Source organism: Oncorhynchus mykiss, chromosome 10 (assembly GCF_013265735.2).
Source record: "Oncorhynchus mykiss isolate Arlee chromosome 10, USDA_OmykA_1.1, whole genome shotgun sequence".
In the NCBI taxonomy this organism is placed as follows: domain Eukaryota; kingdom Metazoa; phylum Chordata; class Actinopteri; order Salmoniformes; family Salmonidae; genus Oncorhynchus; species Oncorhynchus mykiss.
This window is the reverse complement of record NC_048574.1, coordinates 40878845-40950168: the sequence shown is the minus strand read 5'-3', so window position 1 is coordinate 40950168 and position 71324 is coordinate 40878845. Positions and strand designations below refer to the sequence as shown.

The window sequence follows — 71324 nt, the reverse complement described above, 5'->3', positions numbered from 1 at the left end:
TGTGTGTGTGTGTGGACATGTGTGGACATGTGTGGACATGTGTGGACATGTGTGGGGATGAGGGAGCATCGCAGGGCTGAGGGAATATAGGGCTGAGGGAACATAGGGCTGAGGGAACATAGGGCTTCTCTTGCCATGCATAGACATCACCCATCAACATAGGTCACATGGAATGCTCACAAAGACTGCATTTGCACAGAAATAAACATGCACCAAAGCACACTGACTGACGCCCCCGTGCACATGTGTGGATGACACCAGCCTCCCTCTACTCTCAACATCTGCTGGACCAGCTGGCTGCACAGGCCCTGTGTGTCCCCACATCCGCTACAGGGATTAGTGTGTTCACACACTGCCCCAGTCCCCTCCAGCGGGGTCCCCCTCTCCTCCCACCGTTCAAGTTTGGGTTGGGCCACATACTGGAGCTCAGCTGCACCATGTCCCGGCTGTGTTCAAAACAACAAGACAGTAGAAAAGCACGTGAGCAGAGAGATCATGTTCACTAATGCCATTGCGATAGCAAATAGACCTCCACCTCCCTGAGGTAGACAGTTGACTAATCAAGATAGATTTATTGATTAAGTGTGAGAGAGACAGTGATCTGGCATTTGCCTCTGACACACCATATAGAGAGCCAACATCTATGGTGAGGATAATGCATGACATACATAGGAACTGAGCCCTGTAAAACATACACTGTTCTTCCTTTAGTGGGTCTCAAGCAAAAATCTATCCATTTGTAAAATAGTCTTTCAGGATCAGGTACGTCCAGACAGTCTGGACTGACAAAGGAGGAGAGAAGCAAGATAAGGCTCATGATTGCCCTCTTCTGGTGTCTGATGAATGTGTGTGGGTGCAAGTGTGACTGTGTGTGGCTGTGTGTGACTGTGTTGACTGTGTGTGGCTGTGTGTGACTGTGTGTGCAGTTATGTGCTTAGAATGAGTACAATTGAGAGGGGTTTACACATGAACAACATGGTCAAATAGATTACCATGACACTCCACGTTCAGGCTTTTAAGCTTGGTCGATGAGCTCAGGTCATTTAGTCATAAGGGGACGACCAATGCCACTCCCAGAGCCTGCTCATACTCAAGCTCATTCAAGTGGAACTCTCAGCATCCATTTTGACAAGACTTTCAATACCGAAAAGCTGTTGCTTCTCAAATAACATGGAACTAGAGCCCACTACGGTATTTAAACCATAAACTATTTTTAATATTTTCTAATCTGTCATGTTTTTCTCCCGAGAGTATCATTTCACAGACTCAACTGGGGATGGTAGTATTCATAAATAGCTACTAACCCTCGCCAACCCTGAGGAGTAGCCTACCCACGCAACACCCTGGGGAGTATACGTTCACAGTAGAGAGTCATATCTCCTTAGTTTAGCATCCACTCACATTGGATTTGAAGTTACAGAATCTGGCTGCCATGAAAATGATTGGATAGGTATGAAATATCTACATGAATGAGTAGATGGGCACGTTACTAAGGGAATGAGATGACTTGGGCTTACTTGACATACTGTATTCCTTTCAGCTTCTAGTGGATCAAAGGGCCTCAACGATCTCCAGCTAAATCTGTGCTGGGCGGTTTTCTTGACTTCATTCCAAGTGGTTCCTGCCTTCTCCATCTTCTTGTTTGTCCTTGCCGATGTCTTCTGGGAATGAGAGGAGATCATGTTAAAATTACAGAGCAACGTAACACTGTTCTAAACTAAAATAGTTAAGCATGTAAAGGAGTGTTTCCTTTCATGAGAGTTTAAAGACGTCTTTGATATTGCTACATGTAGAACTCGGATCACACAGACCAAATCGTCTCTTGTCCAAAAGGACCTAAAATGTTGAATATTTTATGCCAGCAAAAACGGAAATGAATTAGCTCTCTTATAAACTGAGGAACTGGCAACATATGGATGGCATTGAGTGCTGAAAGGGTTAAAGGTGAGGCCACAGGTAAACTCCAAAACACCCAATTCTACAGTATTTGAACAGAACCATCACTCATGTGGATAGATTGGTCCTGAATCAGAAGGGCTGATGATGCTGTGCAGGGGAGATATGGGGCACCTACAATACTCTAACAGGCAAAGCTATATAATTCATCAGTTATCATACATTTTTATTTTTTCTCTCCATCTCTCCACCTCTATAGCGTGCAGTTGCCCTCATGGGACTCCAGTCTGTGTGTGTCTGTGTCTGTTTGTGTGTGTGGCAGAAAGCTCTAATTGCCAGCAGCTACAAGGTGATTAATGAAGCCCCATTGAATCTTTAATCATCACAGAAGAGATCATTTAAGTCTAATGAGTCTATGAGCATAAAAATCTGAACCACAGGTAATACAAGGAGAGTATGACTGCATAGTAGAGGGTCAAAATGTTACACGTCTTTGATATTCCATAGTGATTTGAATTACTGCCTTACAATTTCACCTCAACACAGTATCTTAGGAAACGTGATTCCTTAGTATATATGCGTTCATTTGGTGACAATGGCAACAGAAATTGAACTTGTTCCTTATCCAGGTGTGAACAAAACGTCCGTATCTGATCCAGTTGAGAAATGATTCAGTACTATGAAGGTTGCACTTCTGTGTGGAATACAGACTCGTTCTGTGTTCATGTGTACTCGATTTCTCCTCTTGGCTGTATGATGGGCCTCTGTTCCCCCTGGCTCTCATAGGCAGGCAGCATCCCCCAGTTTTGACAATAAATCATCATTAGCTGATTCTCAACGTTTTATTAAACTCACACATTTATAAGCAATTAGAGGCGTCCTCCAGGAGTGACTGCTTCACAGCAGAGAGCTGGGGGCCATATCTCACTGCTGCCAGAACCACACATACGCAGGCAGGCCACACAACAACAAAAGAACAAACAACATTTACAGTACACACACACACTACATTCTCCGTATATCGTCCATTACTCCAAGGCTTCAAATCTACAGAGAAAACACAAGGCAGAAATAACTTAGAGAAAATAAGCGGGAGCTGGGTAAAACTGAGATATGATGGAGATTGGAGGTAAAGTTAGCCATTTCTCTGGTGTTATGGAACACCTTGGACATGTCATCTCGTCATTCCCAGTGATTACTGCCCATGGAAGGCCTAGCAGGCCAGCAGACACCCTCTGAAGCCAGTGATCTGTGCCGGCTAGGTCCTGCTTCACCTGCCCCTTTCCCCATCTCTCTCACGTCACCATTAACCCCAGGACAAAAAGAACCAGTCACACACCAGCTCCATCATTCCCACAGCCATGGCAGGGCTCACCAGTGTAATCAACGGCTTTTGAAAGTTTTCAAAAACATTTTTATCTAACCTTTATTTAAGGTATCTGCTGGACGAATGAGGACAGGTTAGAAAATGGAGGAGGAAATATATTGTCTTGGAACAAAGAGCTTGTCAAGGGACAATCTTTAGTTGAAAAAATAACAAAGTGTACTCCCTGCCACTGTTTCGGGATGGGGATGAAGAAATGTAACCACTCTTTCATTTATAGACAGAGCTATGGATGCAAGGGTTGACCATCCATGATTATAGTTTTAACCATGTTTTGAGGCTATCCAGTGTTTGTTTACATCACATTGTTCCCAAACACTGGAGTAAAACACGCTTATATTTTAAGTTCTGATAGCGTACAACAGTTAAACTAAGCTCATGGGGTATTTATAAGATATATTCTTCAAGAATGAAATGGGTACATATTATACATTTAGTCCAAAAAAGAATGTAGCAACTGCAGATTGCCCCTTTAAGCAACAGACAGATGCTTTGTATAAAGATATTAGAAGTATCTGGCAACTCTCATCCTCTTAATGGCTGAGGTGAAATGGGGAAATGATTATTCATGCATTCTGTCACCGTGGTGATTCTGGCAGCCTGGGTGAATGAATGACTACATGGGCTTTGAGGCAAGTGGCAGCTAAAGTGAAAATAAAAGCGCAAAGAAGCGCCAATTTGTGTCTCGTCATTAATTTAGAGATGTAGTAAGGCAGTGTTTTCATTGTGCTGACAGTCAGTCTCTGTGAGAGCACATCCTATTTAAAGGATTACCAAGCCTTACTTGGATGCTTCCCTGCTGTGCTCTGACAGAAACTAACATCAGCATGTGCATTTCCTGTTTAGAAACCCCCCTAGATGAATAATATCAGCATGAGCACTGTTCAACAGCGGCATAAACCGCTTGCATTTCCTTTTAGGTGCATTTGGAGATGAATAGAAGAAAAAACATATTTTGAAAATGTGAATTGTGGAATAGTGAATTTGAAAAATAGGTAGCATAATGAGTATTTTATTGGACTGGAAGATACTTGAAAGGGTCAGAGAGCATCCCATTCCCTGAACCAATATATTTAATTAACTCATTTGCATAATTAACATTTCAAGCTAATCCACACAATTAAATTAGCATACATGAATGACATTCATTTGGTGAATATCAATCTAGCCTCGCTTGATAACATATTTCACGCATGCCTATTATAAGCCCTCGTGGAATAATTACAAGACAATCCAACTGTTTTAATTGCATGTAATTTTACCTCTGAGTAACATTTCTAAAACGTCTAATGACTCATTTGTGCTGACATGTGGTGCAGTTTGAATAGAGAGGCAGTACTTTGTGAATGTGGGTCCTGACTATCGTCCTTTTCATTCAGAAGAGGAGTCTTTATTATCACTGGGGGCAATTCATTTTGCAGCACTTAGTAAAAACACATTGGACCCATGGCAATAAATATACACAAAAACTATATATACAGCAATATGTACACAGGTAGTAGACCCTTAAACCATGCATGAACAGTCAGTCAATACCTAACTAAACAGTACTACAGTACTAGAACATCAGAATGGTCAGTTATGTTCGTACCAATGATCCTGCTACTTAGTTTCACGATGTTACCAAGCCTGTTCTAACCAAACCAGCAGATCAAATCAAATCGTATTTGACACATGCGCCGAACACAACAGGTCTGGACCTTACAGTGAAATGTTGACTTACAAGCTCTTAACCAACAATGCAGTTTTACGAAAATGCATAAAAAAGTAAGGGATAAGAATAACAAATAAGTAAAGAGCAATTGGAGGGGGGGGGGGGGCAATGCAAATAGTCTAGGTAGCCATTTGATTAGCTGTTTAGGAGTCTTGTGGCTTGGGGGTAGAAGCTGTTTAGAAGTCTCTTGGACCTAGATTTGGAGCTCCGGTACCGCTTGCTGTGCGGTTGCAGAGAGAACAGTCTATGACTAGGCTGGCTGGAGTCTTTGACAATTGTTAGGGCCTACCTCTGACGCCGCCTGGTGTAGAGGTCCTGGATGGCAGGAAGCTTGGCCCCGGTGGTGTACTGGGCCGTAAGCACTACCCTCTGTATTGCCTTGCGGTCGTTGGCCGAGCAGTTGCCATACCAGGCAGTGATGCAACCCGTCAGGATGCTCTCAATGGTGAAGCTGTTGAGGATCTGAGGACCTATGCCTGTACACTAACCTATAGGGAGGAAAACATCTGTACACTTTACAAACACCACATCACCTTGGAGACACAAAGCTATCCTCCAAAAGACTTCTCCCACTGGGAACAAACTAGTTAAATCAACGTTGTTTCAATGTAATTTGTCAACGTATTGTGACTTGGAATCTTCGTGGAAAACACATTGGAGCTATCCAAGCAGCAGAAACGTCTCCTTCAAATGTTGAAATTTGGTTGCGTTGACAACCAAACAATTCAAGATCACATTTTTTGGATTCACGTCTCCATCTAAACCAAAAATCTAAGTAAAAAAAATTAAATAGGATTTAGCCAGTGGCTCAGCGATTAGAGCATTGAGACGGTAACAGAAAGGTTGCTGGTTTAAATACCCAAGCCGACAAGATGAAAATTCTGTCGATATGACCTTGAGCAAGGCACATAAACCTAATTTGTTACAGGGGTGCCGTACTGCTATGGCTGTCCCTGTAGAACAACACACATTTCACTGCATCTATATGGTGTATGTGACGATCATTTGTGTTTATTTTTATCCAAGCAGTAGATACATCTCCTTTAAATGTTGATATTTGGTTGGGTTGTCAACCAAACCTAATTCATTATTACTTTTGTAAGACAGTAAATGGCCATATTCATTATCTCCAGCACCAAACCAGTCTATGATCTGTGGTAAATAATGCTTTTCTGTGACATCACAGGGTAGGATTAAAAGTATAGTGTTCAGCTGACCACATGGGACTCCAGCCTCTGCCTGTCTGTGTGGCAGAAAGCTCTAATTGCCAGCAGCTAAAATGTGATTAATGAAGCCCCATTGAATCTTTAATCGTCACAGAAGAGGTCATTTAAGTCTAATGAACATAAACATCTGAACCAGAGACAATACAAGGAGAGTGTGACTGCATAGTGGAGGGTCAAAAACAAACGTCTTTGATAGGCCATAGTGATTTGAATTACTGCCTTACAATTTCACCGCAACACAGTATTTTAGGGAACATTCATTCTGTGACAAAGGCAACAGAAATGGAACTTGTTCCTTATCCAGGTGTGAACAAAACATCCATATCTGATCCAGTTGAGAAATGATTCAGTGCTATGAAGGTTGCACCTCATGTGTACTCGATTTCTCCTCTTGGCTGTATGATGGGCTTTTGTTCCCCCTGGCTCTCATAGACAGGCAGCATCCTCCAGTTTTGACAATAAATCCTCATCAGCTGATATAAAATATACATATAAAAATCCGTGAGTGATGACGTATCGTGTACGTATTCATGATCTGAATAAAAATCTAAAGTTCAATGTGTTTCCATCGCGTTTTCAATTCCACCAATAGTTTTGTCAAAAAAACTGCTGCATAGGGCGGCGCACACTTGGCTCAGCGTACTCCAGGTTTGGCCGGGGTAGGCTGTCATTGTAAATAAGAATTTGTTCTTAACTGACTTGCCTAGTTAAAGGTTAAATAAAAAATGTAAAACAAAATGTGCCTACTCTGGTCTTGGCATATGAGCACTAGCCAACAGCTCACAGATACTGTGTGGGTACAGTGCAGGTAGGCTGTGTGGGTACAGTGGTGGTAGGCTGTGTGGGTAGAGAGGTGGTAGGCTGTGTGGGTACAGTGCAGGTAGGCTGTGTGGGTACAGTGCAGGTAGGCTGTGTGGGTACAGTGCAGGTAGGCTGTGTGGGTACAGTGCAGGTAGGCTGTGTGGGTAGGCTAGTCTACATGATGAGATTATTATGGATTAGAGTGATAATGTTTTTATTTGTCAAACGTCGGTCAAGCATTGATGATCATGTCACCAGAATAAGACCCTCAATATTTATTGGAAAGGAGCATCAAGATCACCGTGCACTTTCACCACCCTGTGAAGTTTGTCATAACTTATTTCATCTGTAGCCTAATAAACTGCATGGTTTCCCCGGTCGTAGCTTGACTCCAGGCTTACTTCGATATAATGGCTGTTATATCAATATTTGCGCATTAAGGCATTTAGACCTTCATTTCCCGCATAATTCATTTTACAGAAACAAAAAAAAATCCCCCATAGAACGAACATATTATAAGTCCACGTTTTAAAAAATTAGACAAAAAATACACGCTTCAATCACAGCTTTTTTTTTACGGTATGCTTTACTTGCATAAAAATGTGGATGGAAACGTGGTTAGTGTTTGAAAATTAGTGTTTTTAAAATGTTTTTATGTATAACTTTTTATGTCATCGGGTAGAACTTAACATTATGTTTTATACAAAACATAGACATGCACCATTTTCACATATGTAGACACTGGTTTGGTGCTGAAGAGAATAATTATGAGGTTGAAAAGTGGCGGAGTTTCCGTTTAAAAACATCTTAAGGCTCATACCTTTTTTTTCCATTTTCGCCTAAAATAACATACCCAAATCTAACTGCCTGTAGCTCAGGACCTGAAGCAAGGATATGCATATTCTTGATACCATTTGAAAGGAAACACTTTAAAGTTTGTGGAAATGTGAAATTAATGTAGGAGAATATAACGCATTAGATCTGGTAAAAGATCACACAAACAAAAAAACATGCATTTTTATTTATTTTTGTTACATCATCTTTGAAATGCAAGAGAAAGGCCATACTTTCAGACAGGAGTCTAGGTGTGATTTGATTTTGGCCACCAGATGGCAGCAGTGTGTGTGCAAAGTTTCAGACTGATCCAGTGAAGAATTACATTACGGCACAATATTTTGGATCAAGTCTGCCAGGAGTTTTCACAAATGTGTCCCGAATTGGTCAAGTACATAACTAGAGAACATACAAAAATGATATGGAACTAAAAAATAAAAGTTTACACAATCCCAGGAATGTCATACATACACTAACTTTCACACATCTAGATGGCCGGGTCGTGCGGGGTGGGTGTGGAGCCAGAGACAGCAGTGGGGTCAAACTGTAGACCCCAGTTCCTACATTTTAACATAAAAATAGATTTTATCAAACAAAACTATGCTACATTTTATTTCTGGAACCCTCAGGATGACAAATCAGAGCAAGATTACTGAATGTAATTCCATTACTGACCTTCAGAAGTGAATGTATCAGACCAGTTGATGTGATTAAAGTTTGTTGTTGTGCACTTACCACAAACAATAGCATGGCATTTTTTCACTGTAATAGCTACTGTTAATTGTACACTGCAGTTAGATTAACACGAATTTAAGCTTTCTCCCCATATAAGACAGTCATGGCCAAAAGTTTTGAGAATGACAAAAATATAAATTTTCACAAAGTCTGCTGCCTCAGTTTGTATGATGGCAATTTGCATATATTCCAGAACTCCAGAATGTTATGAAGAGTGATCAGTCAATTAATTGCAAAGTCCCTCTTTTCCATGCGAATGAACTGAATCCCCAAAAAACATTTCCACTGCATTTCAGCCCTGCCACAAAAGGACCAGCTGACATGTCAGTAATTCTCTCGTTAACACAGGTGTGAGTGTTGATGGGACAAGGCTGGAGATCACTCTGTCATGCTGAATGAGTTAGAATAACAGACTGGAAGCTTCAAAAGGAGGGTGGTGCTTGGAATCGTTGCTCTTCCTCTGTCAATCATGGTTACCTGCAAGGAAGCAGGTGCCGTCATCATTGCTTTGCACAAAATGGGCTTCACGGGCAGGGATATTGCTTCCAGTAAGATTGCACCTAAATCAACCATTTATCGGATCATCTAGAACTTCAAGGAGAGCGGTTCAATTGTTGTGAGGCACAGTGAGACAAAGACTTTTGGAGCATGGCCTGGTGTCAAGAAGGGCAGCAAAGAAGCTTCTCTCCAGGAAAAACATCAGGGACAGACTGATATTCTGCAAAAGGTAGAGGGATTGGACTGCTGAGGACTGGGGTAAAGTCATTTTCTCTGACGAATCCCCTTTCCGATTGTTTGGGGCATCCGGAAAAAAGCTTGTCTGGAGAAGAGAAGGTGAGCGCTAGCATCAGTCCTGTGTCATGCCAACAGTAAAGAATCCTGAGACCATTCATGTGTGGGGTTGCTTCTCAGCCAAGGGAGTTGGCTCACTCACAATTTTGCCTAAGAACACAGCCATGAATAAAGAATGGTACCAACACATCCTCTGAGAGCAACTTCTCCCAACCATCCAGGAACAGTTTGGTGAATAACAATGCCTTTTCCAGCATGATGGAGCACCTTGCCATAAGGCAAACGTGATAACTAAGTGGCTCGGGAAACAAAACATCAATATTTTGGGTCAGAAAACTCCTCAGAACCTAATCCCATTGAGAACTTGTGGTCAAACCTCAAGAGGCAAACAAAACCCCACAAATGCTGACAAACTCCAAGCATTGATTATGCAAGAATGGGCTGCCATCAGTCAGGATGTGGCCCAGAAGTTAATTGACTCTTTGCATCAACATGTAATTGTCAATAAAAGCCTTTGACACTTATGAAATGCTTGTAATTATACTGCAGTATTCCATAGTAACATCTGACAAAAATATCTAAAGACACTGACGCAGCAAACTATGTGGAAATTAATATTTGTGTCATTGTCAAAACTTTTGGCCACGACTGTATGTTCCGGAAAGTTGGCTGTTGTGTACAACGTCATTCTACTCACATTAGCGCACGTTAGCAAAAACCGTCCCGGTTTAGGGACACCCATCCCCAAGAGGTTGATTAAGGCTATTTTACAAACGAATGTGAGAGTATTTATTCAACCTTAAAATGAGTAACACATCCATGGCCACATTATGAGGTTACTGATTCAATGCGTCTTCTTATGTAATCATAGAAAGTGTGTTCAGGGTCCCAGGTCTGTGGAGATCTTCACCATTGCTATAATCATCTGCACAGAATCTCAAACGGCATTGATCACTTGCGCCACGTACTTTAATGTGATATCAACTGCAATCCAGGTCATTTGGTTGTGCTATTAGATAAAGCACAGTGACAACACATTACGATTTTATATAAATAAACAATATATCTGACGTCGTATTCCCATTTGAACTTTGATGTGTTTTTAAATGGTTGAAAGCTCAGTGCTAAAACATTTAGGTGACAACTAAACCAAAAATCAGACATTGATTTTCCATTGGAATTTGGTTGTGCTTTTCGATGGTTGAAAGCATAGCGATAACACATTAAGGAATTCAACAGACTTTTGGCTCTCTTTTTGAGCGGGTGAAAATAGGTTGGAATCTCATTGATCAACGTATCTACCAAATTCTCCACGTTGAAATGACGTAGTGTGCCCAGTGGGCTCATTCATTGTTTAAACAAACCTCCAAATATAGGAGAAAATGATGGAAATAATGAATGATGTGATGAATTACATTAAATCATGATTAGCACCTTGTGAATACAGGCAGAGTATAAAAACAGCCTTTTTGTCTTCTTCATTTCAAACAGGGGAGCTGTAGGCCTATCAGCTGCATCTAAAGTAATACTCTATGATGACAAACAAAGCTCTGTGAGACAACAGCGTAGTTTGGACCAAGAAAGGAGGCGGCACACTGAAAATCAACAGAAGCACTGCTGGGGAACCCAACGTCTGTGACGATTAGAGAAACAGGATGAAAGCAAATACAGGGACGGGAGAATATGGAACTGGTAATCCACCGACTGTGTCAACTGGAACACAGTATATTTACATGTGAATATATTTACCCCTGGCTGGGTGTGTGTGTGTGTGTGTGTAACTCATTTAGGATATTAACAGCAGGCAAAGTGGAAAGGGGGAATAAAACATTGAAATAATTGTAGATGGTGTTGCCTTTGTTTTATTGACACAGCCTCATAAATATTCATGTTAGTAAAGTCTTCAATTCAGCTGTAAACTGAGCTAACCAAGGGCATGACAATTATTCTCAATACTGTTCAGTCTTTTGAACAGTGGCACTCACGTTGATGATAAAATAAATATATCCAAGTAACTCTTGGTGAACTGTGTGTGTGTATGCATTAACTCTGCAATAATTCGTTTTTAAACCATTCCTGGAGTGCATCGTGAATATGAGGTGATGTGTAAGTAGCTACTCACGGTGTTATTCAGCAAACACCACAATGGCCCACAAAACAATACAGTTCCACTTTTTATTTTGTCCTGTGACACAATATTAACATACATGTATATGTATACACTACCAGTCAAAGGTTTGGACACACCTACTCATTCAAGGATTTTTCTTTATTTTTACTATGTTCTACATTGTAGAGTAATAGAAGACATCAAAACTATGATAACACATATGGAATCATGTAGTAACCAAAAAAGTGTTAAAAAAATCAAGATATATTTTAAATTTGAGTTTCTTCAAATTGCCACCCTTTGAATTGATGACAGCTTTGGCACTCTCTCAATCAACTTCATGATTGGAATGCAATTCAATTTAACAAGGTGTGCCACACACCTCCACAAATTATTTCCGTCTTAATGTGTTTGTGCCAATCAGTTGTGTTGTGACAAGGTAGGGGTGGTATACAAAAGACAGCCCTGTTTTGGTAAAAGACCAAGTCCATATTATGACAAGACCAGCTAAAATAAGCAAAGAGAAACTACAGTCCATCATTACTTTAAGACATGAAGGTCAGTCAATCTGGAAAACTTCAAGAACTTTGAACATTTCAAGTGCAGTCACAAAAACCATCAAAGGCTATGACGAAACTGGCTCCCATGAAGACCGCCACAGGAAAGGAAGATCCAGAATTACATCTGCTGCAGAGGATATGTTTATTAGTTACCAGCCTCCAAAATTGCAGCCCAAATAAATGGGCTGCATTTTACAAAGTTCAAGTAACAGACATCTCAACATCAACCTTTCAGAGGAGACTACATGAATCAGGCCTTCATGGTTAAATTGCTGCAAAGAAACACTGACACTGTGATTTACTTAGAATTCAAGGCACACTTAACCAGCATGGCTACCGCAGCGATATGCCATCCCATCCGGCTTGCGCTTAGTGGGATTATCATTTGTTAGTCCCACTAAAAATGACCCAACACACACCTCCAGGCTGTGTAAGGGCTATTTTACCAAAGAGAGTGAGCTGCATCAGATGACCTGGCCTCCACAATCCCCTGATCTCAACCAAATTGAGATGGTTTGGGATGAGTTGGACCGCAGAGTGAAGGAAAAGCAGCCAACAAGTGCTCAGCACTTGTACCTTCAAGACTGTTGGAAAAGCATTCCAGGTGAAGCTGGTTGAGAAAATGCCAAGCGTGTGCAAACTATCAAGGAAAAGCATGGCTACTTCAAAAAAGCCTAAATATATTTTGATTAATTTAAGACTCTTTTGGTTACTACATGATTCCATGTGTTATTTCATAGTGTGTCTTCACTATTATTCTACAATGTAGAAAATAGTAAAAATAAAGAATGCTTGAATGAGTAGGTGTACAAACTTTTAATTGGTACTGCATATACATACACACACCTCATTTACATTCTTCAGATATGTAAATGACCACTTTTTTTTGCATTACAGTCACCAGTGGATATTAAAGAAAAAGGAAGCTAAAAAATACACATGGCTGACAAACAGGAGTGTGAACAAAAAGGTATCACTTCATTGTAATGTTTCCTTAAGGCTTAATAAATACCTCACATCGAAAGGTTAACAACACACTGAACACATCTGAAGAACAAAAAGGCAGACATAAAAGTTCACGTTTGTTAAAAACTGAACCTAGATATTTTCCATGGCCTATGACAGAGGACATGATCACAGCCCTATCATAGTAGTGTTGCGGTACATTTGGATCAAAGTCGGTTTCTTATATTCAACACATGTAAATCCTTCAATAATTTATCTTAAGTTAAAGAAAAGCATTTTTTACTCATTTTTATTGCAATGATTAATCCTTAATAAGACAAATATTTAACCTTGAACATCACCAAAGCAACCTAAATATCTTGAGCATTACAACAAGGAATCTACATTGACAATCCGATGGGGTTTTTGTTAGTAGGGCTAACGTATACCAGTACTCAGACTTCCCATCGTGGCCTATATTTGTCCTTACAGAGCTGAAAACACACTGAGGACCCTCTGTGCTCCCCTGTTCTGAGAAGCTAGGGTCAGTTCTTATATAACAGCCATGCAAAGTGCACCCACTGGTTAACATCTACACTGAATATATAAATAGGTTATAACTGATTTCTCAACAAAACAAAAGAAACGGGTGAGCAATAAGTGGATTAGGGACATGTGTAGTGACAGTCACTATTGAAATGGAAGGGAAAACATTTGACACGTGAAATGTACAGTCACATGTATAGCAACAACATGCACAAATTCTTGATAGTATTTTTGAGGCCTCAAAGTATGGTCCAATATTACAGTGTGAATTAAAAATAAATGATATACTAACAGCAGGAAGCTCTGTTTGTACAAGGCAACCAATGTCTGACATTTACAGTAAGTAGTGTAGAGTACTTAGTGTGTAGAGTAAGGAGTAAAAATTATAGGCGTGACGAAAATCGCACAAATTCAGTTAAAAAAAAAACCAATGTCATACTAAAAAAAAACTACATTGTACATACATGTATCTGTGTTTTTATTAATCAGTACTTAAGAGTGAGCGAGCAACTAAAGCCAGGCCAAAGCCTAACCTATGGCTTCTTGTCTGGTCAAATTGCTGTCCAAAACAGATGAGAGCTAGAGAAATGTGGCACAATAAAGTGAAGGAGGGGGATAAATAGTATGGTGATACAGATTTGGAAACACTGCTGCAACAGTGACCACATAGTGGTAGGAACTGAGGGTAAAAAGGCATCTCCATCTCACAGATCTGTTACACACACACACACACACACACACACACACACACACACTTAGAAAAATATAATAATTTAATTTTAAAAAGAAAGTATTTTTAACCAACTGCATTCAAAAACAAAAAGGGAAGACTATGCTCTCGTCAGTCAACTATGGGATAGTGTATTTTAAAGATGTGTTTATATGCAGCGAAGTGTTCATATGATTTACACATACTGCACGCTAAGGAGGAAACTTCCACACATACTTCAGCCTGAATATTTCATAGACAAACACTGTTTGTGGGTAAAAAAAAAAACACTTTCCGTAATTACAATCTTTGCACAACAAAATGCATCAGGCTTGTTAGCTCTCCTGTTGTGTCGTCAGACACACTGCTAATGAAAAATAACTATTCTAAAGCCCAGCAGAGGGCAGTCAGGAGTTTAAAAACTGAAATAAAAAAAGGAAGTGGGACTTAAATGACTTGTGAGTTACTGACAGAAGCTGTCAAGTTCAGTGACATGTCTATCACAATGACAGTAGTGTCTCATCCCTTAGACCCAATTAATTAGGAGGCATAAAAGTTGTCAGATCTTATAAACAGTTTGAAAGGACAAGGGGGTAGCTATAAATAGCTGTCACTGCTCAGATGTAACTAAATTAAAACAAGTTTAGACATACAGAATGGAGTAAAGGAAAACAATTATAACACTTGACACGTAAAAAAAAAACATTGTTAAACAGATAAAAGAACGTGGTTAAACAGACTAACATACAACATCTGATCACAACAAAAGGATGACAAAACCAACTTCAGATCCATTTCCACACAATAGAAAGCTTCCATCTTCCTCCAACATACTGTCCACTTGGAGTGCAGTAACAGATAGCCTAAGCCTTCTTTGAGACATGAGAGGTTTCACTAAAACTTGAGTCATGCTCTAAAAGTATGCTATCTCCATTTTAGATTTGAGGAGTTGAACTACAGACATTTTACTGCAATTTGCAATACACATACAAATAAAATGTTGCACTTGCTGGTTTACCAGCTCCCCCAGAAGGAAGAGGGGACTTAAAACAAAACGGCTTTACAACAAATGTACTATACAAACTATATATATCCAAAATATTTATTTGCCAAATATTATATTAGCTAGCATGTTTTAGTGCTTCCAGCTCAACACTCATTCACCATGCTGCATTTTATGTAGACTTCTCATGCCACTGTTTCTAATTTCTTTCAAGTCGATATCCATTTTGAAATGAAAACCAACATGTGCCACAAGCACATGGCATGAGCGCAACCACATTCACAATTCAATTGCACATTTTCCATTTCTATTTTCACAAATAATATACTTTATTTGTTCTGCAAAACAAATAGCAGAGACAATGTTACAGAACATAACTGTGTTCCTAAGCATAATTAGTGTTGGTACTTTGTAAACTAGACCAAGTTTCCTCTTAACAGACCAATAAGAAAGAGTTCCAAACATCTCTTCTGATAAAAATAAATGTTCTTGAGAAACTGCTCTTTGCTAAGAAGCTGTTTTTGTTTCTTTTTGACCATTTTACCTGAAAACAAATCACAGTAAAGTACTTTATTCTTACCCAGAAATGATTTGATATTGAGATAACTTCTGCATTGGACCTTTAATAAATCACAGATTAAACAAACAAGTGAAAAGATGGCCTACTTGTCCAACCAAAGGTGAAGTGAAGGAAGTGTAACGCATGGAGGAGCTCTGGGCAGCGCTAGGTTTACTGGTACCCCAACCCAACAGGCAGCCCACAGTGCCCATGAGAAGGGAAGCAGGTTCTACCATAACACCTCAGAATGGGGGCGATAAAGAGGCAGTGGAGGAGTGAGGAGAGCCATGGCTATCATGGTGGGCTTGGCCTGGGGGTAGAGTGGTGTGTAGTGGGTTAGTTGGCACCTCTCAGGGCGTCTGGGACCCGGACCTCTTGAAGCTGCCCAGCAGGCTCTGAACTCCCTTCTTGACACTTGAGCCCACACGGCGTGCCACAGAGTCAGCCGGCGGGCCTGGCAGGCAGGAGCTGTTACTGGGCGGCCTGGCGTCCAGACACTTCTGGTAGCGCAGCTGTCAACAGGCACACAAAATTAGCACCAAATCTAATTCGAAATATAAACTTGGAATTCAAAATATATGGTGCAACAAGGCTGTGTATGTTTACTATTTTCTCTTCATAAAACAGTCCAGTCCTGGCAAACTCCTCATATCGAGAAGAACCACTCACCCAATGAAAAAGTTGCCATATCAAATAAGAACCCATCTGAATGCAGTCATTTGTTGGGTAATGCTTTTTCAGGACTATACATTGCCGATTCACTGACATCACATGGACGTGACTTCAATAATCATGCAAGGAGGAATGATAGCCTACCAAGTCAACGTTGGCTACTTGCACAATGCACGTCTCTGTCCACCTGGCTTGTAAATATTCTCTGTTTCAGTGTCAATCTAATTTTCCACTCGTCTGTGCCTCCATCCTTGGTACAGTAGCTAGTTAGCCAACTAGCTAGCTTGATTCACATTGTTTTGGGCATTTTTAAGCTAACTACACAACCAGGCATTAGATTAGCGGTAGAGGAGGGAAGCAAAATTACTTCATCTAAATAGTCCTCCATGCTGGACTTCTATGACATTTCCGTACATTTTCTTATAGGGGGCAACGTTCTTTTTTTTGTATCCGTTATTTGACCAGGTAAGTTGACTGAGAACACATTCTCATTTGCAGCAACGACCTGGGGAATAGTTACAGGGGAGAGGAGGGGAATGAGCGAGGCAATTGTAAACTGGGGATTATTAGGTGACCGTGATGGTTTGATGGCCAGATTGGGAATTTAGCCAGGGCACCAGGGTTAACACCCCTACTCTTACGATAAGTGCCATGGGATCTTGAATGACCGCAGAGAGTCAGGACACCCGTTTAACGTCCCATCCGAAAGACGTCCCATCCGTCTTCTAGGGATATCTAGCAAAACATAAAATAGCGGAACACGTCTCTCCTGTCTGCACACAGCTGTCACAAACTCAATGGCTCTTGAATCTTTGCAGGCAGAGAGCCCAGTTGATACAATGTTGAAAGTTTGCTAGCGAGAGTGTGAGCTCAAAACAGACAGGCAGAGTAGAGAGATGATGTGATTGAAAGACAACCTGAACCAAGCTCCATGAACGGCCTGTGAGATTTATAGAGGATATTGATTTTCAATAGGATATTATCTGCCGGACAATTAATTTGTATCGGACAAAAGCCAGCAATTACTGGCTGATGGAAACATTGCACTCACCATGCAGGCGGCCTGCACGGCCTCACTGAGGCTGGCTGCGTTGGGCTCACACCAGAACATGTGGCAGATGAAGTCCCCGGGGCCCTCGGCCATGATGAAGGCAAAGGTGTGGACGTCCTTCCCCACGCCCATGAAGGACAGGAACCGCACCCGGCACTCTGACAGAACCTCCTCTGTCTGCAAGAAACAACAGAACGCCTTGGGTTCTATTCCCACAGAAACTTAAACAACCTCAGACCTTCAAATTGGAATGACATTAAAAATATATTTTTTTTTTGAGATTGTGTGTACATTTGAGTGCGACCATCTATATGTGTACTCACCTCAGCAGTGATTATGGTAAGTGTGGCTGAGGCCACGTTCACAGTAACTGACGTCCACTCTTCCTTGACTTTGGAATTCATTGCTGTGTCGAGGGCAACATTAACTAGGTCCATACCTGGATAGGAATAACAACCACCTAGGTTAGCTAGCAGCTACAGTGCATTCGGAAAGTATCCAGACCCATTCCCTTTTTCAACATTTTGTTACATTAGAGCCTTTTTCTAAAATGGATTGAATCCTCATCAATCTACACACAATACTCAATAATGACAAAGCAAAAACAGGTTTAGATTTTTGTGCAAATATATAAAAATAAATAAAAAACAGAAATACCTTATTTACATAAGTATTCAGACCCTTCGATATGAGACTCAAAATTGATTTCAGGTGGATCCTGTTTTCATTGATCATCCTTGAGATGTTTCTACAACTTGGGAGTCCACCTGTGGTAAATTCAATTGATTGGACATGATTTGGAAAGGCACACATCGGTCTATATAAAGTCCCACAGTTGGCAGTGCATGTCAGAGCAAAAACCAAGCCATGAGGTCGAAGGAATTGTCCGTAAAGCTCAGAGACAGGATTGTATCGAGACACAGATCTGAGAAGTTTGGAACCACCAAGAATCTTCCTAGAGCTGGCCGCACGGCCAAACTGAGCAATCGGGGGAGGAAAGGGCCTTGGTCAGGGAGGTGACCAAGAACCCGATGGTCAAAGCTCCAGAGTTCCTCTGTGGAGATGGGAGAACCTTCCAGAAGGACAACCATCTCTGCTGCATTTCACCAATCAGGCCTTTATGGTAGAGTGTCCAGACGGGAAAGGGGGATACCTAGTCCGTTGTACAACTGAATGCCTTCAACTGAAATGTGTATTCCGCATTTAACCAAACTCCTCAAGCAGAGAGGTGTGGGGGGCTGCCTTAATTGGAATCCACATCTTTGGCGCCCGGGGAACAGTGGGTTAACTGCCTTGCTCAGAGGCAGAATGACAGATTTTTACCTTGTCAGGTCAGCGATTCGATCCAGCAACCTTTCGGTTACTGGCCCAACGCTAACCACTGCCGCCCCAGGAAGCCACTCCTCAGTAAAAGGCACATGACAGCCAGCTTAGATTTAGCCAAAAGACACCTAAAGGGCTATCAGACCAGGAGAAACAAGATTCTCTGGTCTGATGAAACCAAGATTGAACTCTTTGGCTTGAATGCCAAACTTCACGTCTGGAGGAAACCTGGCACCATCCTTACGATGAAGCATGGCTAAGGCAGCATCATGCTGTGGGGATGTTTTTCAGCGGCAGGGACTGAGAGACTCGTCAGGATCGAGGGAAAGATGAACGGTACAAAGTACAGAGAGATCCTTGATGAAAACCTGCTCCAAAGCAATCAGAACCTCAGACTGGTACGAAGGTTCACCTTCCAACAGGACAAGGACCCAAAGAACACAGCCAAGACAACACAGGAGTGGCTTCTGGACAAGTATCTGTGGGTCCTTGAGTGGCCCAGCCAGAGCCCGTACTTGAACTGATAGTTGTCCCCATCCAACCTGACAGAGCTTGAGAGGATCTGCTGAGAAGAATGGAAGAAACTCCCCAAACACAGGTGTGCCAAGCTTGTAGCGTTATACCCAATAAGACTCAAGGCTGTAATCGCTGCCAAAGGAAAAACATTATAGATTTTTGAATAAGGCTGTAACATAACAAAACATGGAAAATGTCAAGGGGTCTGGATACTTTCCAAATGCACTGTACATCTGTCTGAGTACACTCAATACCTGAGAATATTAGGAAAATGGAAGGAAGGAATTACTAGAAATGTGTTCGTTCAGAATTCACTGAAAACCAAGAGAGTTAAAAGCTCAATATCCATAACAAGAGGATAGCTCATTGAAGTTGAGACTTCACACAGTAAGAAATCAGTATCACAATCTGTAGGAGAAATTAGTAGAATACGTGCAATAATTGGAGACATTCAATTAAGTAAACGTGTATAGAATGCATTTCATTGAGTGAAAGCAAACTTAGTAGAAAGTTAGCATTCATTTAAACACAGTACCAACATACAGGAGGACAAGTGGAATGTTAAATACAGGCAGTGACTGAGAAGTTTTCCTGAAACATTGTTCAAAACACCACAAGATACACCAACAAACAGCTAGGAAAGAGAAGAAAAAGCATTCCTTACCAAAGCGTTCCTTACCTACGGGTTTGGCCACAGGCACGTTACCTAGGTAACATACCTGGAAGCGCTGGACTAGCTCATTCTTTGGTGCAGGGAATTCTGTAGGGAGAATACAGCAGAGTGAGAGAGACAGAAGACCTCATGCTTAAACCATACAAAGGACCATAGATGCATTTGGTTTCAGATTATACATAGTATATAGTCATTAGGGATGACAAATGTTATCGAACCGTTCGGTATGCCCCCTACGGTTCAATACGCACACGTGAACCGTGGAATTATGGTATGCCTGTCATTTTCCTATCATTTCCAAAACGTGCTTATTGCGCTGCAGACTACACGCACGTTGTACATTCAAATCCACAGAAGCAAACGCTCAGCTTGTGGCCGTTAGGGGGCTCCTGGGGCTGACAAACTTTACTCCACACATGTCTCAAAATGTGGCAACCGCAGTGACCGCAACTCCCTCAAACAACCAATGGACGATTTGCAATGACATCTCAGTAGGAAACCTCCCTAACGGGGCCCCATAAAGAGAGGGGAAACTAAAAAGAAATAGTCTCTCAGCTCCAACGTGACAATGGCGTGCACCAACGAGACAGAGAGAAGCAAATTTGAAGAAGCACCGCCGTCTTTCAAATCCGCTGTGTGGGAACATTTTGGATTCAGCGTTCAATACGACGACGAGGGTAAGAAGACCGTAAACAAAGTACAGTCTGCAAGCATTGCTTTGCCACTCGGCGACTCGAGTGGAAACACTTCTAACATGATGTGTCATTTACGTGGCCATCACCCGGCCGTATCCCTTGCAGGTGGAGTAAGGAGAGCCCACCCGTTAAAGAAAACACCACATTCACTCGCTGCTGCCTTCTAACAACAATTTGCAACAAATTCAGAAAAACAAAGAAATAACGAAAGCAGTGGGAGTACTCATAGCCAAAGATTTGAGGCACTATTCAATGGTTACTAACTCAGTACTTTGTCACCTGATGGAAAAAATGTAACTGCGTTACAATGTCTCCTGCACACATTTCAGCAGCAAAGTAATTCCCAAACTCGATGAAACATCACAGAGAGAAATAGAAAACAAATTGACATAGATACCCCATCTAGCTCTCTCCACTGATAGTTGGACCTCCAGAGCAACTCGAAGCTACCTCCACTATGTACTGGAAGCTACCTCACTGTGACGGTTCACTATGTACTGGAAGCTACCTCACCGTGACGGTTCACTATGTACTGGAAGCTACCTCACTGTGACGGTTCACTATGTACTGGAAGCTACCTCACTATGTACTGGAAGCTACCTCACTGTGACGGTTCACTATGTACTGGAAGCTACCTCACTGTGACGGTTCACTATGTACTGGAAGCTACCTCACTGTGACGGTTCACTATGTACTGGAAGCTACCTCACTATGTACTGGAAGCTACCTCACTGTGATGGTTCACTATGTACTGGATTGTATGACACTCATCCTCTGTATGAGTGTCATACAAGCACACACTTTTCTTAAATAGAAAGACACTGAAACCGTACCGTGGCCCACAAACCGTGATACATACCGAACCGTGGGCTCACTGTACCATTACATCCCTAATAGTCATACAGTAAAAGTGCCAGTGTTTTACCCTGGAAAGGAATGTCTGCCAGTTTAGAGGGGTCTGTGTTGAGTCTGTTCAGAGAGGATTTGGATGACTTCCTCTGGGCCATTATCTACAGATAAGGAAAGACACAGTTGAGCCTTAAATTCAACATTTGAAAAAACAAGGACAAACATCCACCCCTGAACCACAGTTTCACAGTCATGTGAAAAAAGTTACATTTGGAGACCAGAGTATGGTGCAATGCACCATAGCAGATGGGCTTACCTTAGAGCAGATGTCATGCATGCTCGTGGCAATGTTCTTAGCAGGTGTGTCACACCTGAACACATGGCACTTCAGAACATGAGTCAGTTTGTCTCTCGCCACGTAGGCAAAGTCCCTAAAGTTAGCACAAACACACACAAACAAAAAGAGGTATCACCAGAGAAAGAGGCTGTTATAAAGGCTGATCATGACAAATGAGGCTGATGAAACGGACAATGCTGAAATCAGTCAATACTGATAAGGATCTTTGACCAATATTGTTCAGTCTCTACTCAAGAGAACTATTAACCAAAAATACAATGAACAAATGTAACCACAACTTTGACAGAGAACACTTAACATAGTCTGACTATTATTGATGGCTAGTCTTCACTGAGTGTACAAACATTAAGAACACCTGCTCTTTCCATGACAGACTGACCAGGTGAATGCTATGATCGCTTACTGATTTCACTTGTTCAATCCACTTCAGTCAGTCTAGATGAAGGGGAGGAGACAGGTTAAAGAAAGATTTTTAAAGCCTTGAGATATGGATTGTGTATGTGCCATTCAGAGGGTGAATGGGCAAGACCAAAGTTTTAAAGTGCCTTTGAACGGGATATGTTAGTATGTGCCAGACACACCGATGTGTCAAGAACTGCAATGCTGCTGGGTTTTTCACGCGCAACAGTTTCCTGTGTTTATCAAGAATGGCCCACCACTCAAAGAACAACCAGCCAACTTGACACAACTGTGGGAAGCATTGGAGTCAACATGGGCCAGCATCCCTGTGGAACGCTTTCAACACCTTGTAGAGTCCATGCCCCCACGAATTGAGGCTATTCTGAGGGTAAGGGGGGGGGCAATATTAGGAAGGTGTTCTTAATGTTTTGTACAGTGTATAGGTGCTACTTTCAGAGAAACTGATCGAAAGTCATGGGCGTGAGTGAGAAACATCAAGCATTATGGGATGGGGGTGTGGAATCAACAACTGACAAGCCAATGTTGTAACTATGACAACCACAACCTGTGACGGAAGATGGTGGATACAACAATACACTACCTCTCCCTGTGTGCCCAAGTGCAGCAGGTTAGAGAGAAAACACCAAATCAATTCAACAGAAAACAAAGCAGGATTCACAAAAGGCAACTCGAGATTCAGTTAAAAGCCAGGCAAATAAAACTAAAATAAGAAACATTTCCTATAGCAAACTGGCAAAATCTGAAATGTAGATTATATTAATAAAATAACAAAGAATAGTTAGAGTAGCAGGGGACTGGCCTGCCGTTGTCCCGGCCCACTCCCCACACTCGGATGCTGACGATAGGCTGGGTGTGCAGCAAGGTCTGGCCCAACGGATCTATCAGGTTCAAGATCTCATTCTCCAGAACAAGGAGCATGTCTTTTCCCTGTGTGGAAACATTACACAACATTTCTCTAAACATTGTTCTACCAACATTACGAGGTTATATTCCCATACACAAGCCATTATCTGACCTCTCCCCAGATCCCAGCCGTGTCGTGCAGGTTGTGTTTGTGGTAGGAGAGCTGTCTGATGCAGTTGTTGACAGCCACACTGCTCTTCCCTGGAGCCATCTCCTCCTCTGATATCTCCACCCAGCCAAGAGACCGGACTGCAAAAACCTATTCAAATCCATTTTTATTTGTCACATGCGTCGCAAACAGGTGAAGACTAACAGTGAAATGCTTACCAACAATGAAAAAATAAAAACAATGTGTAACGATAACTTGGCTACATCCACAGGGTACCAGTACAGAGTCGATGTGCAGGGCTACGAGGTAATTGAGATAGATATGTACATATAGGTAGGGGTAAAGTGACTAGGCAACATGACATAATAAACAGTAGTAGTAGCAGCTTCTGTGAGGATTGTGTGTTTTTCCTGACAGTATGCCTGTGTGTATGTGTTATGTGTGAGTGTATGTAGGAGTGTCAGTGTAGGTATGTATGAGTGTGTAAAAAGAGTTAGTCCAGGAAGCAATTTGACTACCTGCATTGACCTTTTTTGCACTAACTATGTAGCAGTCTTATGGCTTGTAGGTAGAAGCTGTTCAGGGTCCTGTTGGTTCCAGACTTGGTGCATTGGTACCACTTGCTGAGAGAACAGTCTGACTTGGGTGGCTGGAGTCTGAGCATTTTTAAGGCCTTCCTCTGACACCGCCTGGTATAGATGTCCTGGATGGCAGGGAGCTTGGCCCATATGTACTGGGCCGTATGTACTACCCTCTGTAGCACCTTGCGGTCGGATGGCAAGCAGTTGCCATTCAAGCTGTTATATTGCCAGTGAAGATACTCTAAAAATGGTGCAGCTGTAGAACTTTGAGGATCTGAGGACCCAAGCAAAATATTTTCAGTCTCCTGAAGGAAAAGAGGCATTGTCGTGCCAACTGTGTTGGTGAGTGGACCATGTGAATTCCTTAATGACGTGGACACCAAGGAACTTGAGGCTCTCGACCCACCCCATCGATGTGGATGGGGGCATGCTCGGCATGCTGTTTCCTGTAGTCCATGATCAGCTCCTGTGTCTTGCTGACGTTAAAAGGAGAGGTTGTTATCCTGGCACCGCACTGCCAAGTCACTGACCTCCTTATAGGCCGTCTCATCGTCGTTGGTGATCAGGCCTACGACAGTCATGTCGTCAGCAAACTTAATGATGGTGTTGGAGTCGTTCGCGGGCAGAGTCGTGGATGAAAAAGGAGTACAGGAGGGGACAATGCACACACCCAAGGACCCACACCATGTAGTGGGTCAGCGTGGCTAATGTGTTGTTGCCTATCTACACCACCGGGGGTGCGGCTTGTCAGGAAGTCCAGGATCCAGTTGCAGAGGGAGGTGTTCAGTCCCAGAGTACAGAGCTTAGTATTGACCTTGGAGGGCACTATGATGTTTAACGCTGAGCAATAGTCAATGAACAGCATTCTCACATAGGTGTTCCTCTTTTCCAGCTGGGAGAGGACAGTGTGGAGTGCAATAGCGATTATGTAATCTGTGGCCCTGTTGGGGCGGTATGCAAATTGGAGTGGGTTCAGGGTGTCTGGGGTGAAGGTGTTGATGTGAGTCATGACCAGCCTTTCAAAACTTTTCAAAGTTCTAGCCTTTAGCTCAGTGCGGATGTTGCCTGTAATCCATGGCTTCTGGTTGGGATAAGGTGAATTTGGAAAGAATTCAGACCCCTTTACTTTAACATTTTGTTACGTTACAGCCTTATTCTAAATCTACACACAATACCCCATTATGACAAAGAAATGTTTGCACATTTATTAAAAATAACTGAAATATTACATTTATATAAGTATTCAGACCCTTTACTCAGTACTTTGTTTAAGCACCTTGGCAGCAATTACAGCCTCAAGTCTTCTTGGGTATGACGCTACAAGCTTGGCACACCTGTATTCGAGGAGTTTCTCCCATTCTTCTCTGCAGATACTCTCAAGCTCTGTCAGGTTGGATGGGGAGCATCGCTGCACAGCTATTTTCAGGTCTCTCCAGAGATGTTCGATCGGGTTCAAGTCCGGGCTCTGGCTGGGCGACTAAAGGACATTCAGAAACTCGTCCCAAATCCACTCCTGCATGGTCTTGGCTGTGTGCTTAGGGTCGTTGTCCTGTTGGAAGGTGAACCTTTGCCCCAGTCGGAGGTCCTGAGTGCTCTGAAGCAGGTTTTCATCAAGGATCTCTCTGTACATTGCTCCGTTCATCTTTCCTAGGAGACTAGTCAGGATCGTAGTCCTTGCTGCTAAAAAAACATACCCACAGCATGATATTGCTACCACCATGATTCACCGTAGGGATGGTGCCAGGTTTCCTCCAGACATGACGCTTGACACTCAGGCCAAAGAGTTCAATCTTAGTTTCATCAGACCAGATTATCTTGTTTCTCATGGTCTGAGAGTCCTTTATGTGCCTTTAGGCAAATTCTAAGTGGGCTGTCATGTGCCTTTTACTTAGGAGTGGCTTTTGTCTGGCCACTACCATAAAGGCCTGATTGGTGAAATGCAGCAGAGATGGTTGTCCTTCTGGAAGGTTCTCCCATCTCCACAGAGGAACTCTGGAGCTCTGACCATCGGGTTCTTGGTCACCTCCCTGAACAAGGCCCTTTCCTCCCCCGATTGCTCAGTTTGGCCGGGCTTATAGCTCTAGGAAGAGTCTTGGTGCTTCCAAACGTCTTCCATTTAAGAATGATGGAGGCCACTGTGTTCTTGGGGACTTTCAATGCTGACAAAATGTTTTGGTACCCTTCCCCAGATCTGTGCCTCGACACAATCCTGTCTCGGCACTCAACGGACAAGTCCTTCAACCTCATAGCTTAGTTTTTGCTCTGACATGCACTGTCAACTGTGGGATCTTATATGGACAGGTTTGTGCCTTTCCAAATACTGTCCAATCAATTGAATTTGCCACAGTTGACACCAATAAAGTTGAAGAAACATCAAGGATGATCAATGGAAACAGGATGCACCGGAGCTCAATTTCGAGTTTCATAGCAAAGGGTCTGAATACTTACGTAAATAAAGTATAAGTAAAATAATTAGTATTTTTTTAAATAAATTTGCTAACATTTCTAGAAACCTGTATTTGCTTTGTTATTATGGTGTAGTGTGTAGATTGATTTTTATTTTATTTAATACATTTTAGAATAAGGCTGTAAAGTAACAAAATGTGGAAAAAGTCAAGGGGTCTGAATACTTTCTGAATGCATTGTATGTTCGTACAGTGACTTTGGGGACGATGTTGTTGATGCATTTATTAATAAAGCCACACAAAGACATGAGGACAAAGAAAGAGCGACTGAACTTAGGTTGACTGTTGACAGAGAGAAAAATATGTGTGGGATTGGAGTGGAATGATGGTTATGTCCATGTGTCCAAGTGAGAGTACATACCTTAGCCTCCGGGTCATTGATGAGCGAGTTCATCTTTTCCTTTTCTTCAGATTGTGAGGAGCTAGGAGGTGAAAGGAATCAGACTATCAGTTAGTTGTCATCTACACAAGTCAGGAGCATCTAATGATAACAGGAGGGGGACTCACTTGAGGTTGATAGAGGCATAACGCAATGTGGCTCCTTCAAAATCCTTTAGGGTCTGATCAGCCATGGCATCTTCCTCCTGAATTTAAAACAACAGTAACAAGTCAAAATCACCAATCACCAATCATATTTCTACATTTGATATAGTAAATAGTAAGCAGTTGATACCTAAACATTGAACATCTCAATGTGCAATGTTAATGTAAAGGTTTTCAAACGGAATTGATGTTGGGCTTGTTTCAAGTAGTTGGCCCTTACCTTCCAGAACTCCTCGTCATTAAATCTGTTGGGGCGGGACTGGGTGAGACTATTCCACATCAACTGAAAATACAAAAAGGACCAATTAGAAAACTAAATCAGTTCGCACTAGCAGTGGGGGCTTAATGGAAATACAATGACTGTGCGGCACGGGCAGGCATTGAGTACCGGCAGATGGGTCAATGCACGTACAATCCACTTGCTCAGACAATTTTTTATTCACAGTCCTGATACAGTATGTGGAACAATGTAGTCTTCTATCAAATGGCAAGAACAATGTCCTCAACACAGACTCCATCACTATCCTCTAGCTCTCACCGTTGGCTCCGCGTTGGGTGTGATGGCAGGGGAGGTACTGGAGGGTCTTTCTGGGGCTTCTCCCTCCTCTATGGGAGAGGGGGGCTCCCACTGTGTGGTGCCTGTTGGGATGTGCCAGTAGTAGGTACCCGACTCGTCTCTGACCCGCATCCACCCTGCAGGCAGGTCTGTGTCCGTCTCAAACGCACTGCGGTCCCAGTAAGACTCTATACAACAAGGAAGAACGGTGAGATAAATATAAGATAACCCAGAACACAATTGGACTGTGTCCCACTTCCTGTTTGTGACAAAAACAAAGTGCGGATCTTACACACAAAGCTTCATTCAAAGCCCATCCATTGTTAAGACATTTAATTTCCCCTCTTACCTGGGTCACTGTCTGGCGTGCTGTTGGCTGTGCTGCCCTGAGACAGTGACATGCAACTGGAGTCCTCATCACTGGGTGCTGCGTTTCTGCCCTGAAACAGCAGGCATGTGTCCTTCACTTCTCCACTGTCATATCTCTGAGACTCACTGCTACTCTGCGCCTCAGACGAGTCTGTGTCCCTCTCTCCACCTGTTGGAAGTAGTGGAGACTCTTCCTCATCCCCGTCCTCTTTCTCTTCTTCCTCCTTCCCATGAGGGGTCTCTGAGGTGTCGATCAGCAGAGGCTCATTCAGGTCAGAGCAGAGGGACCTCAGGGTCTTAGAAGACGGGTTCTGCTCACTGTCTTCCTCCTGCTGGTCCATCACTAAAGAGTTATGGTTGGGGTTTCCATCTGGGCTCTCGTTGTGATTCAAATCCTGGTCAGAATTTATATTCTGGTCCTGCTGCCTCTCTGCCACTTTGCGAAGTTGATTCTGACCCTCCTTGAGCCACTTGGCATTGGTCCCAGTGCAGTGCTGTCCCTGCTCGTTCTCCTGGTTCCGGACCCTCTCCTCCTCTCTCTGTTGACTGGACTCTTCCTCATCGATGCAATTGCTACCCATGGTGCCATTCAGCAGGTCCAAAGGTGTGGATGTGGCATAGTTGTGGCGCTTCTTGGTGGAGGAGGTGGTGGTGCCTTTGGCTTTCTTGCTCAGGTCAGAATCAAACTGAACACTATGTGGGTAGCGGAGGTCAAGGGTCAGCGAGGATGGCAAGCATGTGTTCTCATTGGCCAGGTCGGAGGTCTTCTCCAAAGACATGGCAGGGAGCTTAGAGCCACTGTTTGGACGTGGGGGAAACAGAAAATCAGGTATAAAGATTAACAAGGGTGTTTGTCTACAACAGCATACACAACTGTGTAGAGCCAGAGTTAATGTATCAGTGTTTACATGGTCTGCATTAAATAGATCTAATTTGAGTTTCATCTGATTTCTAAAATGTAGCATGAATATGATTGCAACCCGTTAACTACTAGCAAAGCTTGGCATGCAGTGATTTCAGCTCCTCCCAGTTGGACTCCAAGGCTGTGCAAGCAACACAAACTATAGAATAGCTAAAGTTAGGTAAAAGCCCACACTAACGTTACATGTTAAGCTAGCTGACGTTAGCTCGTAAAGGCCCACTGCATGTCTAGTTCGTTGCAAGCAAGTTAGATGCTACTATGCACAAAAAATAGGGACAGAGGACATGTCATCTTGCGAGCTAGTTTGCCCTACATAACGAACAATGTTTGGAATATTTGTTTCTTAGCTAGCTAGCTAAAGCTGCCAAAATTGAAGAAAAAAGGAAATCAATAGTTATTAAACCACGTATGGCACACATATTAGCTAGCTATATAATCATATTTTGTATAATAGCCTAGAAGCCGTCAAATGCATCACATTAGCTAGTTAGCTCGAGTTACTAGCAAGCTGTTTGCTAGCTACAGTAACATTCGCTAGTACGTTAGTTGTGACTCACGTAGCACTATCATTCTCCAGTTACAAACACACCCTTGTCTTGGGTGCCAGCGACATGGTAACTTACCCTAAATTGTATTTTCCACACCTTTATTTCAGTGGTAAATAGCTAAATGTAATGGTTTGCGACATTGAAGACGACGTGGAACGAAACCAATTTTGTGAACCGCAAAAGCAGCAAACTACGTCACTCATAAACGTCATTCCGTAGATTAGAAATGATCCGTAGACGCAGCTGCAGACCTAGGATCAGCGTTACCCTCCTACATTTAAACCTTTTCTGTTATGGAAAACATTTTAAAGCTGATCTTATAACAGTGTGTATGGGGTTCGTCCTCTATAAGTAATGATAGTCAGACAAGATCAGGGGTGGGAAGAGTACTGAAAATCTGTTATTTAGATTGTAATTTACTCAAGTAAAAGTAGCCCCCTTAAGAAACTACTCGTAAGCATAAAGAATTATCTGGTCAGAAAACTACTTAAAGGACAAGTCAGCCCCTTTTTACATTTGGTTGGTTATTATGAAGCATTTAGTGATGCCCATCACAGTTTTAGTGTCATTTTACGATTTCATGTCTATTAACTTTAGTGATGAGGAAAACCGGAAATTGCTTCTCTGTGACGTTTTTGAATAGGATCCATGAGGTGACTTTAAATTGTGGACAGTCATTTTCAGCGATTTATCATAACCTGTCTGTAGTTGTGATTATAATGGAACTCTCTTTGTCTAATAATATCTGTAAACTGGGTGACTGAAGTCTTTGACACTTCTTTGGGCTTCCCCTGACACTGCCTGGTATAGAGGTCTTGGATGGCAGGAAGTTTTACCCCAGTGATGTACTGGAACATAGGCACTACCCTCTGTAGTGCCTTACGGTGCAATGCCGAGCAGTTGCCATACCAGGTGGTGATTGAACCGGTCAGGATGCTCTTGATGGTGCAGCTGTAGAACTTTTTGAGGATCTGGGGACCCATGCCAAATCTTTTCAGTCTCCTGAGGGGGGAAAGGGTGTTGTCGTGCCCTCTTCACAACTGTCTTAGGGTGTTTGGACAATGATAGCTTGTTGGTGAAGTGGACACCAAGGAACTTGAAACTCTCGACCCGCTCCACTTCAGTCCCGTCGATGTTAATGGGGGCCTGTTCAGCCCTCCATTTCCTGTAGTCCACGATCAGCTCCTTTGTCTTACTCACATTGAGAGAGATGTTGTCCTGGCACCACACAGCCAGGTCTCTGACCTCCTCCCTATAGGCTGTCTCATCATTGTCGGTGATCAGGCCTACCACTGTTGTGTCGTCAGCAAACTTAATGATGGTGTTGGAGTTGTGCTTGGCACGCAGTCGTGGGTGAACAGGGAGTACAGGAGGGAACTAAGCATGCACCCCTGAGGGGCCCCAGTGTTGAGGAGCAGCGGGTCAGATGTGTTGTTGCTTATGACATACTGTAAGCAATATATTTAGACTTAACTTAATCTGGGCTTGATAGCCAGCTAGCTAAACTAACTGCGGGCTAACTAGGCGGAGCATTGCATCATGGGAGACTAAATGCACCCTAGGAATCGTAGTATGCTGCAGAGGGCAATGCAGAAGCTTAAAAATCACAAAAACAAGAAATCGTGCAGTAAGACTAACAAAAAAAGGGCAACAAATGTTTAGCAAATCTTACAGCAGTGATAATAACAGCATAATAACTGGTTATAGAGTGGCAGAATTGCCTACTAACAAATTTAGTTTGGTAATTGTTATACCATATGGTAAACTGTAAACGCAAACAGAAAGAACAACAACTTAGTGTAATTGATTTGACATTCATTTATTATTTCACCCTGCCAGCACTATAACCAGCACCAGTTGTTGACAGTGAACATAATGTCCCTCCCGGGAACATGCTACTTCAAGTACAGCCCACAGAGAGTAACTAGAAAAGTACTAGTGACCCTTACTTAAAAAGATTGCAGTCTCAGTGCAGTTTAACAGCAGTTCAACTGCAGTACACTGCAGTTATTCTGAAATTACTACGTCCAAAATACCACAGTCGACTGCAGTTGCTGCACTTTTACTGCAATTTCACAATCTTTTTTTTGTAACCAGAAAATGTGCTTAAAGATGCACTATGCAGAAATCGCTCTGCCATCTACTGGTTGCTAAAATTATAAGTTTGCCTAATTGAATTTTATGTGACAAAACAAACAAGTTTAGTTTAGAGAATCATTGTACCATCTGAATCGCTGTGAAATATCTTTTCCATAACCCAAAATATTGTATTTTCAACTGTTTGAAACTGGTGGACAAGACCAAAAATAAAAGACACAAAAACTAAAGTAAAAAATGGGGAGCATAGAAATAGCTCACAAAGAACAGATCTACCGCTTCTTAGACATATCATTCTTAGACTTGCTCTCAAATAGAATGACAGATCTATAACTCACATTTCTATGTGATTTTTTGTTGGGTTACCCCAAAAAGGTACGTATTGCAGCTTTAAGTACATGTTACTTGTAGAGCGTTACCACCCACTGTTGACAAAGATAGGCATGGGACTGGGTCTCTAGACTGTCAAGCAGTGTTTGTGGTGTCTTTTTTCAAGAACTTAGCTGGCTAACTAGCTACTCCCCTTTATTTCAAATCCATAAATCTTAGTAGGCCTAACCCGAATTCTTGCATGAACCCCTGGACAAAACCCTGAGTCCTGGGCTATGCTACATATAAATTGATTTAAATAAAGTCTAAATCACTAACAATTGTAGCCTATTTAATGACATGTACAACTTGTCTAACACACACAATGAAAATGTTGCATTGGAACCACATCCTGTGCACCAGTTAGGTACTGTATCACGTGAATAATGTTCTTATTATTTGTACCTGAGGGGATCTGTAGGCCTTTTAGGATGCATTATTCTATATTGTTTCATTGTAGTAGACCTACAGTATGTCATACCAGTGGTGGAAAAAGTACCCAATTGTCATACTTGAGTAAAAGTAAAGATACCTTAAAAGAAAATGACTCAAGTAAATGTGAAAGTCACCCAGTAAAATACTACTTGAGTAAAAGTCTAAAACTATTTGATTTTAAATCTACTTAAGTATCAAAAGTAAATGTAGTTGCTAATATATACTTAACTATCAAAAGTAAAAGTATAAATCATTTAAAATGTTTTATATTAAGCAAACCAGACAACACAATTTTCTTGTTTTTAAAATTTGTGGATAGCCATGGGCACACTCCAACACTCAGACATCATTTCAAAACAAAGTATTTGTGTTTAGTGAGTCTGCCAGATCAGAGGCAGTAGGGATGCCCAGGGATGTTCTCTTGATAAGTCCGTGAATTAGACCATTTTCCTGTCCTGCTAAGCATTAAACATGTAATGAATACTTTTGGGTTACAGGGAAAATGTAAGGAGTAAAAATTACATTATTTTCTTTAGGAATGTTGTGGAATTAAAGTAAAAGTTGTCAAAAATATAAATAGTAAAGTACAGATACCCCAAAAAACTACTTAAGTAGCACTTAAGGTATTTTTACTTAAGTACTTTACACCACTGCCTACTATCCTAAGTAAAGGAAAAAAATGATTTTGCAAACATGCACATCCAAACATGTTATGCTACTTGAAGTAACTTACACATATTTAGTCCCCGTGAAGGAGAGTGGGCTAGATTTGACCTTGGTCGCCAAATTCAATATTGGCCATTGGGACTCCGTTGTCCACTTTGACGTAATCCTGCAGTGCAGACAATATACAAACACAAGGAACTGCATGAAAAGGTCAAATGTTGCATGCCCAGATAGCCTCTTAAATCATTTGAATCCACAGAGAAGGATATGAGATGCAGAAGGAAGTCTAGCGGAAGAAGCCACACGTACTTCATCATCCTCCAGGATGTTCTCGAGGTCTCTGACTATGTCGTTGAAGGAGGGCCTTTGGGTGTTTGGCTCCAGCCAACAGTCCCTAATCGTCTGCAGTCTAGAAGTAAAGGGGTCAATTTACTAGCACACCAGTATCATGCAAATAGACAAAAGCAGTTGATATTCCTGGAAATATTACATGTACAAATGAACCAGAAAGGGGACCATTTCTCACATCTCTGGCCTACATGTCTCTGGGACTGAGTTCCTTTGTCCAGAGCAAACATAGCGCACCACCAACTCTGGAGCCTCCAGGTTAGGATATGGTAAGGTCCCTAAGATTAAGATGAATCATTAATGACTCATTATTAAAACATTAGTGAATAGATTTCATTCAGTTAATCTCAGGTGCTCTTTCCATCTTACCAAATGTTTGCATCTCCCACAGCACAATGCCAAAGGCCCAGACATCCCCTTTGAAGCTGTAGTAGTTGTTTCTGAAGTACTCTGGGGGATACCAACGCAGGGGCACACTTTGCTGTGAAGCGAAGCACAAAGAACAGCCAAGTTAGAGATAGCTTTATGCTCTCGTCACAATGTCTGGGGGACTTCAGTACAGTCCTCCTCACCATGTGGTCCACTTTGCAGCTGCTGCGATGGCTCCTTTTGTGAGTCAGGTCTTGGGCCAGTCCAAACTCTGCCAGCTTCACCTCTCTGGGAAAATGGTTCACCATAATGTTCCTCAGGGCTAGGTCACAGTGGACCACCTGGAGTATGAACAATTGTGGAACAGATCTGATGGGGTCAAATATGTATGTGTGGTGACCACAGGAAAAATATTGAATATATGACATTGTTGATGGATTTTTAAAATTATTTTAATGTACCATTTTAGAGCACAGGTGTCTCATGGCATGGGCAATGTGATATGCTGCTGTGGTGAAGAAATGTTGCAGTTGACTGTCCCTGCTCAGTTGGTCTTGATTCACTTGAAGGAAACTGCGCAGTGTCCCACTGCTCACCGACTCTAGGATCAGCATGTAAGGAGCTGGAGTAAAGGGAAATAAAACACACACAAAACCACCTTTCCACTTTTTGCCATGGGACAAGATGCAGAAACAATCAATGCTAAATAAACGATACTGAACAAAAATATAAATGCAACATGCAACAATTTCTAAGATTTTACTGAGTTGCAGTTCACATAGTGCCTTGCAAAAGTATTCATTCATCCCCCTTGGCGTTTTTACTATTTTGTTGCTTTACAACCTGTAATTTAAATGTTTTTTATTTGTATTTCATGTAATGGACCTACACAAAATAGTCCAAATTGGTGAAAGGAAAAAAGTTACATGTTTAAAAAAAATTGGAAAAACATGTGAAGCCCCTAAATAAGATCTGGTGCAACCAATTACCTTCAGAAGTCACATAATTAGTTAAATAAGGTCCACCCGTGTGCAATCTAAGTGTCACACGATCTGTCACATGATCTCAGTCAATATACACCTGTTCTGAAAGGCCCCAGAGTCTGCAACACCACTAAGCAAGGGGCACCACCAAGCAAGCGGCACCATGAAGAGCAAGGAGCTCGCCAAACAGGTCAGAGCCAAAGTTGTGGAGAAGTAGAGATCAGGGTTGAGTTATAAAAAATTGAAAACTTTGAGCATCCCATGGAGCACCATTAAATCCATTATAAAAAATGTAAAGAATATGGCACCACAACAAACCTGCCACCCACCAACACTCACAGACCAGGCAAGGAGGGCATTAATCAGAGAGGAAACAAAGAGACCAAAAATAACCCTGAAGGAGCTGCAAAGCTCCACTGCAGAGATTGGTGTATCTGTCCATAGGACCACTTTAAGCCGTACACTCCACAGGGCTGGGCTTTATGGAAGAGTGGCCAGAACAAAAAGCCATTGCTTAAAGAAAAAAATAAGCAAACACGTTTGGTGTTCGCCAAAAGGCATGTGGGAGACTCCCCAAACATATGGAAGAAGGTACTCTGTTCCGATTAGACTAAAATTGAGCTTTTTGGCCATCAAGGAAACCGCTGTCTGGCGAAACTTATCACCCCGAGAACACCATCCCCACAGTGAAGCATGGTGGTGGCAGCTTCATGCTGTGGGGATGTTTTTCATCGGCAGGGACTGGGAAACTGGTCAGAATTGAAGGAATGATGGATGGTGTTAAATACAGGGAAATTCTTGAGGGCAACCTGTTTCAGTCTTCCAGAGATTTGAGACTGGGACGGAGGTTCACATTCCAGCAGGACAGTGACCCAAAGCATACTACTAAAGCAACACTAGAGGTGTTTTAAGGGGAAACATTTACATGTCTTGGAATGGCCTAGTCAAAGCCCAGACCTCAATCCAATTGAGAATCTGTGGTATGACTTAAAGATTGCTGTACACCAGCGGAACCCATCCAACTTGAACAAGCTGGGGCAGTTTTGCCTTGAAGAATGGGCAAAACTCCCAGTGGATAGATGTGCCAAGCTTATAGACATGCCCCAAGAGACTTGCAGCTGTAATTTCTGTAAAAGGTGGCTCTACAAAGTATTGACTTTGGGAGGGGGGTGAATAGTTATGCACGCTCAAGTTTTCAGTTTTTATTGTCTAATTTCTTGTTTGTTTCAAAGTGGTAGCCATGTTTTCTAAATCAAATGATACACATTTTACAATTCCAGGTTGTAAGGCAACAAAATAGGAAAAATGCTAAGGGGGTGAATACTTTCGCAAGCCACTGTATGTTATATGGATGTCACATGACTGGGAACACAGATATGCATCTGTTGGTCACAGACACCTTTAAAAAATGGGCCTCACAAAGGTTTCAGATCTCGTCATTGTATTTCTGTGCATTCAAATTGCCATCGATAAAATGCAATTGTGTTCATTGTCCATAGCTTATTCCTGCCCATACAATAACACCACCACCATGGGTAACTCTGTTCACACTGTTAATATCAGCAAACCGCTCACCCACACAATGCCATTCAAGTGGTCTGCGGTTTTTAGGTCAGTTGTACATAATGCCAAATTCTCAAAAACAACGTTGGAAGCGGCTTAAGGTAGAAAAATGAACATTACATTCTCTGGCAACAGCTCTGGTGGACATTTCTGCAGTCAGCATGACAATTGCACGCTCCCTCAAAACTTGAGACATCTGTGGCATTGTGCTGTGTGATAAAACTGCACATTTTAGAGAGGCCATTTATTGTCCCCATTTATTGTCCCCATTTGTGCCCAACATTTGAGAGAAATACGTTTTTTGTGCGTACGGAAGATGTCTAGGATCTTTTATTTCAGCTCATGAAACATGGGACCAACACTTTATACGTTTATATTTTTGCTGAGTGTAGTATGTGACTCTTACCCTGTGTGATGTTCCAGTCTAGCAGCTGCAGCACGTTCTTGTGGACACCCAGCTTCCTCATGATGCTCACCTCTCTGGCTACTCTCCTGTGAGTAGCCCCTACAGATGGTGAGGGTTGGAGGGCATTACTCTGTGATTGATATTATTGTAATGATTAAAGTGTATTGTCTCTTTGATTGATGATGAATGTGTTAGTGAGCTTGATGGATGTGTCCTAACCCTCTTTGATAATCTTGCAGGTGACAATGAAGTGGCCCTTGCAGGTGCCACGTATCACCTTAGCCTTGTAGTACACCCCTTCCCTCCCTGCTTTGATGATATACTGTAGACCTAGCCCAGAGGTGTTGAAGCAGGAAACCTGGGAAATTAAGTCCACACTGTTACACCATTTCACAGCTAAATTCAAATATGAGAATGTTTTTTTTTACACCGTTGCTTTTTCTACACAGTAAGTTTACAGTTTGCCGTGGTCTCCAGAGAGACCTAGAAGCAGACTTGGTTGTCTGCCTTTCAAGGGGAGTGGTTAAGTTGGTGTCCTGTGACTCCTGTCCCAGAGTGACAGAGACAAGCTCTCGTGTGGGATGGCTTCTTGTCTCATGCCCCAAACACTTCCTCAAGGTTAGGGGACTTCTAGATGGGGGGTTAGATGGAGGAGCTCTGCCCGATAGACCCTCAACACCCTGCAGGTCTCGAATGGTGTGAATCAAAGTGCGATACCTGGAAAGGATATGAAGCATGTTAGTAGTATTATACACTAGTAGTATAATACACTACCAGTCAGTTATACACTACTCGTTCCAGGGTTTTTCTTTATTTTTACTATTTTCTACATTGTAGAATAATAGTGAAGACCACAAAACTATGAAATAACACATGGAATCATATAGTAACCAAAAAAGTTTACTTTTTCGGGATCGATGTTCTGTCCAATGTAGGCTAATGCGCTTAGCATGAGGTTGTAAGTAACAAGACAATTTCCCAGGACATAGATAGACATATCTGATATGGGCAGGAAACTTAAATTATTGTTAATCTAAATGCACTGTCCAATATACAGTAGCTATTACTGTGAAAGAATACCATGCTATTGTTGGAGGAGAGTGCACAATTTTGAACATGAAAAGTTGTTAATAAACAAATTAGGCACATTTTGGCAGTCTTGATACAAAATTTCAAACAGATATAGAATGGTTAATTGGATCAGTCTAAAACTTTGCACATACACTGCTGCTATCTGGTGGACAAAACCTAATTGCACCTGGGCTGGAATAATACATTATGACCTTTCTCTTGCATTTCAAAGATGATGGTACAAAGAAATACAAAATAACTATTTTTGTCTTTGTATTATCTTTTACCAGATCTATTATGTTATATTCTCCTACATTCCTTTCACATTTCCACACACTTCAAAGTGTTTCCTTTCAAATGGTACCAAGAATATGCATATCCTTGCTTCAGGGCCTGAGCTACAGGCAGTTATAGTTGGGTATGTCATTTTAGGCGAAAATACATTTAGGTTAAACAAATCAAAATATATTTTATATTTGAGATTCTTCAAAGTAGCCACCCTTTACCTTGATGACAGCTTTGCACACTCTTGGCATTCTCTCAACCAGGTTCATGAGGTAGTCACATGGAATGCATTTCAATTAACAGGTGTGCTTTGTTAAAAGTTCATTTGTGGAATTTCTTTCCTTTTTAATGTGCTTGAGCCAATCAGTTGTGTTGTGACAAGGTAGGGGTGGTATACAGAAGATAGCCCTATTTGGTAAAATACCAAGTCCATATTATGGCAAGAACAGCTCAAATAAGCAAAGAGAAACAACAGTCCATCATTACTTTAAGACATGAAGGTCAGTCAATTAGGAACATTTCAAGAAGGAGAGTGATAAAGTGTTGCATCAGATGACCGGACCCAACCCAATTGAGTTGGTTTGGGATGAGTTGGACCACAGTGAAGGAAAAGCAGTCAACAAGTGCTCAGCATATGTGGGAACTCCAAGACTGTTGGAAAAGCATTCCAGGTGATGCTGGTTAAGAGAATGCCAAGAGTGTGCAAAGCTATCATCAAGGCAAAGGGTGGCTACTTTGAAGAATCTAAAATACAAAATATTGATTGACTTGTTTAACACTTTTTTGGTTACATGATTCCATATGTGTAATTTCATAGTTTTGATGTCTTAACTATTATTCTACAATGTAGAAAATAATAACAAATTAAGAAAAACCCTGGAATGAGTAGGTGTGTCCAAACTTTTTACTCGTACTGTATGTTATCAACTGTATTTGGTGTAGTAAGGTTGCATCCAGTATGGAACAGTCACATCTACTACCGATACTGTATTTAGGAAAGGTACAAATGTTTGATATCTTTACAAGTGGTGTAAGCTTACTTCCTCGTCCACAGAATTGCCATTAAAATGACAATGGTGACAGTAAACCCAGAAATACCGATTAGAATGTAGAACATCCCGTTTAATCTGCTACCTCCTGAGAAAATACACATTCACCAGTTACATCAGAGCTTGAGAAACTGTCAACAACAGTAAGCTTTCCATCTCACATTACATATGATTACACGACTCACCTACTACAGGATCTGAGAATTTATAACCAAGATCATTTGTTATATTTGAGTTCCTGATGAGGGAAGTATCTGTGTGATTACTTGTTGCATTCCAATATGACATTTCTCTGTTGAGTGTGTATGTTGCCTTCATCTGAGGACTCAAGAGCAAAAATATGAAATGGTATGAAACAATTACATTGAAAGGGTTCTAAAGTAGGCAAAGAGCTATGACTTTTCCCCCCAGAGTTATACACATTTAAATTGTATGGAGAAAGAGTACACCTCACCCACAGTGCCCAAGCTGGTAAGATATTCAAGCAACTTCTGTCCAAATTCATGTGAAATATTTTCTATTGCAACCACTGAGATGACCACTTCTGTTCGTTCTTCACCTCACTTTGTTATGTGGCTTCCTGTCGTCCCTCACTCACAGGAAGGAGCGGCTTTGTCATCAGTATCACTATGTCTCGCTGGATAAATTAAGCTTTCCAAGTCATTCTATATTCATGTACTCGTATGAGTTTTTGGGTGACAACGGCAGCTGGTTAACATTTTACAACTGGCCACTAATCATTTCAAATGAAACATGACCATATTGGACCAACGGTTATCAAGGGAAGTGTGTGTCAGATAGTGTTATGGGTGGTAGGCATTTTCATGCTGTGTTCTGATGCGCAAAGCTTACTTTCACCAACAGTAAAAAGGTTTGAACATAGATTGACAAAGCCCACACACAGTTCTAGGTTGTAAGGGAGGTGGAGGTGACATGGCCTCTTTGTGGTTTCCTATGTTTTCAGAAATAGTACTAAAATATATTTTCACCTGACAGTTATTTGAGCTGTGCTTGTCGAAAGTATGTGGCCCTGAGAATGTTGTCTAGCTTTACCTAGGCTGCTGGACATTGTTATTAAGTTATGACCAATATAGAAATGTACATTCCATCCAATTGCTCATGTTAACCATCCTAATAAGACTGTACATGAAAAGGGACACAAAAGCTGTGTATTTTATTGGCTGCCTGCTTTAATAGTTAGATAAACTAATCACTCCATATACAAGACAGATCTTTGCAGTTCATATTCCAATACATCCTTTTTCCAAAAGTATTTATGTACAGTACATGTTCATTTTTTCCACAAGGGTCAGTGCAAAGTAAATTTAGACTATAAACATTTTAGAAAAAGTACATTAAATTAAGAATAAATCAAAAAGAAAACATTACAACTAAATAGACAAAAATAAAAAATAAACATTCAGTAGTAATCGCTGTATCAAGGTTTTCAGAGGGACAATACTGAAAATGACCACTGCAGCAGTTAGCTAAGGTTAAAAAAAATGTAAAAATCAAAGACATCAGAATGCTTACCGTACTACCATCATACGTCAGGTAGAGTGGGTAGGGTTCTGTCCAGATGTTATAATCAGTAATTGATTAACCAAATAAAAGCATACACCTCAACAAGCCTTTAAAGACAGAGCAGAAAAGAGAGCTGTGGATTGTAACAGATATAGCTCAGGGCTTAAACAGTTAGATTTTTGTGTCTTCATATGATTAGATGAATTGAACTCCTTGTGACAATGTTTCACATAGTGCATGTCAACATAGCTACAATAAATACATGTTTTCCGAGGCGCGTAGGGGAAAAGCTATCTATTCACTTGTCGCATAACGGTAGGGTGCAACGACTCAAAACTAAGAAATGTCCCTCTGCCTAAATCAAATACATCATACCTATGGCATTCAGAAAGATGCAACATTAGCCACAACTTATGCTCTTTGAAGTTGTGATCTCATTACTTGCATAAATAATTGTGTTAACTTGGGCACAATAATAAAGTATGTCATGGCCTACTGGTAGCTACTATAATGAAAGTCAACTGTTGATGTGATAACATCACAATGTTGTCATGGCACAGACTGATATGTTGTTGGAATGGACCTGCACACAGATTGGGACAAGCAGACGCTACAGGAAGATTGTGTCAGATAGGTAAGGGGTTCTGAGGCTTTGTTCTTAGCAGACCTGGCGTGATGAACATCAAAGACAGAGATACATTGCAATGCAAATACATGAATGTAGTTCAGCAACACTGAATTTAATCCAGGCCTATCGGTCTGGAGTCCGACTCCTTTACATTTGAAGAAGACAAAAAAGGGTATTTTCTAAAGAGACATTTTAGAATTGTGACTATGGATTTGACTACTGTCCAAAGCAGGGTATGATGAGGTAGTGAACACTTGCTACTACTGCAATCATTTTTTGTAGATTTCAATGGGGGGGGGGGGGGGGGGGGGGGGGTTCAGTTACATTTCACTAGATCAATTGTATTATAACATCTTTAACTACAGAGAATACCAATCAAATGTGTCTAGTGTCTACACATATTGCCACTGGCATTGGTTTACAAACAAACAAACAAACACACACACACACACTTGTCACATCTGGCCTAGGACCAGCACCATGGGCCTAAGCATGGTCACCCTCCGACAAGGTGTTGATGCTGAAACAAACCAATACACAGCCCTTCCTTTTGTTTGACATCGCTAGCGCAAAATAACTTGAGTACCATTGCTTGAAAAAAATGTCTATCCACTAAGAAGAGGTGGTGTAAAAATGGTTTGTGGTCCACTTCTAACCACCAGGGATGATTTCTAAGGTTCAGCTCATCTCAACCTGAGAGATTTCAGATTCAAATAGTAAGGTGGTTTTCTAGCACAAGCATGTCGATGAACCAGCAGCACATTGACACATCAACAGTTAATTACTGAAGAACACAGTACTTCTTATAATCAGACTCAAAGTCCTCGTCCATGCTAGTTGTGTCGGCCATCTTTTTGCCGTCAGTTTTGGGCATGAACAGAGAATAATCCACTCCCTGCTGCTCGTAGAACAGGATATAGGCAGAGTCTGCATCAATCTCCTCTGACCTCAACTCCTGAACACAGAAAACACAGTGCAGCTTGGTTTATACTTGTGAACTTCAAATTGCTGCGTTATAGATGACAAATGGACAATGCATCACATACCAGAGATTGAAATGCTGTGTTTGGAATACAAACTCATGACTTCACTTACCTTACAGCTACTGTCGTTGTAACAGTACCACTTTTCATTTGGGTTTTTGGCATATGTCACATAGTGGCCTCCTCCGAGGATCCCTGAATGGCACTGCAGACACAAAAGTGATTGGTGGTTAAGAGGATATTTCAGGTGGTAGATTGTCACTTTGCACTCCTGTGTCTTCAGGTTATAAGAGCAATATTCTTAGAGAAAAACTAATATTTAATACTTACTGAAATTGCATACAAGTTGTACATGGGGTCTATGCAGATTTTGTCTCTTTGGTCCTGGGAGGCCTCCAGATCTATGCTGTCCTCGGTGTAGCCATTGCTCTCCAGCTCAGACACAGACGTTGTGTTGTCACAGTCCCTAGCCGTGTCCTCTCCAGAGGTAGAGTCGCTGAGGCCCTCTCCCCTGCTCCCCATCCCGCTGGCCTCGAGCTCCATGGGGCTCTCCCTGCCACTGTCCAGACTCTCTTTACTGAGGGATAGCTGGTACCTGCTTTCCAGGGGCAACACCCGTCCACGGCCCTGCCTCCTGCCCTCACTCTGTGGGCTGCAGTTGGGGCTGACATCTCTGCTGAGGGGAGTGCTGGCCATCCTCCCTGAGCACAGAGACTCTGAAAATAGAACATACATTCATAGATGAACACCAGCCTGTCTAAAGGAATAAGTGGGATGTGACAGCTACATCTGAAACCCCAGTCAAGACTCTTTACAAACCTTTCCCATTGTTGAGAGTTGGGGTGGGGTTACAGACAGTGTCTCCACCCCCAGATTTTGGTACTCCTCCCTCTGTGTCGTGTAGCTCCTCCCCTAGCCCGTCCCTCCAGCTCTGTTGGCTTTGGTCTGCATCTCTCGGAGTCAGAAAAGCACTGGGATCAAATGTCTCCCTGGGAAACCTCACAATCTTCTGGGATTTGATCCACCGCCCATTCATAAACTGGAAACGTTTTAAATGAATAATCTGTCATTCAAATGGGCAGAATAAAAGCGTTTTAGAGTGGGTGATGTCCTGTGCAGTCTTGCAAATCAGACATGGCATTCAAACTGTTGGACTAGGGGTTTCTTTCTTTCTCTTTGCATAGGTTTCAACTGTTGCCTATATACACTAAGATTAATAGGGAGAGGACTGGGGAGTTAATGCAGAGGGAATGAGCTGTATATCTGACCAGGATGGGCGGCAGCCTCCACAGGTCCAGTTTCTTGGTGGCCAGGCGGTGGGTCTTGCACTTGGAGCAGTAGTAGAGCTCATCCTCTCCCAGCTCTTCCTCACTGGTAAAGGCCTGCAGACAGCTGTCCAGACTGATGGGCTCTGCCTGGGCCCTGCGACTCTGTTCCACACTGGGGTGCTCCTCCACGATCTATAGGACACACTCATTACTTAGTCAATGTCGTTGTTCCATTAGATATGGAATAAATTAGGCATGTGCATCTTTCCTTTTCAGGACGATTCGATGAATGATCTCTCAATACAGAAACGTTAAGTTTCAGTTTGAACTGATTTGGTTTGATTAGAGGAACGAATCGATGCGACACATTAACATTGGTTGCATAAACACATTCAGTAAAATCTGCTGCTGATGGGCCTCTCTGAGCTGACATCTGTCTGTGTCTGTGTGTATATATACATTTTTGCACATAAAAAGTGTTAGAGCTAGTAATGTATCAATATTGATCTTACATTTTCTATGACATAACCAATTAATTTATAGCACAACTTTGGATTTCACCTCTGTCTCATAATCGAATGGTTTAGACTGTTTGGAAGTTGACAGACTCGGAGTGAACTTCTCTTCTCCCACTTCGACTATGCGGGTAGCAAAAGTGATTGCTGTCCTCGTTATGAAATTAATCAACTTTACCCTGAATATCTAAAAATTACAATACATTTATTTTTATTCAACCTTTATTTAACTAGGCAAGCCAGTTAAGAACAAATTCTTATTTACAATGACGGCCTACCCCGGCCAAACCTGGACGACGTTGGGCCAATTGCGCACCACCATATGGGACTCCCCAATACATACTGATTGTTTCAAGCAAAACTACCAAAACTACTGCTGATGGTGAACCTGAACAACTGAAATAAAATCTAATGTCCCGATCAGCATCTAGCCTACCTATAGCCAGATGAGCATAGTCTCCCTGGCAGTAGCTTAGGCTACTTTTACTCCGGGAAAAACCATTTTCAACAGCGCATTTGATAAGAATAACCTATCAAATTACATTGGTTGTCGCTCAACTCATAAAGCTTAATATTGCGCAAGCCATTTTACAAACATATAAATGCTGAAGGTGACGAGCAGATGTGCCAGATCAGGAATAGGTCTTCCTCTTGTTGGTCTACGAGTGAAGCTGGGTACAGTGCGCAGTTTGACTAGCCTACTGTTATTGCCTGGGGTTGTTCTGCATGCAAAATGACTTGTAGATCAATGACTTAACACAGTTACATGCTTAGTTCAATACTGAAGGAGAGAGGACGCATCGGTTGTCACAAAAGATTAAGTATTTTCAGAAGGTAAGAAAAATAAAATGTTATTTGACCTGCGATTTGTAACATTTGAATAGATTTTCTGACCGATGCATGCTACATTGGATCAGTTTGTGATCCTGTGGACCGATGCACTCATATCTTAAACACTTGGACCGGGGACTGATGCATATTGGTGAATCAGGTAGCCTAGCGGTTAGAGTTGGACTAGTAACTGGAAGGTTGCAAGATCGAATCCCCGAGGTGACAAGGTAAAAATCTGTCATTCTGCCCCTGAACAAGGCAGTTAACCCACTGTTCCCCTGTAGGCCGTCATTGAAAATAAGAATTTATTTTTAACTGACTTGACAAGTTAAATAAAGGTAAACATTTTTATTTAAATAATCATTACATCCCTAGAATAAATATATTGATATGACCTCTAGGGTCTCACTGCTGTGTTTATCCCCAGCCTCATGTCTCTCTTACCCTCTCCTGAGAGGTCTGGTAACGGAGGTGTAGAGCAGTGGGGTCCCAGTCCACAGCCATGAAGGCATTCCCCACAGCAGCCCTGTCATCGTTACACTCCACTGTGCAGCCTCTGCAGAACCTGTGGGGGACACCAACAGAGGGTATCAATTAATACCTTCTCCATCCTCAACCGTATTGTGATATGTTGTACTGTGAGGGCAGACAATTACCTGTACCACGGACACCAGGCGCAGGAGTTGCCATCTCTCTGCACCACGCGCAGAGTGAAGGGATACTGGTAGCCCATGCTGTCATCACTGTGTTCACAACAAACAAAAACACACAGTACAATATCACACACCTGTGCCATTAGGATAAGACTGAGCACTGCAAGCCACCTGACAGAACACACAGAGTGGTCTGGAGAGACTGACCAGTCCTGGGCGTGGTTGCTGGCCTCCTGAGGGGGTAAGGGACTAGCCAAGCGGGACACCTGGGTCCAAACAGCGTCATACAGGTCCCTGGTCCTGGTGTGGACTGTACACGGCACGATCAATGGCATCCCAAACAGACTGGGTCGGTTTTTCTGACTGGACAGGAAATATAACTCTGCCCGCATCTACAAAACAAACAAAAACAGTTTAGAAGTGAGCATTACATAGACTGACTAATCTTGATGCATTGATAATCTTGTCTCCATCTTTAGCCCATCCTGCAGTTCTCACCATCTTCCTATGGATGGCGATGATGTACCCAGCAAAGGTGCTGTCCAGAGGGGGCATCACGTAGCCGTTGGGGAGACCATTGGCATGGCTGCCCTCTGTGACACAGGGCACTACAGTGCTGGGCATGCCCTTGGGGATCATTCCTAGTTTCAGAGAGTTAATCTCAGTTACCTTGGCAGCATTCCCATTTGCTAGCGCTGGAGCTTCTGGAGATGACATGAAGAACAAACAGCTTGTCAAGTTGTCAGTGAAGACTTAAATAAGACATAACAGCAGTGTTGACAGCTACTGTGATGGTCATTTAGCTTTGTTATATTGTTCAGTGTCAAAGTAGCTACCTTTCCATCAGTTATCTAAAAACATGTGCATTTCTTGAAATTATTAAATGTTCTTGGTTGCTACTATGCATTTTCATCACTTCGCACTGATTGCTTTTAAAAAGAGCCTTATATGACAAAGGCTTTGATTGAATAACTTTTCAAAAAAGTGCCTTGAAAAGAGAAGAACAAACTGATAAACCAAATCGGTATACCATCACCATCTGTTTGCGTGGGGGAGGACACCACAGATGTGGATACGCCTGACACCGGGATCTCAAACGCACACAGAAAGCCGCTCACCGCCCGACGCACTTTCTGGTTGTCCAGTGGGAAATTCTAAAAATTGGGTAGACAGACTTTCACTAGTCTATGTGCATATGAACAGAGTGATGGTTGGATGGACAGTGATGAGGACAGATGATGGCTGGTGATAGCTCTACCTTGATGTTAGAGGCATGGACTTCAGCCAGGAGGATCTGCTCAGGGTTAAGGCAGCAGAGTTCACTCAGGAGTCTCTTCAGGCCTGTGTACTTCTCATCCGCATTGAGCCGGAGCCCATACCGCACTGGGCATGACCCTTCCAGCTTAATGACTGGACAGAGGAAACAAAGACAAAAGTGTTGCAGAGGCACGGGATCCAATATACTTTCTCTCACAAGACAACAGGAACAAAGGAGCTTTCTATTCAAAACCACACTGTTACTGTAAAGCTCTGAGGCGAGCACAGGAAAGGGTGGACAGGCGACAGACATCCTGAGACAAATATCTCCAATATGATGGTAATCTTTGAAGTTTCGGGAAATATTTTCTGGATGTTGAACTGTAGTACTGTATACACTGCATTATAAGGCTCACCTATGATCTCCAAGTGCATGGAGTTATCCATGGGTAGGGGGAGAGAGAGGAAGTTGAAGGGGTCGAAGCGTGCACTGACATGGCCACAGGTCTTGCACTTGACCTGTGACCTGAGCTGGCCATGGAACAGATCCACCACAATGGAGCGGTTCCTCCTCAAGTGATTCTCCCACGCCTGGGGGAACACAACACCACATCCTCACACCAGACAACTTCTAGCAGTTCAAGATGGCACAGAAAGCTAATATTACACCCACAAATCAACATTTACACTCAACAGTTACATAAGGTAATTCACCCAGGGTCTTGTTTCTGGATTGCTTCACTATGAAAAGAGGAAAAGTGTCTGAACACTGACCTCAGAAGCCACCTCCCAGTCTGGCCGCCCGTCGCTGTCCTTCAGCTCTACGTAGGGTTTCTCGTGAACGCGGTTCAGGTCCTCGTGAAGGCCATCCAGCAGGAAGGCCAGCAGCTCCTGGGAGTCCTGCTGCTGGAAGCCATTGAACCGCGGGGCGTACTTCGCTATCGTCCACTGACGGAAGAGACAGGGGAGAGACAAGGACAGAAGGGAAAAGACAACCATTTGACTCTTGTTTTTTAGGTTGAAAGACTGCACTTTTTAGGTTGGTAGACTCTAGCGTTATTGTGGGGGGGGGGGTCAGTTGAAGGCTTGTTTGTGGACGTACTCTGAGTTTCAGAGGGGCCAAGTTCTTTTGTGTTCCGCTCCACAACTCTTGTACCAGATCGCCATAGCATTTGGCCATGTGACCACGCATCCCAATGGGATTGGTCCTGTTATGAAGAGAAACAGTACAAATAATCTTGCACACTCATCTCTGCTTGCTGTGGGTTTATTTAACCAAAGTTTTGCTCAAAGTATATAACAAGCATTATTTTATAATAAGAATGCATTCTTGTAAATCTAAGATAATGCACACGTATACCTGTTGAGCTCATAGAGGTGGTTTCCTGAGGTGAAGTAGTCTGTGAGAGGCTTGGTGTTGCTCACACACTGGATACTGGAGTTCATGAAGCACGTGTTGCCAAGGTTGCTCAGTCCAGTCGCACCTTTCTCAGTAGGGACTGTGAACAGGAGGAGGCAACAGTCTGAGGCGGCTATTTAACCGTCAAAGGCTTCTACAACAGTCAGTACGACCCCTTTAATGTTGCGTGAAAGCAAAAACGAGTATTGTCTGACAGGCTTATCTATAATATATCAAAGTACTTATCAGCTCAGTTAGTGTTACATTCTTAATAGAGTCATTCCATGTCAATTCACCAAGCCATGACACCCACCATCACAGATTATTCTGAAATTGTTTCTAAAGTTAGAAACAGATTTTATTTGTATTTTTATTTAACTAGGCAAGTCAGTTAAGAACAAATTCATATTTACAATGACGGCCTACCCCGGCCAAACCCGGACGACGCTGGTACAATTGTGCGCCACCCTATGGGACTCCAAATCACGGCCGGTTGTGATGCAGCCTGGAATCGAACCAGGGTCTGTAGTGACGCCTCTAGCACTGAGATGCAGTGCCTAAGCCCGCTGCAACTCGGGAGCTAAGATTAGCATTCCTTCAACATTATTTTGTTGACATATAATTTGATCTCTGAGAAATTGATTGCACCTAAATTGGCTATTTTAAAATGTAAAGGATATACATATTATATTCAATTAATATAGTACCCAACATCCAATTTGGACCAAACTTCTTCCGACCATTGAAAGACAATAAAAAGCTCAAAAGCCACCCACGGACTCCCCCCCCACACACCACCACAACAACCAGTATATACAGTATCAGTATGGAGCTAAGGCTTGGAGTATTGATTCTTCATCCTATGTAATGTATTCCCTGTGAATCTGGCGATGTCCCCTCCCGTTTAGAGAAATTAGCCATTGAAGTTGCTTGCATTATTTACCATAAATTAGTGTGAAAGTACCAGGTTATTCCCACTAGATGCTGCAGTTCCTGCTATGGCCACACACTTTTATAAAATTTTCTGGTCTCTTGTGTTTATTAAATGAATTACAAAATGTTCTTTGCAATTTTGGGTAGAAAATCAATAGCTTTTGCTCATGGTGAAAATAAATCGTTAAGCCAGTCCTCCATGAAAGCAATTCAGTTTGTCCTTCTCTTAGCAACCTAATGCTTCAACCCCATTCTCTTTGAATAGTCCAACAAATGGCAGTTCTCTGAGGGCTATCCCTATGTTGCTTGTGGGTGGCTGTTGACCATTGTATTGAATTCCTCATGTCTTACTCATTGTTAGGAAGAATTATGGTCCAAAATCAGATGTTCGGTATATGAATACTATAAATTAAAAATGGCCAAGTTGGGTGCAAACAATTAGCTTAATTTCTCAGAGATCAAATTATATTTCAACAAAATAATGTTTCAGGAATGCTAATCTTATCCTTTTCCAACTACAGAAATTGAGATGGTGGGGGTCAAAATCCTCTTTCTTGTGCATTTTGAGGTGGACTGACCCAATAAGGATTACACAATAGTAGTACTATTGGTGTAGCTGTATGCAGTAATGGTCTTACCATTGTGTCTGTTCATCCTGTTGTTGTTAGCAATGAAGGACATCTCCTCAGGCCAGCTCATGTCCTTGCTCCTTACTAATTAACACAAAGAAACCGTCATCTACTCATCCTGACAATACATGATGAATCTATTTAACACAGAGACTCATTATGATACATACCTTCTATAACCATGTACTGTTCATCTGGGATCTTCAACCCCTCCAGGGAATGGTCTTCATCATCAAGAAGGGTCAGATAATTCTGTGGAATACATTGTTTTGAAAGGTATTTGAGATTGAACTGTAAAAATACAAATAAAATGTGGAGTGCATTTGTGTGTGCATCGGAGCTTAGGTGTTTACTGTGCGTGTGTAGTGTATGTTGATGATGGGTCAACCTTCTGAATCCCCACCCACCTCATTGTTAAAGAGCCACAGGCGCATGTCTTCCTCCTTGATGCGGAGTCTCTGGGCCAGGTACTCATGGATGTCTTTGATGGTGCCCATCCTACTGAAACAGCCCGTGTAGACCAGCACACGTTTTAAGGGGGCACTAGGAGAGGGGACATTACCTGGGGATGGACCGGGAGACACCATTGATTACTGTTCATAGATGGAAAACTATAAAACGCTTGTGGTAGCTCATTTCCAGAATATTTTGCTGTGGCCAAAGGCTCTGCCAATCAATGAGGCCTAACTTGAGATCCGCGCAGATCATGAATTGACGTCGGTGGATCGTGCACATCTTAGGATATTGCCTATTAGGATATTGCCATCTTAGGATAGTGTCACAGAAAAAAAAGGGTGTATGCATAGTGAGCACCCAGTTCCCCACACAGAAGTGATCTCACATGACTGAGATTAATGTGACCCCGTGGTGCCACCAGTCCTGTGACATCCACGTAAAAAAGAAGAAGATTTATTGGTTGTGTGGAGAGAGAATAGATAGCTGATCTCACAAGCTGCACACGCGGGAACTATTATTCAACAAGACAAACTATTCTAGCAAAAATAGTACAACTTTTTGAAATTAGTTGAATGTAGAGTATGATCTAATCAGACACGCTTCAGACAAAAGGTCTGACTGTCAGATAATCAGATTACAACACGGATGTAAAAATAGACTCACAGCGTGGCACTGACCCTGCCACACTCTTGGAGCAGAAAGTCACTAGGCCATTGTGCTACTCTTGTCTCTCCTTTGGAGAGGTGCTGGAGACACATGCAGGGGAAGCTCTTACCCATATTGACCCAGACGTTGTTCTGGGGGGTGCGGGCGGGGGGCTGCTGCTGCCTCAGGAAGAGCAGGTGGCGGGGGAACAGCTCTAGCTCAGCACAGTCTGTCTTGGTGTTTCTGATCACCTGGGAATACCCACAGGAGAAGAGGAGAGGGGACGGGAATATGAGGTTAACACAATATCAGGATTAATAACGGTAACTGGAAAATCCACAAGTTAAACTGTACATACCGGCCTGGGGAGACTCAGGTTGGCTCCGTACCAGTGGTAGAGTGCCCTCCACACCGGCTCTGGCACAACCTCAAAGTCCCTGCTTAGAATCAGGGATGGGGAGCGCCTCAGTAGGCCCCCCTCCATGGTCAATGTGGGAGCCTGGGGAAACAGTTCAAGAGGGGCAGGGTTAAAACTGAAACAATATGGCAATGTCAGTTTGAGGAATAGGAACATACTTCCACAGTGTTGTTTGTGGTGGTGGTGTCTACCTTTAAGGGCTCCGACATAACCAGAGGCTGGTTGTCGATGGCCCCAGGCCTTAGAACCGCCATGTTCACATCAGCCCCCAGGAAGCACTGGTTGTCTGCATCTGGGGTCTCATGCTGCCGGGCAAAGCAAATATCCGTAGCAGTCGAGCCCAGGGGTAGAAGGCCTAAAGAGAGCAAATTGTTTTAATTGTTTTCAGTGACATTCAATGGAAAACTCACTCTCAGGTATGCAATAGTTAACAACTAAGTGGAATATTTCCTTAAGCTATACTAGTATCCAACTGTTTTGCTAAATGCAATGCTGAGAATTCTTAGCCACTCACTGCCACTGGTTGTCTCAGAGGCCTCTGATGCACTGGAGATGTTGTCTGAGAACTTTTCCTCTGGGGAGCTGTGGGAGCTGGCCATGCTCTCCCCCTCTGGGCCCTGCTCTGCCCTGGCCTGCGTCTGGGCCCCTACACCACTCCTCCCTGTGCCAAACACTGACGGCTGTTCCACCACGATGTGCGTGTTGTCCTGGACGAGGCGCCAACAACCACAACAGCAAAGAGATTATATTGTAGAGTGGGCACATTATGAGAAACAGATGATCATGGTGTCAAGCAGCTAAAAAGCCTTGCTTACATATTTGACGTAGTCTCTCCACTGCTGCCACCACGGCACTGCTATGAGGAACCAGTAGTCTCCTGGCTGGAGGCCATGTCTGCTCTCTCTCTCCAACCAGCCCCTGCAGACACAAGTCAATGAGTTTGTGAGTGGTAGATTGATGAGGGGCATGTGTATGACAGCAGGAGAGGACAATGACATGGTGACAGACACACACACCTGATTATCTTTCCCTCCTCTTCACACGAGGCAGGCCGCAGCCCCAGGACAATATGGCACACCTAGGGACCAACAGGAGAGCAGAAGACTGGTGATCCAGCAGAAAAGCACACACAGCACATAATGATGACCAAAGTAGAAACACAGTGGCTGGCTCTTACCTGAAATAACAGGTTGAGGAACTCATTGGCAAGTGCACTCATCACACTCCATATTTGGTAATCCTCCAGGGTCAAATGCCCTTTCTTAAGAACAAAACAACAAAATTCCAGTTTCAACATTTTCTGACAAAATTGAAGAAATATGTAAAAATTCAAAGCAATGCAGGCAATAAGGTAATACCTTAGTGGTATCATGCTCCTTCAGGATGTCTTCCACAATGGCATGGACATTACTGTGCGTTTCCTAAGGGGACAGAGGCAGTGTAAGATAAGTGGTTACGGGACAGGTTAAAACAAACTAACTACAAACACTACAACAGTTATCATTTTCTACATGATGTCCATCATATGTCCAGTATGGCCAAATGTTACTTACAGGTAGAGGGTCTGTGCGATTGTCTTTCCACACCTCCAGTAATGCCCCAACCATATCTGTGATTTCCTCCCGAGACAGAAGCCCATCATGGTCAACATCAAACACTTTGAAACAGACTGGGGAGAAGAAACAAGGGGAAAGTCCCACATTGAAACAGTTAATAGGCAGGTTTCCATTGACCCAGGTTTATTCAACAAAAGCAATGTCGTAAACAAAATCCTTGCGCCATGTGTAATGGAACTGACCAATGAGAAATTTCAACATTTTTAGCAGTTCGATTTTGTCAAATTTTGTGTTTTTAGAATAAATTACGATTGCTGAATCATTTAAGGTATGCGGGGCACATAATTTAATAACACAACTATAAAACGCCACTCCACAATTCATTCTAATGTCTACTGCTTGCAACATCTATACAAATGATTTTCCTTTGTAGGACAAGGATTGTCCTGACTTTCAATAATGCCGGAATTCCTTCGCCTTGCTTTTCTGGTTGGCTGAATTATTTCAGATCTACAGGATTGCATGTTACGGACCGTGGCGATGTGTTGTCACGTGAGAATTATTACAATATGGCAAATATTCATCCATGCTGGCTTTCGCAGGCTACCTGAGACATACAGACAGGTGGGAGGGCATACAGGCAGGCAGTCAACTATTTATTAATGCGCAATTTTCCTAAATGGGTAATGGAAACACTTCATTTTTATTCAACACTGTAGTTTTTTGAGAAACAAAGTTTTTATTTTAGGTGTGACTAGGGCTGTGGCAGTTATGAAATTTTGTCAGCTGGAGATTGTCAAGCAAATAACTGCCAGTCTTACGGTAATTGACCATTAATTAGCATAAACACGTTTAGCATGTTCTGGCTTCCAAGCATAACCAACAAGACACTGATGAGGACCTTTGGCACATCTACATTTTAAAAAGTCTAATAAATCCATTTAATATAGCCTCCACCATCATAGTCCATTTCAGAAGAACAGAATAGCATATACTTTGAGTTGTCCTTATGTTAGGCCCTGATCTGGCTATGCCATATGGCTGTAGGCAACACTAGTTCATTTAGCAGACAATATTTGCTTAGAATTCCGTGGCATCATTTTTAAAAATTAATATATTTTACAGTATGAAGAATACAATTGAACATAGCTTAATACAATAAAGGATATTTCATAGGAAGTGCATGTGGCTATTCTGTGTTGAGCAGTTAACTAAGAAACTGACACCTCCTACATGCTTAATTTATAGTTTTTTATGCAACTTTAGCTATGATACAAACATTGGGCTATATGTTTTGATGTTTAATACATTCTAAGGCTTCATGATGGGACTAATGATGATTTGAAAAAAGTACGCTGCACACACTTCAGTCTCTCATTCACAATTTGACAAGCACTTGATAATATTCTCTCCAGGCCTCGAATGTCCCGGCGGCATCTCCCTTGTGTGGCCGTGATGCCCCCTAAAAAATTCCAAATCATTGTACAGCCATTGTGCCCTTGGGCTGAATATAATAGGCTAATTATAATTCCCTTCTGCCGACTGCCGTGCTCCGAAGCACCGCTCAGTCACATGGTACTCTCAGATGTAGCCAATGCCCATCACGTGATCGAGTCCTTCCGACAGGCATTTTACCTAAGAAGTAGGCTACAAATTAATGAAGACAGACACATCTGGGACGCAACTGCGAGCATCCCTCAAATTCCAAGTCTCATATTGAAGATGTTAGAACTGTTCACTACTTTTCATCAGCCAATAAGATGAGTAGCCCTAACGGATAGCAAAAGCACAAGCCTATGTCAATCTACTATCCCCCAAAGTACAAAACTTGACCTATTATATTGGTCAACTTGTCCTTCATTCAATAAATAAATATTCCAAACATATCTCTGCGACAGTAGTGGGATCAGACAGCTGCCCAAATGAAATAAAACCACTAGTATCAAAAAAACTTGAGGCTGACCGTTTAGCTTAAAATGTTGATCAACTATTAGGCTATTCCTTCACATAAGCACGGCGCTCCACACACCCGCAGTAGACTATAAGCATGAATGTAACAATATGCAATCAATTAGCGAGTAAACAAGTGATGGCAAATTATGCATGTAATGCTTTATTATAAAGGGGCATTTTTATGGTGAAAATTCTCTTGCCCAAACTTCAATCTCACAAGCATTTGGAAAGTATTCAGACCCCTTGACTTTTTCTACATTTTGTTACGCTACAGCCTCATTCTAAAACTGATTCAATATTATTTTTCCTCAGCAATCTACACACAATACTCCATAATGACAAAGCGAAAACAGGTTTTTAGAAATTGTTGCAAATGTATTAAAAATAAACAGAAATACATTATTTACATAAGTATTCAGACCCTTTGCTATGAGACTCGAAATAGAGCTCCGGTGCATCCTGTTTCCATTGATCATCCTGGATATTTCTACAACTTTATTGGAGTCCACCTGTGGTAAATTAAATTGATTGGACATGATTTGGAAAGGCACACACCTGTCTATATAAGGTCCCACAGTTGACAGTGCATTTCTAAGCAAAAAAAAAACATTCCATAAGGTCGAAGGAATTGTCAGTAGAGCTCAGAGACAGGATTGTGTCAAGGCACAGATCTGGAGAATGGTACAAAAACATTTTTTGCAGCATTGAAGGTCACCCAAGAACACAGTAGCCTCCATCATTCTTAAATGGAAGAACCAAGACTCGTGTGCCTAGAGCTGGCCTCTCAGCCAAACTGAGCAATCGGGGGAGAAGGGCCTTGGTCAGGACCAAGAACCCGATGGTCACTCTGACAGAGCTCCAGAGTTCCTCTGTGGAGATGGGAGAACCATCCACATGGATAACCATCTCTGCAGCCAGAGCCCGGACTTGAATCCAATCGAACATCTCTAGAAAGACCTGAATATAGCTGTGCAGCGACACTCCCCAGCCAACCTGACAGAGCTTGAAAGGATCTGCAGAGAAGAATGGGAGAAACTCCCCAAATGCATGTGCCAGGCATGTAGCGTAATACCAAAGAAGACTAGAGGCTGTAATCGCTCCCAAATGTGTTTCAACAAAGTACTGAGCAAAGGGTCTGAATACTTATGTAAATGTCATATTTTCTAAAAAACAATTTTTGCTTTGTCATTATGAAGTATTGTGTGTAGATTGCTGGGAATAAAATACAATTTAATCAATTTCAGAATAAGGCTGTAACGAAATAAAATGTTGAAAATGTCAGGGGGTCGGAATACATTCCGAATGCACTGTATGCCAGTTAGGCTCAACACCGGTTATAAGGCAGATTAATGTGGTTAATTTTAAAATAAGTTATTTGGCCTTTGTGATACAAACCTTGTCAAAACATATAGGCCTATAGGTTAGCATACATGAGGTGTGTGACTATGATTTGAAAAAGACGCAAAAAAAAGGTATGCACTGTTTCTTGCCCAAGCTGGGCATCATTCACAAGTGATGGGTGACAATATTGGCCTATCAAACTATTCTTTATTTAATGTTGTCTTTACATATATGTGTGATAATAATTATGATTTAGAATGGACCATTATCATTCACCTGTCTCAGAACAGGGGCATGGGGGGGAATTATTATGTACTTAAGTTGCGAATGGAGGACGCTTTTTCATTGGTTCATTTTCATGCCAGTAGGTAGGCTCTACTCCTGTTGTAGCGAAGCAATGCGCTTAATAGTTGAGAAATAAATATAGTAGGTCTAGCCAATGGAAATCTCATGGGATCCTCTGTTTTCTCACACAATTGCATAGCCTATAGAAATGTTGCCCAACATGAGCTCATAGGCACTCATGAAGTGTTTGATTAAACAGCCATCACTTACATTGAGTGGCTGCTGCCAACATACTGACTCAACTTTAATAATGGAAAAATTGATGTAATAAATTTATCACTAGCCACTTTAAACAATGCCACTTATATAATGTTTACATACCCTACATTACTCATCGCATATGTATATACTGTACTCTATACCATCTACTGCATCTTGTCAATGCCGTTCGGCCATCACTCATTCATATATTGTTATGTACATATTCTTATTCATTCCTTTACACTTGTGTGTGTATATAAGGTAGTTGTTGTGAAATTGTTAGATTACTTGTTAGATATTACTGCATGGTCGGAACTAGAAGCACAAGCATTTCGCTACACTCGCATTAACATCTGCTAACCATGTGTATGTGACAAATAACATTTGATTTGATTAGATTTTCGATTACATTTGCGTGAGTGATTACAGGAACAATAGAGTGCTGAGTACCAGGCAGTTAGCAAGTTTAGTAGGCTACTAATGACAATCGGCAGCATCAGAGTCTGGAGAAGCCTAATTACGTGACAAACGGTCACATTGAATTTGACTGCGGTCATGACTCGTGACTACCGGTGTCCCCATAACAGTCACATCACCATAACAGCCCTAGGTGTGACGTCACTATGTCCAGCTGTTTGAATCGACACAAGATCATTTAATAGAAACGCACTGTAGCAGGCAATTCTCATATTCGATTTTCTAAGTGTAAAAAAAAACACTGGAATAGTTAATAGAAACATAGCTAAAGTAATGAAGAAATGACAAACAGCAAGGCTTAATGCTTGTGTATCCACTTACACTTCTGTCTCTCTGCCAAAGGCCCTCTGCAGCAAGCAGATAGGCCACACGAGATTTCCTTGAAATCTATGTGATTGTCCCTGTTTTCATCAAAGGCATGAAACAAACCTGGACACAAAAAGAAATGTTGAAGATGGAAGTAGTAACGATTGCCTTCAAAATAAGTATCCAATAAATCAATCCTGTTTTCTCTTACCTTCACTTAGGGATGCATGAATAGGGGGAGAAACTAACGGGACAAAGGTTTCCAGGTCAAATCGGCCAGTCCGAGATTGAGCTTTCAGCAGCCAGTATCTCTTCTCCAGGTCAATGATATCTGATTCCTCTACTGCAAGAGAAAAATCAATAAGCGGCATGACAAGACTAGTGATCATATCGGACCCTTAGCCTAGGCTATTGTTTAGTATATCTCCCAAAGGATCAGGATGAGCGTCACTCACAGTGTGTTACTCCAGCCAAGGTCTGGTAGAAGGTGGGTGTGTCACTATCGTCTGTCAGAGTGACACACACCCCACTGGACAGGAGCCAGCGGGAGAAGGTGAAAGCATCCTTGTTCTGCAGGAGCCAGCTCTTAAATTTCTCATAATTTACCTTCTCACCCTGGTAAAGAAAATAACAAAAAAGGTGCAAATTATCTTTCTGTGTTAAGTAGCATTAGCAGCCCTGTGCACTTGGTTAAACAGATAAGAAAGCCTAGGTGTGCTAAGTCCTGTCAGCAGTTTACAATTAGATAAGGCATGAGGGTAGATTAGGATGTGGCATTATTGTAGTGAACAGATGTTGCAGATAGAAATAGACCTGGTAATAGAACAAAAAGGTAGCCTAATAAATAACGGGCAACTGAATGGTAATAACTGATTTGCACCCACCCTGGAGGTCATATGTGAAAACATGGCTGTCAAAAGTTGTGTTTAAAACAGTAAAATACATATTCAGTCAACTAAGGCATGCGAGCGGACCTCTGAGAAACACTTCCTGAGAGAAAGTGGGATCTCTCCATCCACGGTCTGCAGCATGCTTTCCATGTCCTCTCGCGTTGCATGATTGCCCGAATCGCTGGCAAACAGACTAAAAATGTCTGAAGGAGAGCATCAAAAGAAGGTTAGCTTGTTATGCAACTCAGTCACATGTGATATTTACAAGGGGATGAATCACAGAAGATATTTTTAAGAAAATAAATGACATACCACACTAAGTGTGAAGATGGTCCATTTGTTTAAACTTTGTTTAAATATTATTCTAACAGAGACCCTAATAAATTATTTATATTATTCTGATTATTCTTGAAATTACATGGTCAACACAAACATCTCTAGTGGTTTCATAAGTCTGTCTTACAATACTCACATTTAGCTTTTTCCTCATCACGTCCTCTAGTCAAGAGAACCAGCCCAACAATGAGGTTGTTGAAGTGCAGGCCTTTAGGGGTCCCGCCGAATGAGCTGTATATCACCTAGAGATAGGGGAAGGGAGCTGGGTTGAGTTCAGGTAAACATGTCAACTCATTCATGCCCAGTCCTGACCTACATTCTTTGACAGGTTGTTTTTTGTAGAGTGAGCGCTGTCGTAGAAATCTTTAAAAAAAAAAAACATTTTCCCCATGCAAATGCAAAAAGTGAAGATTAATTAGAGCTTTAAAAAAGGAGAATGTAGCTTTTTCAAAACCAAATTGCAATTTTTAAAAATGTAAATGGCATGTTATAGAAGGGTACAGACACTTTCTTTTGCGGATTCCCTTGTTTGAGAAACTTACTCCAACCAGCGATTCACGTCCTCATCCTTGTTTTGCAGTACAGTGGCTCAGAAAAAACATGAACAAAGGCTCCAAAAACACCCAAATATGTCCTTTTAGAAACGGGAAAGGTCTCAGTATAGTGATGCAGGTCTTTAGATGTTGTACACGTGAAAGAGTCATTCAGAACTTTATCCGCAATGTTATATTCAATGTTGTTGTGACTCGAGCAATACCTCACCGTCTATCCTAACAGTAGGCTCCACGGATAATGTTAGATAGGGGAAACAGCTCGATGTGCACAAAATGGAATAAAACGATGTGGATAAAGTTCGGAATGACCATTTCCATGTATACAACATCTAAAAGACCTGTGCCACTATACTGAGAGCGTTTCAGTTTTTAAAAGGATGTATTTGTGTGTCTGGAGCATTTGTTCATGTTTTTTGAGCCCCCATACTGCACAACAAGGATTTGGAATTGAATTACTGGTTGGGGTAAGTTTTTCAAAAACAAGGGAAATTGCAACAACAAAAAGTGTCTGGACCCTTCTATAACATTCCATTTACATAAAAAAAAAATCTCTGTTAGTCACTTGGGTAACCAAAATTTGACTACTGATTAGACATACACTGAGTGTACAAAACATTAAGAACACCTGCTCTTTCCATAACAGACTGACAAGGTGAATCCAGGTGAAAACTATGATCCCTTATTGATGTCACATTAAATCCACTTAAATCAGTACAGATGAAGGGGAGGATATAGGTTAAATAATTTTTAAGGCTTAAGACAATTGAGACATGGATTGTGTATGTGTGCCATTCAGAGCCTGATTTAAGTGCCTTTGAACGGGGTATGTAAGTAGGTGCCAGGCGCACCGGTTTGTTACAAGAACTGCAACGATGCTGGGTTTTTCCTGGTCAACAGTTTCCCGTGTGTATCAAGAATGGTAGACCACCCAAAGGACATCCAGCCAACTTGACACCCGTGGGAAGCATTGGAGTCAACATGGGCCAGCATCCCTGTGGAATGCTTGACACCTTGTAGAGTCCATGCCCCGACGAAAGGAAGCTGTTCTGAGGGCAAAAGTTATGCTCGACATAATTTCACTGTCAAGCATAAGTGAAATTATGAATGCTCTGACTTGCAGGACCACATTCCAAAAGCTGTTAGGAAGAGTCAAGCCCGTTTGCTGCTAATGTGAACGAACATCGGAAGAGCACAATAGGCTACAATCCCTCCCATCAGACTGGGCCCTCTATCGGTTTAAATATCAAATGTATTTATATAGCCCTTCTTACATCAGCTGATATATCAAAGTGCTGTACAGAAACCCAGCCTAAAATCCCAAACAGCAAGCAATGCAGGTGTAGAAATAGGCTCACCTCAGCAACCTTGGGTGGTACGACATCTCCCAGCACCTCCCTGAGGAAGCACTGCTGGCTCATATAACAGGACAGGCCACTGGTCCTGCGGAAGGCATCCTTCAGACGCTGGAGCTCCACATCAGTGACTGGGAGGAATAGAGAAACCGTAAGTGTTTAGAAAATATAATTGCTTTTCTGTAAATGAAACACGGACTATGGTTATGGCAGAGCATCAAACCATGGTCACCAATACAAGCAAAGGCTATCTGCTTAACTCCTTTACCCCAACCCACAACCACCATGGCTGTTAAATTGTATTACAATAGCTACCATCATAGCTAATATCAGGGCCTAAAACAAACAGACTTTTCATCAGCTAAAATATTTTTGGGGACATAATTACACACAACCCCCCCACCCAAAAAAGATTTTCATGCTTTGTCATGTTTCTTACACAATAAATGTATTACTAGCAAAAAAGTGATATGGTATATTGATACATTTTATTTCATTTTTTGGGAGGTTCCCGTGGCAACAAAGGCAGGTCACTCAAGCCCTCAGTGACAGTGTGCCTATTAGATAAAGAATCTGACTGGGGCGGCAGGTAGCCTATTGGTTATAGCGTTGGACCAGTAACCGAAAGGTTTTTGGATCACAAATATGTCGTTCTGCCGCTGAACAAGGGGTAGGCCGTTACTGTAAATAAGAATTTGTTAACTTACTTGCCCAGTTAGGTTAAATGAAATAGTAGCCGATGCTAGCACTTGAAGCAAACATTGAAAAACAATATTTCTTGTGAACAAAACAAAGGTAAATAACTAAGAAACACAATAACAGTCTCACTTTTGTACTTGAGTAAATTAGACCAACTTTTATGCATGTGCACAGCACTACTAAAAAATTTACCTTCAGGCCATCTATCAGTACACACAGCTCCCCAGCCAGGCAGTGTTGCTGCGCGTTGCACAAGGTGGGATATATATCATAGGATTAGTATTTGTGTGAGATTCACTACCAGCTACAAAACAAAACGGCAAACACTTTGAAAACAGCTAATGCTGCATTAAATTAGCTATAAAATGTGTACTTGACTTATTGACTGCAGGTGAAGCCCTGACCACCCGCCAACGTGGCTGGTGAAATAGACATCTGACCCATCAATGCCAAAATCTACTCGCATTTGGCAGGGGTTCATTTTAGGCCCTGTAACTTATCAATAATTGTAGGAAGATGCATCTCTGCGACCCAAAGGAAATGGCAAAATTACTAATAACCGACGGTTATGGATGAAGACTGTCATGAAAATAACATAACCGTAATATATATAACGGTTTACACACACACATACACACACGCAGTCAAAGGTTTACACATGTACTCATTCAAGGGTTTTTATTTGTACTATTTTCCACATTGTAGAGTAATAGTAAAGGCATCAAAACTATGAAATAAGACTTGAAGGAGTTCCAACATATGCTGAGCACTTGTTGGCTGCTTTTCCTTCACTCTGCGGGCCCAACTCATCCCAAACTCAATTGGGTTGAGGTCGGGTGATTGTGGAGGCCAGGTCATCTCATACAGCACTCCATCCCTCTCCTTTCTTGGTCAAATAGCCCTTACACAGGTGCCAGAATAACAACCTATCCCTCAACGTAATCAAGACTAAGGAGATGATTGTGGACTACAGGAAAAGGAGCACCGAGCACATCCCCATTCTCATCGATGGGGCTGTAGTGGAGCAGATTGAGGTCTTCAAATTCCTTGGTGTCCACATCAACAACAAACTAGATGGGTCCAAACACACCAAGACAGTCGTGAAGAGGGCACGACAAAGCCTATTCCCCCTCAGGAAACTAAAAACATCTGGCATGGGTCCTGAGATCCTCAAAAGGTTCTACAGCTGCAACATTGAGAGCATCCTGACCGGTTGCAGGTACGGCAAATTGCTCGGCCTCCGACAGCAAGACACTTCAGAGGGTAGTGCGTACGGCCCAGTACATCACTGGGGCAAAGCTGCCTGCCATCCAGGACCTCTACACCAGGCGGTGTCAGAGGAAGGCCCTAAAAATTGTCAAAGACCCCAGCCACCCAGTCATAGACTGTTCTCTCTACTACCGCATGGCAAGCGGTACTGGAGTGCCAAGTCTAGGACTAAAAGGCTTCTCAAGAGTTTTTACCCCCAAGCCATAAGACTCCTGAACAGGTAAACAAATGGTTGTCCGGACTATTTGCATTGTGTGCCACCCCCCAAACCCCTCTTTTACGCTGCTCATAATCTCTGTTTATCTTATATGCATAGTCACTTTAACTACACATTCATGTACATACTACCTAAATTGGCCCAACCAACCAGTGCTCACACACATTGGCTAACCGGGCTATCTGCATTGTGTCCCACCACCCGCCAACCCCTCTTTTTACACTTCTGCTACTCTCTGTTCATCATACACTGCTCAAAAGAATAAAGGCAACACTTAAACAACACAATGTAACTCCAAGTCAATCACACTTCTGTGAAATCAAACTGTCCACTTAGGAAGCAACACTGACAATAATTTTCACATGCTGTTGTGCAAAAGGAATAGACAACAGGTGGAAATTATAGGCAATTAGCAAGACACCCTCAATAAAGGAGTGGTTCTGCAGGTGGTGACCACAGACCACTTCTCAGTTCCTATGCTTCCTGGCTGATGTTTTGGTCACTTTTGAATGCTGGCGGTGCTTTCACTCTAGTGGTAGCATGAGACGGAGTCTACAACCCACACAAGTGGCTCAGGGAGTGCAGCTCATCCAGGATGGCACATCAATGCGAGCTGTGGCAAGAAGATTGGCTGTGTCTGTCAGCGTAGTGTCCAGAGCATGGAGGCGCTACCAGGAGACAGGCCAGTACATCAGGAGACGTGGAGGAGGCCGTAGGAGGGCAACAACCCAGCAGCAGGACCGCTACCTCCGCCTTTGTGCAAGGAGGAGCAGGAGGAGCACTGCCAGAGCCCTGCAAAATGACCTCCAGCAGGCCACAAATGTGCATGTGACTGCTCAAATGGTCAGAAACAGACTCCATGAGGGTGGTATGAGGGCCCGACGTCCACAGGTGGGGGTTGTGCAGCCCAACACCGTGCAGGACGTTTGGCATTTGCCAGAGAACACAAAGATTGGCAAATTCGCCACTGGCGCCCTGTGCTCTTCACAGATGAATGCAGGTTCACACTGAGCACATGTGACAGATGTGACAGTCTGGAGACGCCGTGGAGAACGTTCTGCTGCCTGCAACATTTTGGCGGTGGGTCAGTCATGGTGTGGGGTGGCATTTCTTTGGGGGGCTGCACAGCCCTCCATGTGCTCGCCAGAGGTAGCCTGACTGCCATTAGGTACCGAGATGAGATCCTCAGACCCCTTGTGAGACCATATTCTTGTGCGGTTGGCCCTGGGTTCCTCCTAATGCAAGACAATGTTAGACCTCATGTGGCTGGAGTGTGTCAGCAGTTCCTGCAAGAGGAAGGCATTGATGCTATGGACTGGCCTGCCCGTTCCCAGAATCCAAATGAGCACATCTGGGACATCATGTCTCGCTCCATCCACCAACGCCACGTTGCACCACAGACTGTCCAGGAGTTGGCGGATGCTTTAGTCCAGGTCTGGGAGGAGATCCCTCAGGAGACCATCCGCCACCTCATCAGGAGCATGCCCAGGTGTTGTAGGGAGGTCATACAGGCACGTGGAGGCCACACACACTACTGATCCTCATTTTGACTTGTTTTAAGGACATGACATCAAAGTTGGATCAGCCTGTAGTGTGGTTTTCCACTTTAATTTTGAGTGTGACTCCAAATCCAGACCTCCATGGGTTGATGCATTTGATTTCCATTGGTCATTTGTGTGATTTTGTTGTCAGCACATTCAACTATGTAAAGAAAAATGTATTTAATAAGAATATTTCATTCAGATCTAGGATGTGTTATTTTAGTGTTCCCTTAATTTTTTTGAGCAGTGTATATGCATAGTCACTTTAACGATTACTACATGTACACACAACCTCAATAAGCCTGACTAACATGTATCTGTATATAGCCTTGCTACTCTTTTTTTCAAATGTCTTTTTACTGTTGTTTTATTTCTTTACTTACCTACACCACACACACACCTTTTTTTCTCGCACCATTGGTTGGAGCCTGTAAGTAAGCATTTCACTGCAATCATCTCTCCACTTCGAACAATCACAACTCCCAGAGTGGTGGGGCACGTGCACATCCATGCCTCCTCCTCCACCTGTTGTATTCTGTGACAAATAAACTTTGATTTGAAGGTGTGTAGGGTCATTGTCCTGTTGAAAAACAAATCATAGTCCCACTAAGCTCAAACCAGATGGGATGGCTTATCATTGCAGAATGCTGTGGTAGTCATGCTTGTTAAGTGTGCCTTGAATTCTAAATACGTCAGACAGTGGCACAAGGAAGGCACCCCCACACCATCACACCTCCTCCTCCATTCTTCACGGTGGGAACGACACATGCGGAGATCATCCTTTCACCTACTCATCGTCTCACAAAGACACGGCTGTTGGAACCAAAAATCTCAAATTTGGACTCATCAGACCAAAGGACAGATTTCCACCAGTCTAATGTCCATTGCTCGTGTTTCTTGGCCCAAGCAAGTCTCTTCTTCTTATTGGTGTCCTTTAATAGTGGTTTCTTTGCAGCAATTCAACCATGAAGGCCTGAGTCACAGTCTCCCCTGAACAGTTGATGTTGAGATGTGTGTTATTTGAATTCTGTGAAGCATTTATTTGGGCTGCAATTTCTGAGGCTCTGCAGCAGAGGTAACTCTGGGTCTTCCTTTCCTGTGGCGGTCCTCATGAGAGCCAGTTTCATCATAGCGCTTGATGGTTTTTGCGACTGCACTTGAAGAAACCTTCAAAGTTCTTGAAATTTTCCAGATTGACTGACCTTCATGTCTTAAAGTAATGATGATGGACAGTTGTTTCTCTTTGCTTATTTGCACTGTTCTTGCCATAATATGGACTTGGTCTTTCACCAAATAGGGCCATCTTCTGTATAACACCCCTACCTTGTCGCAACACAACTGATTGGCTTAAACACATTAAGAAGGAATGAAATTCCACAAATTAACTTTTAACAAGGCACACCTGTTAATTGAAATGCATTCTAGAAAACTACCTCATGAAGCTTGTTGAGAGAATGCCAAGAGTGTGCAAAGCTGTCAAGGCAAAGGGTGGCTCCTTTGAAGAATCTCAAATATATATTGATTTGTTTAACGCTTTTTGTTACTACATAATTCCATGTGTTACTTCATAATTCTGATGTCTTCACTATTATTCTACAATGTAGAAAATAGTACAAATAAAGAAAAACCCTGGAATGAGTACGTGTCCAAACTTTTGACTGGTACTATATATTTATTTATTTAACTAGGCAAGTCATTTAAGAACAAATTCCTATTTACAATGACAGCCTACTGGGGAACAGTGGGTTAACTACCTTGTTAATCTAAATAAATTTGGCTGTATGTATTTTTAGATATAGGCCTATTATAAATGCGTATTGTTGATGCATCACCATATTAATTGCAAAAAGAAGTACATAACTTGAAGCTACATATTATTTTGACAGAGGTAATGAACTTTCCATTGATCAGCACAGCAATTGATAAAACAGAACCATGTTTGAAACACAAGTGATACTGAGCTTAATTCAATATTACACAGGTAAGCCAGCAGTTACAGAAATCAGGAATGCAGACAGGCTCTATCTGAGCTACTGTGTCCAACACACCACCACTTTCTGTTATGATGGGCATGATGGGCAACTACTGACCAAAAAAAGGATGTTATTATGATTACATGTTTTTCTAAAATAAAGGTTTAAGGAAATACAGGCAGGCACCACAGTACTACAAGAAAAAACAGCTAAATCAAGCCTGATGGTATTGTAAGTATAAAAGCAAAGCTTGCATTCATTTAATTTTAAAAAGTATAAAAAGTAGCGTAATGGGATAATGTCATACTGTGGTGTGTGAAGAATCCAATACTGTACCTTGTATGCGGTACAAATCACATTATTGTGGATGCACCTCCTCTAAGAGTTCCAATTAGGTTGTTTGAGAAGGTTTGAATTCTAAGCAACCTGCCTACTCAAACGTAATTTGAAGCACAATACCAACATAGCGATGGTAGTAGGTCAAAGCGGTGTGCTGGAAAACTTGGTAGAGCATGGGTGGAATAGACATTGTGGTGCTCATGTGAATTTCCTTTCTTTTTCATCTTCAGACCAATTTATTTATTTTGTATTTATCCGTTATTTGACCAGGTAAGTTGACTGAGAACACTTTCTCATTTGCAGCAACGACCTGGGGAATAGTTACAGGGGAGAGGATGGGGATGAATGAACCAATTGTAAACTGGGGATTATTAGGTGACCATGATAGTTTGAGGGCCAGATTGGGAATTTAGCCAGGACACCGGGGTTAACACCCCTACTCTTACGATAAGTGCCATGGGATCTTTAATGACCTCAGAGAGTCAGGACACCCGTTCAACGTCCCATCCGAAAGACTCTACCCTACACAGGGCAGTGTCCCCATTTACTGCCCTGGGGCATTGGGATATATTTTTTAGACCAGAGGAAAGAGTGCCTCCTACTGGCCCTCCAACACCACTTCCAGCAGCATCTGGTCTCCCATCCAGAAACTGACCAGAACCAACCCTGCTTAGCTTCAGAAGCAAGCCAGCAGTGGTATGCAGGGTGGTATGCTACCAATGCCTATTCTTACTTAAAACTTTTTTTTTATCATCATGAATACGATAAAATGAAACATTGGCACAGCACCAGACAGACAACATCAACGATACAGTACTGGCAGACACACACATACACCGTCATCGTCAGTATAGCTACTACTAGTTAGCTCTAACTACCGGTAGGGCACTAGAGTGGTGCCTCGGTATAAGTCATGCATCTCAATGCTAGAGGCATCACTACAGACCATGGTTTGATCCTGGGCTGTATCACAACTGATTGGGAGTCCCATAGGGCGGCGCACAATTGACCCAGTGTCGTCCGGGGTAGGGATTGGCAGGGGTAGGCCATCATTGTAAATAATAATTATTTCTTAACTGACTAGTTAAATAAAAATAAAAACAATTATAAGATGGCCTTACAGGTCCCTGATTGCACAGTTGCTGTTCCAGCGCTAGGCTAGGCCTGAATATCATAACATACCATGAATATGATAAATTGCAAACTTAGAGCACCAGAAAGACAAAGGGTTTGTTGATAAATTCACTCTGGCTATCTTTGCACTCTACACACACGTACATTGTAATATTGTTGCATGGTGGTATTATACATTTTGTATTGTAGATATATAGTGGTGTAACTATGTTCTATGATGTACTGTTTTATATGTAATGTAAGTGCCTTGGACCCCAGGAAGAGTCGGGGATCCCTAATAAATACAAATACTCCAATTTAAAAGCACTTTTGTCCGTGTGTGCCAGAGCGCAGAATAACAGACTTAATGATTAACGCCCAACACCCGTTGAATATGACTCTTGCCAGTAAACGTATGCAAAGAAACGGTATTAAATTGACAATGTATCGCAGTGCTAGCTGTGCCACTAGAGATTCTGGGTTCGAGTCGAGGCTCTGCGGTGACCGGCCGCGACCGGGAGACCCAATTGGCCCAGTACCAACGGTTAAGCTGCGTTGCGTTTCGGAGGACGCACGGCTCTCGACCTTCGCCTCTCCCGAGTCCGTACGGGAGTTGCAGCGATGGGACAAGACTTTAACCAATTGGATACCACGAAATTGGGGCGAAAACGGGTGAAATTGACAATGTCAACAAACAGCTAGCGTTAGCCTCTCAGTGCAGCTGCTACTTGGTGGTGTCATTCATGCACTTCTAGATGACAGGGCATTGACAGTTACTGTACACAGCTAGCTACCAGTAGCTCTAGGCCTTATTTTCCGTCGTTGGCCTCTCCCCAATACCTATGTCATCATCAACCTATCCTGATCCCGAGGGCAGTACTGTAACGTACATCTTTAGGGTAAAAAAAAAAAGAATAGTATGTAAACTAACTAACCGCAGTACTGCGTCTTATTACCGTTAATGCTAGCCTGAAGCTAGCAGTACTAGCTACCCATTTGAATTAAACCTTAGTCCACTAACGTTAGCTAGTTAATTGCCTGCCCTAACGTTAGCTAGCTAGTAACGTTAGCAACGTATTACTCATCCAACAGAGCTAGCATAAACGAAGTTAGCCAGCTAGCTAATGAATCTAACGCTAATGTTGACAGCTAGCTAGCCAAGGTTAGCAAATGGTCAATTATGTTTACCTCTGTTGATAGCCTCGTCATACGAAAGGAAACCTATCCTTGACTCTTTGGCTCCCATGTTTTCCTCATTTCATAGCAGCAGCCTTACAAATATAAAAGGCAGCTAGCAACTGCTTTGTTCATTTAACTAGCTTGTACACTGCGGTCAAAACTATCTAATAATGCCTTGCGTATACCGAAGCTTTGCCGATGCCTCTTCGACTAAAAGTCACGTGATCACCTGTCAAGGCCAATAGTATCCAGCTGCAGCCCCGCAGAAGGCAGTGACTATTGCCGCGTTCAAAACAACTGGGACCTCGGATAACTAAATCAGTGCTTTCAAGACCGCTAGGAACTCGGGGAAAAAGCGATATTTCTAAAGCTTCGACTTTCCAACCTGAAGATCACCGACTTCATGATTTGACCTCGGTTATTTTCGAGTTCCTATTTGTCTTGAAAACACCATAAAACTAGCTTGTCACTAAACCAATACCCATCTATTGTCTGTGGTCAATCCCTACCACATAGATGTGAACTTTTCTTTCCTAGATTCCTTTCCTCGCTCCCTTGCATTTCCTAATTTCTTATATTCCTTTCCTAATTTCATTTTCTTCTTCCTTTCCTTGCCCCTCTACTGGTCATAGTTAATCTCAACCACATACATGTAAACGCCTCCTTTTCTTTCTTGAAATTATTTTCCTCTCCATTCCTAGCTTCCTCTCCTCCTTCCAAAGTTCTCTTTCCTTATCTCCTTACCTTTCCTAGTTAATTTTTCCTTTCCTAGCTCCCTTGTCCTAGCTTCCTTTCCTTTTCTCCTTTTCTCACTCCATTTCCTTTCCTGGTTCCCTTTATTTTCCTCCTTTCCTAGCAATCCTTTTCTTTCCTAGCTTCCTTTCCTCCTTTCCTAGCTTCCTCAACTCCATCCCTAGTTCCCTTTCCTTATCTCCTTTCCTAGCTAATTTCCACCTTTCCTAGCTCCCTTTCCTTGTTCCTTTTCCTTCTTCCCTTTCTTCTATCATTTTATTTCCTAGATTCCTTTTCCTTGCTCCCTTTTTTTGTCCTTTCCACTCTCCTGTCCTTTCCTAGCACCCTTCTTTTCCTCCTTTCCTAGCTTCTTTCCTAAATTCCATTCTTTCCCTAACTCCTTTCCCCTCCTCCTTCCCTATCTCCTTTCTTTTCCTAGCTTCCTTTCCTTCTTTCCTGGCTTCCTATTCTCCCCTACCCCCATTTCCTCGCTCCCTTCCCAATCTCCCTTTCTTTATCCCCTTTATTTTCCTAGCTCCTTTCCTCCTTTCCTAGCTCCCTTTCCTTGCTTCCTTTTCTCTTTCCTTTAATTTCCTCATTTTATTTCCTAGAACCCTTTCCTTTCCCTATTTCATAGTTGGCAGGACGAGCAGCTGGCGAGAGCCTATTGGTTCGTTCTTACAGGCCTCGGCAGTTCCAAATCTAGCATGTATTTTTATATTTTCCATTAGGGAGCGCCTACTCTGTGAAGTGCGCATGTGCAATAACTCAATTCGCATTGCACTGATTCTGAACAACATCCTTTTTCATTTGTTTATATATATATATAATTTTTATTTTACTTTTGCATATTGTAAGGTGTACAAAACTTAGTAATCTCTGTTGGCAACAAATGTTCGTTTTGGGAACAGAAAACTGTTTTGAAATCAAATGTTTCATCGATGAGAAAATGAGCAGAAAGTCGGCCAAAATCCTTCTAGTTCCATCTTCTCTCACTGCCGACCACTGGGCTTCCTCTCATCACCATATTTGGTGGTGAGTGGAAACGCCAGGAGGATACTTCAGATCTATAAATCCGATTAAACATCTGGCTCATTCTATTTGTGCCACGGCTAGTAGTTAGGAAAGGAAGAAGGGAGCGAGGTAAGAAGGAAAGGAGCTAAGGAAAGGGACATATTTTCCTTCCTTGAATTAGGAAAGGATGAAAGGATGCAAATAAAGTAGGAAAGGAAGCTAGGAAAGGATGATTATAAAGGGAAATTACTATTTTACCGTTCAATTTAAATGGGGTGGGGACGTCTCAAGGATCCCGGACAGCAAGGACAGATAAAAAAGGAGTTCACATGTATGTGGTAAGGATTAACCACGGCCAGTAGATGGCGATAGTATTGGTTTAGTGACAGGCTAGTTTAAGTTACAGGCTACTACGGGGCTGCAACTGGATGCAGTTCATCAAAGCCCTTGAAATATTTCAGCAAGTTTACATAATCAAGACTTACTGACTTGAGTAAGTTTGTGTTATTGCCAAAGAATAACCGACACAGATTCATAATGTACAAACAAGTTTAATAATCATTTAATGGTGGTGCATTGCGTTACACAAGCCAAATAACGTTCATCTATCCATAAAAAAAGCGCACTGTGGCACTAATGATGATGTCGACGTTTACATGTATCTTTTCAATTCATAGACATGTCAATATTCCTTCATCTTTTCAGAGCTTTGTAAAATGTTAATGAAAAAATGTACAAAAACACAGTAGTGTTGATATGAAACAAAAGGAGATTACTGAAAGTCCTTTCA

General features: G+C 42.2%; 4 protein-coding genes across 12 annotated transcripts in view; all 4 read right to left on the bottom strand.

The window, feature by feature from the left end:
• Window positions 1–12853: 12853 nt before the first annotated feature.
• On the bottom strand, window positions 12854–29600 carry LOC110533887 (amyloid-beta A4 precursor protein-binding family B member 1). 5 transcript variants are annotated; one of them, XM_021618465.2, is made up of 15 exons: window positions 29443–29600; window positions 27878–28695; window positions 27511–27716; window positions 27193–27255; window positions 26937–27013; window positions 26791–26851; window positions 23387–23533; window positions 23171–23298; window positions 22952–22957; window positions 21910–22024; window positions 21670–21754; window positions 20041–20136; window positions 17861–17976; window positions 17538–17714; window positions 12854–16326 (listed from the first exon to the last, which is right to left on the bottom strand). In XM_021618465.2, the coding sequence occupies exons 2-15, from the start codon at window positions 28674–28676 to the stop codon at window positions 16165–16167; spliced, it is 2238 nt and encodes a 745-aa protein (XP_021474140.2). In that variant the 5' UTR covers window positions 28677–28695; window positions 29443–29600; the 3' UTR covers window positions 12854–16164. The 5 variants fall into 5 exon arrangements, with proteins under 5 accessions (XP_021474140.2, XP_021474143.2, XP_021474141.2 ...); XM_021618468.2 differs by having other exon boundaries at window positions 20056–20136; XM_021618466.2 differs by having other exon boundaries at window positions 29377–29569.
• Window positions 29601–32666: 3066 nt separating this feature from the next.
• LOC110533886 (fibroblast growth factor receptor homolog 1) lies at window positions 32667–40042 on the bottom strand. Of its 3 annotated transcripts, none has more exons than XM_036990287.1 (13): window positions 39463–40042; window positions 39194–39333; window positions 39000–39096; window positions 37062–37320; window positions 36823–36961; window positions 36604–36702; window positions 34113–34273; window positions 33855–33992; window positions 33652–33763; window positions 33461–33560; window positions 33244–33343; window positions 33002–33100; window positions 32667–32723 (listed from the first exon to the last, which is right to left on the bottom strand). In XM_036990287.1, the coding sequence occupies exons 2-12, from the start codon at window positions 39324–39326 to the stop codon at window positions 33032–33034; spliced, it is 1407 nt and encodes a 468-aa protein (XP_036846182.1). In that variant the 5' UTR covers window positions 39327–39333; window positions 39463–40042; the 3' UTR covers window positions 32667–32723; window positions 33002–33031. The 3 variants fall into 3 exon arrangements, with proteins under 3 accessions (XP_036846182.1, XP_036846180.1, XP_036846181.1); XM_036990285.1 differs by having other exon boundaries at window positions 39194–39326; XM_036990286.1 differs by having other exon boundaries at window positions 32669–32726; window positions 39194–39326.
• Window positions 40043–40178: 136 nt separating this feature from the next.
• On the bottom strand, window positions 40179–69059 carry LOC110533885 (ubiquitin carboxyl-terminal hydrolase 32). 3 transcript variants are annotated; one of them, XM_036990284.1, is made up of 34 exons: window positions 68798–69059; window positions 60462–60589; window positions 58689–58794; window positions 58301–58419; window positions 57782–57941; window positions 57538–57669; window positions 57342–57449; window positions 52701–52816; window positions 52506–52568; window positions 52325–52408; window positions 52164–52225; window positions 51963–52065; window positions 51662–51854; window positions 51339–51502; window positions 51088–51228; window positions 50860–50980; window positions 50036–50190; window positions 49799–49880; window positions 49638–49712; window positions 48028–48166; window positions 47770–47875; window positions 47442–47615; window positions 47084–47258; window positions 46669–46820; window positions 46441–46564; window positions 45909–46114; window positions 45618–45802; window positions 45414–45500; window positions 45202–45322; window positions 43412–43603; window positions 42963–43182; window positions 42474–42859; window positions 42256–42348; window positions 40179–42115 (listed from the first exon to the last, which is right to left on the bottom strand). In XM_036990284.1, the coding sequence occupies exons 1-34, from the start codon at window positions 68853–68855 to the stop codon at window positions 41942–41944; spliced, it is 4704 nt and encodes a 1567-aa protein (XP_036846179.1). In that variant the 5' UTR covers window positions 68856–69059; the 3' UTR covers window positions 40179–41941. The 3 variants fall into 3 exon arrangements, with proteins under 3 accessions (XP_036846179.1, XP_036846178.1, XP_021474138.1); XM_036990283.1 differs by having other exon boundaries at window positions 42963–43206; window positions 46447–46564; window positions 68798–69058; XM_021618463.2 differs by having other exon boundaries at window positions 42963–43206; window positions 68798–69055.
• A 2010-nt stretch (window positions 69060–71069) lies between these two features.
• Window positions 71070–71324, bottom strand: part of LOC110533884 (amyloid protein-binding protein 2) — a 17749-nt gene continuing 17494 nt past the window's right edge. Inside the window, exon 13 of the mRNA XM_021618461.2 lies at window positions 71070–71324. This exon is cut by the window's right edge and continues 4226 nt beyond it. The gene's annotated coding sequence lies outside the window, so the exon portion shown is untranslated.

Coding starts and splice junctions, on each gene's coding strand:
- LOC110533887 (XM_021618465.2), bottom strand. CDS start 28,676: ATGTCTTTGGAGAAGACCTCCGACCTGGCCAATGAGAACACATGCTTG. Junction 27,256..27,510: donor CACCCAACGCGGAGCCAACG/GTGAGAGCTAGA, acceptor TTGTATTTTCAG/TTGATGTGGAATAGTCTCAC. Junction 16,327..17,537: donor CCGTGCAGGCCGCCTGCATG/GTGAGTGCAATG, acceptor GCCTGTTGACAG/CTGCGCTACCAGAAGTGTCT.
- LOC110533886 (XM_036990285.1), bottom strand. CDS start 39,513: ATGAATTTGGACAGAAGTTGCTTGAATATCTTACCAGCTTGGGCACTG. Junction 34,274..36,603: donor AGACTGGAACATCACACAGG/GTAAGAGTCACA, acceptor CCTTTACTCCAG/CTCCTTACATGCTGATCCTA. Junction 33,764..33,854: donor GCTGCAAAGTGGACCACATG/GTGAGGAGGACT, acceptor TTCGCTTCACAG/CAAAGTGTGCCCCTGCGTTG.
- LOC110533885 (XM_021618463.2), bottom strand. CDS start 68,855: ATGGGAGCCAAAGAGTCAAGGATAGGTTTCCTTTCGTATGACGAGGCT. Junction 50,981..51,087: donor ACCTGAGTCTCCCCAGGCCG/GTATGTACAGTT, acceptor GGGTATTCCCAG/GTGATCAGAAACACCAAGAC. Junction 48,167..49,637: donor CAGGATGAACAGACACAATG/GTAAGACCATTA, acceptor TCCTGTTCACAG/TCCCTACTGAGAAAGGTGCG.